We start from the raw sequence: 62,185 nt of genomic DNA, 5'->3' as shown, positions 1-62,185 counted from the left end.
CAACGGGATAAATTGAGTGGTTCGGGTTCAGAAGGTGTTGATTCGATGGTGTTGAAACATTAGGAATACTTGCTGCAGGACCTTTAGGCACTCTTACTGCTAAACCTTCCTTGTTTGTAGAGTATTGATGCTGGCTTTGAGGATTCCTTGGAACTTCCACTGCGGTTTTTTCCGTTCGTCATTCAAATCCCGCTGGGGGTTTCACACTTCCGATACAAACGCGAGTAGTGGCTGAGCTCTCACTTTAAACAGTAGATCCCGTCTCTGTAGGCAAGTGCTGATACAGAACGTAAGGGTGGAACCAACGAACCAACCAGTCCACGGGAGCGGAAATATGCAAGATTATTATTCTAAAATATTATTATTGTATTATATTAAACATTAATATAATACAATAAGAATATTTTACAATAATAATTAGGTCCATATACAACAATAATATTATACTATTATTGTTTAATATATCTTGTTTCCTAACCTCTTATATTGTATACTAATATGGTCAAATAAAAGCATTTCAGGGTATAAAATAATAGACTTTCTATGTTTTAAAAACCCAAGGGCCAAAACCGGGTAGTACCCGGTTTTGCCCCGCACGTACAGCTTTCATCACACATTGCGTCATTTGACTATGCAAAACGCTACAGACAATTACTTACAATGATAATAAAGATAATTAAATGTTGTACAAAGACAACTACATACCTTTACTCTTTCAGAAACAGGAACGCAGTATAACTCATCTAGTTTTCTTCAAAAATCCAAAGCAAAACCCACTCAAACTGAATTATCTTCACAGCAACAAAAGCAGCGAGTCCATTGCTTTCTGGTAATGGCCACTGTTCCTTCGTCAAGATGCAACGTAGTTTGTGCGATTTCCGCGCAATCGCAGGGCATACAAAAGCTAGAAGGGAGTACCCAGTTTGCATCCAACTTCTCGGTTTTAACCCACTCTCCCCTATATATATATAAGATGCATTACTTTGGGCATAAATATTTAAACGCTCTACCCCCGCAGTATACGCCCGGTATGTGATTCAAAAACCCATCTTAAAGTGATACTAACTATCTATGACGAAAACCATTTCAAAAGGGTCGGATGTTTTCCCGTCCCCGAAAACTATAGATTCAACGTTAATATCGGGTATTTTCAATTATTTTTACATATCAAAATTACACCCCACCAATGGGAGCAGAACTGGAAATTAAATGGCATCTGGAGTATCATTCTTTATTTAAGCTACTCAGAAATATATGAATTCCATACTAATATCCAAGGTCTCTTATCATTTTTATATCTGTTCCTTCCACTCCCACTAGGAGTAATAACGGAGTCTTTACCAGACTTGGGGTTGAACTTGGACATAAACGGCATTAGGACGTTCACTAATTACCTTTAGCGAAGCGGAAAGCTAATGATTTGACACTAAGATCGGCCGTCTTCGATATTTTTATATTTCTTCATTTCACTGTCCTGCCCCGGCCCCTGGGCTTAAACCGAACTTAAATGGCACCTGGAGTGTCACAATTTATCTAAGTGTCCCTCAAAACTATGGATTTGTCACTAATATTCGTCACTTTCGATTATTTTCCATGTCTTCCCTCCCCACTCTTTATCCCAAGCAGAGCTGACCTTAGAATTAAGGCAATTAAGGCATCCAAAACTGCCACCAATCAACTTAGTAGTCCCGAAAACTATGGATTTTTTTTTTTTTTTTTTTTTTTTTTTTTTTTTTTTTTTTTTTTTTTTTTTTTTACATGTCAGCGTCCTCTATTAGGAGTACTAATGGGGTTTGAATATGGATTTAAACGGCATCGGAAATATCACTGTCAATCTCAGCAACACCGAAAATTAGGGATTGGACAGTTATATTGGTTGTTTTTGATTATCTTTATGTCAATTCTCCTAACCCCCTTAGGTGTGTTAAGCTGGTGTTATCCCAACAGTAGGGGAAACCTGGGCTGGTTGGCGAACTTTTCATTCTTTATTTTTTATGAGCAGATGGTGCACTAGATTGCAATGTAATGGGTATGTACGGAAAGACCAATGTTTCCTCTAATAAATTCAATTTTTGATTTTGTTTTGTTGCTTACAGTTTTCGAGAAATATTTTTTTTTTTTTGTTTTAAAACGGAGTATGCCAACCGACCCCTAGTAAGAGGCTGGTTGGCTGATACTGTGGGGCTAGTTGTCATACCTTTTAAATATAGCAAAACGCAAACAAAAATTGGATTTATTAGAAATAAACGTTATTTTTTCTAAATTATATTATATATATTGCAATGAAGTAGGTTATTTGAAGTTTGAAATGACTTTTACTCACAATATTTAAAAGAATCAACATCATGAAATATGAAAACTTCTTTCTTTCATTCTAGCTTGGTTGTTGTGACATTGAAAGCTACAAGATTATCAAACCGCATCAGTTTTAATATGATTTGGTGTAGGTTAATTCTTCATATTATTTCAAAATGTAATTAAAATAACTGAACTATCCAGAAACGTAGTATATTTCAGGCTGTTCACAAAGTAGCTAGACGAGAAATGCAGCTTATTTCCTACTTTCCACAAAGAAAGAAAAAGCAATAACTAGGCCTCTATTTTTGTGGCGAAAGAGCACATACAAAATATTCTTGATCCTGAGAATTAGGAGTATTCAGAAAATTCAGAATACGGCATACAGTCTTACCTCGATTTTTAGATGTTGACAGTAATCCAATACGTGCATTCTATTATAACATTGAAGTAAAAGATTGGTAGAACTGTAAACAACGTAACAATAAAACAAACAATGTAACAATAAAAGTAAAATGAAATAAAATTCCACACGGGGTTGTTTGGCGCACATGCCAACCAACCTCAAATGCTATACGCCAACTAACTCCAAGCCCATGTTGTGCAACGAAGTCGTAATTACTCAGCAATTGTTTGGCATTTACGTTTTATTGCTTGAATATCCATAAAAATAAAGTTGAGATCTAACTAATGCTATATTACTTACCTCTGTACCTCAAGTAGTGATGACTCCGTGATGTTGTAACAAAAAAAAAAAAAAATACTTCAGACTTTCAAAAACACTCTTTATCTAATAGACGCCATAATTCTCAAGTTACGAATTCCATATGAAGGTGGCAGCTGCATCCATAGGTCGCTCGTTTATGACAGCAGCAACAGCTCATTATGTTAATTAATGAAGGAGTTTTATATGCAGTTCGTCAACCAGCCCCTGCTGCCAACCAGCCCCTGCTGCCAACCAGCCCCGGTCTCCCCTACTCTTTTTCAGACTGTAAGCAATAAGTATACAAAGTATGGTTAAAATTGCTCCTGGCGCTCCAGAGTTAGCTGGAACACACACACACAGTATACACATCGATTTAAATATATATCTAGATTATAAAATTGAAAGTAAATATTTGTGACTTTTAATCTCTTGAACTGTCCGACCGATCGCGATCAAAATTTTTAGGTAGATGGAATTCTGGTCTGGGAGTTATTTTAGCTATTCACTTGGATGGCAGAACTTAGGGAAGGAGGAGGTGGGGGAGAGAAAAATAAATAAAACTTAATAACTCTTGAACCACCAGACCGATCTCGATCAAATTTTTCACATAGATGTTTGGAACTGGGATGGATTCTATCATTTCACTTTGAAGGAAAAACGTAGGGGAGAGGGAAGTTTATATAAAAATCAATATAAAAAAAATAAAAGTGACTTGGGTTTTGACTTAATAGTTATGGAACTACCTAACCGATCTCAATCAAATTTTCAACATAGATGAGGTTCAGGACTGAAAAGCTTTTTATAATTTCACCTTGATAGTAGAACCTAGGGAAGGGGGAGGGGAGGGAGATTTATATATGACAATAAACAAAACTTAATAACTCTTGAACCACCCAACAGATCTGGATCAAATTTTCAACATAGATGAGGTTTGGATCTGGGACGAATTTATCATTTTACTTTGATTGCATAGCATAGGGGAGGGGGAGGAGGGAGGTATATGTAAAAAAATAAATAAAAGTGACTGTTTTTGTGACTTTATCACTCTTGAACCACTCGACAGATCTCAATCAAGTTTTCAACATAGATGAGGTTCGATCCTGGGTGAGAAAACTTGGATTTCATGGTCGAGTGGCTGCTCCTAAGACACACATCACGCAGGTAAATGCCAAACGACGCCCCGCTTGGTGTAAGGAGCGGAAACATTGGACGATTGCAGAGTGGAAAAACGTTGTGTAGAGTGACGAATCACGGTATACAATGTGGCGATCCGATGGCAGGGTGTGGGTATAGCGAATGGCCGGTGAACGTCATCTGTCAGCGTGTGTAGTGCCAACAGCAAAATTCGGAGGTGGTGGTGTTATGGTGTGGTCGTGTTTTTCTTGGAGGGATCTTGCACCCCTAGTTGTTTTGCGTGGTACTCTCACAGCGCAGGCCTACATTGATGTTTTAAGCACCTTCTTGCTTCCCACTGTTGAAGAACAATTCGGGGATGGCGATTGCATCTTTCATACTGCACGGCGTGAGGAGGAGTGATTACACGATCATAATATCCCTGTAATTTACTGGTCTGCACAGAGTCCTGACTTGATTCCTATAGAACACTTTTGGGATGTTTTGGAAGCCCGACTGTGCCAGGTCTCACCAACACCATATTGAATTCCAGTAGTACCCATGGAGGGCGGCACGAACTCGTAAGTTTATTTTCAGCAAAGTGTCCGGATACTTTTGATCACATAGTATATATATATATATTAACTCTTGAAACTCCCTACCGATCTCGATGAAATTTTCATCATAGATGAGGTTCAGACCTCTGATGGTTTTGTCATATCACTTTGACGGTGCAACTTAACAGAGGAGGGAAGGGAGGAACATTTATAAATGATCAAAAAATGACCGATATTTCTGTCGAATGTATAATTTTCGGGGTCGCTAAGATGAATAGTGATACTTCCTACCCCGTTTACATTCAAACTCAGCCCAACAACTTCGTGGAGGGAGAGAGGGAAATACACAAAACTGATCAAGAATGATTCATATTAGTGTTGAATCCATAGTTTTCAGGGTCACTAAGATGAACGGTGACAATTCAGATGCCATGCCACGCAACGTGGAGGAGGCGGAGGAGGATATGATCGAAAATGGACGGTATTAGTATCTACTCCACAACTTTTGCGGTCGTTGAGATGAAGAGTGACATTTTTGATCCCGTTAAAAACGAAATTTAGCCCCGCAATTTGGGGAGGGAGAGATATATAAATATTATCGAAAATGGCCGATGTTACTGTCAAACCCACAATTTTTGTTGTCACTGAAATGACCACTAATCTTTCCGATGCCGTTTAAATCGATGCGACTAAAAATGAAAACTGCATATTTCACGGGTACCAAACACATGAAATGCGGAGTTGTGCATTTAAATTTACATTTTAACCCAGTGAAGCTTGTAATAGATGCTTATATATATATATATATATATATATATATATATATATATATATATATATATATATATATATATATGCTCTGAAATTACTACTTCTATAATAATAATAATATTAATAATAATAAAGAACGGTAGCAATATATAGGCCTGCCCTATATAAGTACCATTCCTTTTCTCATGGAACAAACTCTGCCCTAGTTACATATGCTTTCTGAAGTACAGTTGTTTTCATTTAGAACCGATGCACTAATGATAGGCATCCTTTACATTTTTGTACACTAGAAATCCACATGATTTCTGGAAATGGCTGCTGTTTATGAGTATTCGTCTTCTCTTAGAAGCACTGCTCAGATAGTTCTGGTATTATTTTTTTACATTAAATCATATTGCAGTTACACATTTTTTTTTAAATCACGAAATTCTTTTGAAAAAGTCATTCAACTACTCCTGGGTCTGTCGGACTTCAGACTGAAGCTTGTGCATCATTGTTATTATAGGCAACATTACTATTATTTGAAACTTTGTTATTACAGCTAACCTTTGTTCTGGCATTCTCAAAGGACATCAAAGCAGGGTTTCTAGAGCCCGCGTTCGGTGATTTTGGATTCACAAGAGGACCGGCTGATTTTGCCCCAGCTGCAGCGAGGTCTTTGGATTACTACGTAAGTTAATATTACCAACATATATAGTCCTACATATCAAATTATTAAGTCCTTTGTACTTTGGAATTACCAACATATATAGTCCTATATATCAATTTATTAAGTCCTTTGTACTTTGGAAGAATCTTAAATAATATAAGGTGTTGATTAGTGATCATAGAAAATTAAGTTTTCAACTTACTGTGTTTGCTATATTCGTTTGTTAATAAAATGGTTTTAAATAATCATAAATTGCGTAAATAATGTCCATAACCAGTGGAGTATGTAGGATATTGTTTCGGGGGTGACTTGAGAACCAATATGAAGCATTTGTGTTGTACGTATAATGCGAAACAATAATAATGAAATTATTTCGGGGAGGGCTTGAGCCCGATAGGCACCCTCCTAAATACGCCGCGGTCCATAGCCATTGTCCATAATGAAAATATGTTCTGCCATATCGCACATCCCGAATTCCATGTTGGTAAACCGAAAGTGGTCTGTTAAGTCAAATATCTTAAATTGAAAATAGTAATTTTTATATCCAGACAAGAAAGGAGAAAGCATTAGAAACTTTTGTTTCCTGAAATATTAAAATCTTTGACTGTTTATTTAATTAATAATTATTTGCTTGGTATTTCAAGTTCGAAACTGCTGAGATATATTAGTATAATCTGTTTACTTTATCTGCACCAACTGTACAACTTTCTCGTTTTTATCCAAGAATTCTTCCATAGTCTCTTATATATAGACATTGAACAGGAGAGGTGAAAGTCCACATCCTTGCCTCACTCCTTTACTTATTCTTACTACCTTCTGATCTCTTTCTATAACAGTTTTCTAGTTCCTATAAAGTTGGTATATTATTCTTCTGTCTCTATAATCTACTCTCAGCTTCTTCAACGCTCTGAACATGATTTTCCAATCTACGTTGTCAAAAGCTTTCTCTATATCTTCAAATGCTATTACAATAAGTTTGTTTATTCTGATGTGCTGTTCCATAATTAACCGTAGACTCAGTATTGCTTCCCTTGTTCCTCTTTTCCTCCTGAATCCAAACCGGTCCTCCGATAACCGTTCTTCGATCTTCCCCTCTATTCGTTGTGCGATAATTTTGCACAGTATTTTTTATGCATGGGAAAGCAAACAGAACGTTCTGCGTTCTTCGCATTTCCGTGCGCCTTTCTTCTTCGGGATAGGTACCAATATGCTTTTCTCGAAGTTTCTCGGTACTTTTCCCGAGATGTACATTTCATTAATAAGATTAAATAGTTTCTTCTTTGTTGCTATTCCGAGATTCTTAATCACTTCCATTGGTATTTGATCTATTTCTGGGACTTTACCATGTTGCGTTTTCTCCAAAGCATTGTCAAATTCGCATTGTAAAATAGATGGTCCTAATTCATTTTCATCGACGTCTTCTTCCTTCTCTATCTCTTCTTTGTTCACTCTGTCTCCTTTGTAGAGTTCTTCAATGCATTCCTTCCATCTTGTTATCTCCTCCTCTTCTATTAGTGTTGTTCCGTCCTTGTCTATGATATTGTCTGTGTGTTTCTTTTTCTCGCCGAACTCTTTTTTAACATTACTATATGCCGTTTCTGCATTGCCTTTGACTACATTTTCCTCAATTTCTTTGCATAAATTGTATATCGAGTTTTCCCTTACCTTCTTCTCTGTTGATGTGATTTCTGCACCTTCTGTATTCCTCTTGTTTGTTTGTTATCTTGAACTATCTTCTTTACTCCATCATTCCCAATACTTCTGCTGTTATACAGGGTTATTATTGGATTCTCGTTTCTTTTCCTATGTGTTCGTCGGCAGCTTTTGTAATCCCTGCTTTCATGACTTCCCATTTCGAGTCGATGTCATTACCTGCTAAAGCTACCGTAAACGTCTCTTTGTCTGTCGCATTTGCAAATTCTCTTTTCATGTTTTCATTTCTTTTTAGCTTGATTGTGTTCCATCTTTTGTTTGGTGCTACCACTCATTTCCTCTTTAGTTGGAGTTCGCTCTTCATCAAAACTAAATTATGGTCTGAATCAACGTCTGCTCATGGATAACTCTTACTGTTCTTCACTTGATTTCTAAATGCTTGTCGGACCAGTATATAGCCTATTTGACATATTTCTTTGTCTACTGGTCTTGTCCATATATATCTTCTTAGTGGTTGTTCGAAGAGAGTGTTCGTTACAGTCAGATTATGGCTTTTGCAGGACTCAATTAATCGTGTACCTCTCACATTCCTTTCTCCTAAGCCTAAATTCCCAATTATATTCTCTTCTTTCCTTCGCCGACTACTGCATTCCTGTCACCCATGATGATTACATCGTCCTGGTCTTCAAAACTGAATATAGGAACTTTGAAATCATGCCCGCTATACAAATCCACACCAAACTTCTAAATAACTGTAGAAAAGAGACCCGATTTAGAAGTATTATGTACCATTAGGCTTTCCAATAAATTTGGAAACTAAGATATTATTTCCGTTTATGTATTTAATTAATTAGCTTGTGCTTCGGGGAATGTCGGGTTGGACATTTCATCTATTATTCAATAAACAAAAAACAAGCTAGGTATCGAATTTAATAAAAAATATGGGAAAATATATCGCTTACAATTTAATAATAATAATAATAACAATAATAATATTTACTGTGAAAATATAAGGTTATCACGTAATACTTTCATTGATAAATCTTGTTTGTATAATTACAGGCATACCCAAAATATTCCTTTGCGTATGGCGTAAATGATGGTCATACAAGTGACGTTAAAAGCCAAGCTGAAACGCGGGACGGTGACGTAGTTAAGGGCCAGTATAGCCTTGTGGAACCAGATGGAAGTTTGAGGGTAGTGGACTATGTTGCTGATGACCATAATGGATTCAACGCCATTGTGAAGAGGTTAGGACCTTCATTGCACCCTGCGCCAACATTGGTGAAGCCATTTCTAGCCACACCCAACGCCGTAGCTTATCCTGCTTACGGAAGTTTCGGTTACGGCGCACCTGGTTTTGGGAATGCCTTTCTTCATGGTTAGAAATTAATGATAACATTAAAAATGTAAAGAAAAAATGGACTTTCTTTATTTAAATAAATTATACATTTATATAGTGCTGTAGTTTTTTTTACGTAGATCTTACGTTGTTTTTAATTGTTTAATAAGTAAATTGTATACGAAGGAATTTTGAAGGAAAATAACATTGCAAGTTGGAAGGATTTTCTGGAATACAATTGGAGGCAGCGAATAACTTCTTACATGGAAAACTTCTGAAAGATTTTCATCATTTGTTAGGATGTCAGCTACTAGAATCTTATCTAGAAACTCCCGATAAAACTCCTGGTAGAAATCTCGTGTTGAACGTAAAAATCTCAGGTTCTATTATCCTCCTGTGTCAAGCTTTTATAAGTATGCTTACATATAGTATTATCAATCAGAATGTTTCAAGATACGGAATATATTGTATCTTACCTTCTCAAAGACTTTTAATTCAAGTATACTCATCAAAAAATGATAGTGTAAAACAACTAAATGTTAACATTGATCAGTGGTAGTAGCATGACTATCACTGTAGCGTGTTATCTCATGATGATCCAATATTGTGGTTAAGGCAGACCTGATGTCACCAATTTATCTGAGCGAGTGGTGTGAAAGGTAGCATCGTGGAAGTATTACAGAACTACGTGAAAGAACCGGTGGGGACAGTCAGTCGAAAAATGTGTAAAAACGCTTTTTAAGGTCAACCACCTCGCATGAGGCTTTCCTGGGTTTTCCCCATTCACACCAGGCAAATGCCAGGGTGATATCTAACTTATGGGTTCCAGGCCGCTTCTTTCCTTCCCTTTCCCCGGATAGTATGCTCGCCGAGGGACGTCGCTCCTCAAACGTGATGGGCTAAATGGCCGTAGATGCCAAACACCCAGAAATCTAAATCCTCCTCCTCCTCCTCCTACGTGAATGAATAGAGAAACATGGAAATATGAACAGTGTCACGGTGATCTTTCTATACAGGTATATCATGTATTGTTAGTAACATCCCATTGAGAAACTAATATTAATAACCCTATTATTAGTCAGTTGCCAGCGAAATGTTTCCTTTAACAAGAACAACGATTTAGCAAAAATATAATAGGCACCTCAAAATTATGTATCTCAGATAAATATACTTACATTGAAATTTATGCGTGTACATTATCATCTAAGATCACCATAAGTTTCTACTAATTTACGTTTATAATCCTTTTCCTTTTTTCCCATGAGCAAAACTTTACGCAATATATTTGGAATTTAAACCAAGAAATGTCTTATATTTTCAGTAATCTTTCACAAAACTAGTTTTGTGAGCGTGTAAATTTTCTGGCAATATTTACATCAGTGTAAGTGCTGCCATCAATTGCTCCTATGTTCATTATTATATTTGCCCATTGCTTAGATTTCTTCTGAGTGTTTCATACTTTCAATGAATGTTTGAATTCTTACAACTAGTACAATGATGGTAATATTTGCATCTAGAAAGTTAGAACTTAGAATTTTCTTAACATTTTAAATTACACTTGATTTTCTGCTCCATTTGTTTGGAGGATTATATGAAAAATTCAATTTTCGTCTTCCAAAATATTTAATACAAAATGCTATCAAGTTAGCATATAGCATGAGGTCTCTTCTATTTACTTGCAACGATGTACCTTCTATTTATATATAACGGTTGATACTTCTATTTATATGTAACATACATCGAGTTTGTTACATTCATTTAAGCGTCACATTGTGCTTAATTTATACGTAGCATGAGACCTTCCATTTATAAGTAGCAATATTATGTACATTTTATATGTCAAAAATTGTTATTTTTTAACGCCTATTTCAGCGTCACAGTTTTTAGTGTGTAGTTCTACGTGTGATACTGAATCAATCCATCTCCTGTTACTTTCATAAATATTGACATATGATAAATTGGACTTCCTAGAGTTCAATCAATATGGCAATATTCGTAAGCAAGTTATCTGGTTAAAAATATTAGCCATCATGAGACAATTGATCATTCTTGTCTCATATTTAAAGTGCTGCTCACTACACTGTCTGGTTCCAAAAACAATATCGTAAATGTGATATCTCACATCAAACATTGCGTCTGTTTCTATTAGGTGATATATATCTTCATTCTTTGCCAATATCAATATATAACTAAGAACTTAGTTATATTCTTCAACACTAACGCCTAGGTCAACTAAATATTAGTTATTTCAGTTACTATTTCAATGTAGTGTGCACTAATCAAATCGGTTTTAAATTTATTTTAATGATTACAGCTAAAGTTTGAAATAATAATGTTGTACTTGACAATGATTGTAAGCAGATCCAATACATACCGAAATAAACAGAAAGACAAGATCTCGTTTCTAAACAACTAAAGATCACTTTTACTCAGACATTGGCATCATTATCATGAAGAGGAGAAATGTCACAATTTGATATCTTCCATCATTCCAAATATTATTACCATTCCAGTAAATCAAGGTGATTTCTAATCGCAAGGCTACTATTACTTAGTAAATATCAAACTCGACTTACTGCAAATATCTGCATGATGATGTGTTCTTCACTGTTAATTCGGATACATTCACTTTCAAACTGGTGCCCATATTTATATGTATTCACGAAATGTTTCCGAAAGAAATCATGGAGAAACGTCGAGACAAATATACAACTCTTCTTTTTTTGAGAAATTATGTATTTAATTAGCAATTATTAATACCGATATCTTGAAGCACTAATTATATCTTACTTGCAAGCATCCTGAATCACATGTTACATGGATATTGTGAAAAGTTGAAAGATCGTTGCTCAAGATCAAAGATAAGATACAGCGAGCATTATTTTACCTTGTTAATGTTAGTGAATTTAGTTTCTATTCATCCTACTAAAGAAAATAATTTTCTGCTTATAAATTCATGAAACTAAGTTATTTTTCATATCCTGATCATTACACAACATTGAAGAGATATTCAACCCAGGTATCCGCCACATCCTCCATATCCACCATAACCACCCAAGCCACCAAGCTGGCTATATACATGAACATTTGGTCCCACTCTTCTCACGATAGCGTTGAAACCATTAATTCCATCAGCTTGATAGTTGACTCGTCTCAGACTGCCATCGTTCTCAACCAAGCTGTAATGCCCTCGTACTAAGTCTCCATCACGTACTTCCGTTTGTTGTTTGTGGTCTCCTGTTAAGGCATCAGACACGGAATATCCAAACTTGTATCTTGGGTATGACTGTAAAATTCATAAGAAAATTTAATTACCTGCTTACATGCATTTAAAATATTCAATATTAACTTCATTCGATTAGGGACATACATTGGGTAAGATTTTAGCATAGTATAGGAATATATCAAAATAGATATTGATGTATTTTAAACGTATTATTCCTTGGGAAAAACATTATTATAAAATAAGTACCTTATGATTCCGTATCGAGAATTTCATTAAAAATAATTAGTACTGAACCAAATATTTGCTCGGCTCAGTGGTAGAGCGTTCACCTATGGTGCTTGGGGTCCCGGGGTCGATCCCAGCCCCCGTCAATTGAATAAACACCGAGTGCGTGGGTTTCCTCGGGGTTCTCCCGTTTCCTCCCACTTTCTTCATTCCACCATTTCATTTATTACTCATCATCACTGTCTCCTTTAGCCTAACGGGCATAACCGTGGGACGTAAAACTCAAAGATTTCATTTCATTTCTCCAAATATGTGCATGACCGTGAATGCTATTCATACGTGTTGCTAATGCTACTCACATTCACCTTTGAGTCATTTTGAATTATATGAAAGATGGCTTTCTTATCGATTTCTTAGGGAATACAAATTTATTTTATATTTCTTATATCACGAGTTTCAACACATAAAATAGAAAATTGAAGTGAATATTAAGCTTTACTTACGTAATAGTTCAAACCTCTTCCCAGACCACCGTAACCTATAATCATACCGTAATTTCCATACTCTCCAACTGCACCATAACCTCCAGTCAAACCAATAGAGACGCTAGCAGCAACCAGAGCAACGAATGTTAAAACAATCTGGAAACACAAAACCATTGGTTTTTTATTACTGATAAAATTCACTTTCTCATCAATATCAATATATAAATGACACCTATTATATTCGTAAACACTAACACTTAAATCAACTAAATGCTAGTAAAATGAGTTTTTTTATTCAAATGAAGTGTACACTAAACAAAGAGCTTTCAAATTTACTTTAAAGTGCATTTGTATCACGAAGTGTGTAGTTGACCTTAATAATACACCTGAATCAAAACTTTAATTTTAACTGTGAAAATATTTTCTTAACGTTTTGACCATCAAGATCATTTTGTAAAGAATACGGTTGCTACAGGGACGATTGTTATGGAGTTCTGTTTACCAAAGCTTCTTTATATCGTGTCTATTCGTGTGTATCTCCGTCCAAGAGAAAATCATCTCAAGAACTACCTCATATATCTCTATCTATTTGGCCAGCAATGAAATGACCAAAACCAAGGATCGGAATTCATTGTTGGAGATGATATGGAAATGGAAAACGATAGTAATCCGAATAATTTATGTAATTATAGCAAATAAAATTAGTCTCTAGTTATAGCAAATGCTACTGAAAGTCCTCAACCAGGGACGTCACTTGGTAACAAAGGAGGGCAATTGCTACCTTCTGCGTTTAAGAAATACTGATAGTTTAGTCAGTTGTATTGTAACATAATAACAAAAACCCATGAAACTCCTATATCCTTGGGTGCGCGATGGCTCAGTTGTAGAACGTCCACCTCCGCTGCTAAGGGTCCCTGGTTCGATCCCAGCTGGCGCCGTGTGGACTTCGTGGTGGACGAACACGGTGGTCGTAGGTTTTCTCGGGGTTCTCCCGTTTAATCCCACTTTCTTCATTCCAACATTTCACTAATTTCTCATTATCACCGTCTCCTTTAGCCTAATCGGCATAATCATGGGACGTAAAACTCAAACATTTCATTTCATTTCATTTTCCTATACCCTCGTTAGGCAAGGTAAAGAAACGTGACTCCACCAACAAAATCTGAAATGACGCTTATGTCTTAAGCAAGAACCAAAATACCGTTTTCTTGTTACTGTATTTGTTCTCCCTCAAATGTCGATATGAAATAAGTCGTCGAATGTATTGACAATAAACAACGTTTAGGAGCTCTGAACACATTGAAAATTCTAGTGTATGAAATGGCTACTGTGAAATCTTTCAAGTTGTTTTACATCTTTTGTTAATAGTTACAAAATGTAAAATAATAATCCTTGAATAAGTAAGTACAAGTTTCTTATGATTTAATGGGGAGTCATTACTTGATTACAATTAAGTCTTCTTCCACAGGCATTTGAAGAAGTTCTGATTATTTGACTTACTAAAAACGTTTTCTGCTATATGTTGAATTCTCGATATTTTCTCTAGACGAACATTTGGAATCTACTATATTTCCTCTGTCCTAATGAATTTTAATGATATAATTCATTGGTTTAAAACTATTAGATTACTTCTATTTATTAATAGTATATGACGTAATGTAAATTATTATCTGTTATATTTCTAGGCGTACTTGTTGGAACCGGAGTAAGCAGAAAGAATAATAACTGAATTTCAGTGCGTACAGTTCTTGTAGTTGGAGCTATTGGTGGATATGGTCTTGGTGCTACTGGACTTAGCGGTATTTGACTTAGTGGTGTTGGACTCGGTGGTATTGGAGTTGGTGGAGCTGGTCTAGGTGTCACCGAACTGACTGGTCTTGGATTAGGTGATGTTGGTGTTGCTGGCTATGGACTTGCCGGATCTGCACTCTTGCGTGGTGGATATGGACCTTGGGGTTACGCTGGACAAGGTATCCAAGGAATTTATCTCCTTGGTTAAGATATATTGAAATAATATTTGTAAAATATAATTAGAAATATATCCATGCAACTGAACAAGAATTTCTTTTCTTATATTAGTGAAAAATTCCGTTGTTAATATCTTCCTTTCTTGGTTTAATCTAATACCATAAAGAAGGCTCCTAATTTAGTGGCTAACATACAATCACACTTGGCCGTTGAAGGAATAGTTTCTAAGATCTAGTTATCCAAATGTTAGTAAAATGAGACAAGTGTGCTCTATGCGTCTGAAGCAGAACTACAATTCAGTTTCAGAAAAGACCTAAACAGACAGATAGGTCTGAGGTCAACAAGCTAGACGATATACATTGGAAATTCAATTTACAAACACATAAGCATGCTAAGAGCTAAATAAATGTTATTACTGTCCCGATTATTTTTAGAAATATCTTCCTCAAACAGCGTTGGGTTAACAATTTACTATAACTCTCCAGAATACCTTTGCCGACAATTTGTGGTGAATATGATTTTTTAGCAAAATGTATTTTTGCCGAAATTTTATATATACAGATAATCAGAATAAAGATGAATGAATCTAATTTAAAATAAGTTAAGTGTGCGAACTGTTACCTACATAGTGTAAAGTAATCAAATTTGAAGCGAATTTCGCATTCTATAGTAATATTTGTTTATAAAGAAAATTACCAGAAAGTTGTCTACGGACGCTCTGGGTTATATGAACAAGTCAAATCAATATGTTTTCTACCAAATATCTGTCAAATTTGAGCATTTTGGTAACTCTCGTAATGCAAACTTGCAATACAGCATTTCTCATCACGAGCAGGGTATTTCGGTAGTTAACTGAATACTTTTAGACATTTCCAAATAAGACTAGCATTCAATGTGTACCATCTTAAATGATAGTGTTAATGTGATGCAAAGTGTAATGCTACGTACATAGATTGTCGGGTGTCATATGTTTAGTTATTATTAATATTAGACTACGAATTTCATTGTTATTTGCTGTTTTCAATTTTTCTTGGTATATCATAGCAGAATGTGTTATTAATATTTGCACTTTAAATTTCAAGGCGCATTATTCACATAAGGATTTCTAAATACTGTATTACCACAGTTTTAAAACTCAAGATTAATTATCTTATATGTGAATATTCAGAAGGAAATGTTAAACCACATAAAACATAATACCGTAGTATCACAGTTTCTCTAAAATTTGCATAGGAAATACTAGAAAAACATCCTCTGGTTTCATGCTAAAGATACCAATCTCAAGTTCTGTCAAACGGAAATTCTGTATTTAGATTAAACTTTTATACATCCGAAGTTCCATTTGTCTCTTCGGAAGGCCGATTTGACTGAACGTAATAAATAGATCATGAATTTATGTGAATTGCTTTACACCGAAATATATGTTGACTTACTCAAAAATATACTATTTGATAAGTATTATTACAACCATTGTTACCAATATTCTCATATTCATTCAATGTTATGTAATCGAATCTTTAATCATGTCCACTCTCATAATTAAGGTGTTAAGTCACTTGATCGAAGAGTGATTCGGATCTAATATCGAATACAATACTGTAAAGTGGATCACTGTAAGCCAGGAACTACGACAAAATCCAGTGTCGGATTTGAGGAAAGTTATATACATGGAGACAATGGATACTTAACCCAAAATCCAACAGGAATCTTAGCCTAAACAAAAAATCAGACTCACGTATAATCCATCTTAAACATTATACCATAAAGAATTAGTGTTCCTTACGAAATGTATCACTATAGAGAATCGCTTGGAACAAAGACGATTTGGACGCCATTAAGACGTCAATCTTCAGCACTGCTACACAAAGAGCAAATGAAATTCATAGACTAAATATTAAACATGGAAGTTTCTGGGTATATGTACTTGGATGTAAAAAAATACTACAGGAATCTTCAAGGAGGTGGACGATGCTTATCTTAAATTTCATTGTAACAATTTATCCCTAGGAAAACAAAACCAATCTCCGTAAATCAGACTTATTTTTAAATACTGTTAAATATTTGTATAGGAGAGCTTTCGGATGAAGTAGGTTCTCCATACACTTTTCATTTTGACCATCTGCTAACGGAAATAATATTATGTCAGTGCAAAAATTAAAAATGTATACATTGCTTAAAAGAGTTTCATGCAGAGGTATCGTTTCTTCCTTCCCTTTGGTTTAGGACAATAATCTAGTGGAAATGAAACCATACATCAATAAATCATATTAACTATACATACTTCTTCAAATATTATATGAGGTTTTGCTGTTCTTACGTTTAAAAGTAACTTTTCTGATTAATCACTCGAGAAAGCTCGATGACATCAACAAAGATCTTCACAAAACACTATTAACTAACAAGCAGAATAAAAGGCAATGGCTTATTCTTAAGAAAACATGACACCTAAAGATAGCAATGAGAACTTCAAAAGGGGAAGACGAGGAGGGTCTTAAACTATTCTTCCTGAACCCTTGTTTTATAGTGATTAAACAATACATGTACATAACTATATATTTTTGATCTTGTCATGAGTTAAAAGAGATCATCAGTTCAGTTCTTCCATTTCGATAGTTGTAAAAATATATTGAGTAGTTTGAGTGCGACTAAGTGCTTATACAGGTAAACTGCCATTAATTCGGGCAGGTGGCTATTGCAATATGATATATTCGACTATTTTACATCGAAAACTACCAATTAAAAAGACAAAATTTTGTACCGTTCTATTTTATCACATATTTACCCATATGTTATTTTGTAATACTTAATGCATATGATTTCAGTACTTCCTCTTCAAGTATATGAAAGGATTATAGACATGAAATATTCTTGCTACTGCTTTATTTTTATTTCAAACAACATTTCTTAAAATCATTATTAACCGAGGTATCCGACACCTCCGATTCCAGCGTGAAGATTGCCGCCAACTCTTCTCACAATTGCATCAAATCCATTGATATCATCAGCTCCGTATGTAACAATTCTACGACTGCCATCAGGTTCAATAAGGCTGTATTGTCCTCTGACGACTGGACCATCACGAATTTCAGTCTGTTGTTTGTTGTCTCCTGTGAGGCGATCACTCACTGCGTAGCCAAATTGATATCGCGGGTAGGCCTAAATGAAACAAAAATTACTTAGAAACATTCTACACTGATTCATTTATCTCATAAGTAATTAGATACATTTTATGTTTATGTAAACTGAAAATATCTATGAGGAAAACAATAACTCACAAAACATTTTCGAATCCATATAATGTAATATTTCCTCAAAAATAGATATCAGCAAGAATTATTATGTAATATCGATAGTACTTAAATGTATATTCTAATAAATATTCGCTCCTTAAAACTGATATATATTTCTAGAACCATTTTTAATTCTTTAATATGTACCTGTAAATTAATAGTAATTTTTATTTAATATTTTATTAATTTGAACCTCTTGATAATTGAAGTCATTGTTTTTAACAATCCAAATTTTTGTTTGCCAGATATTTTAAATCATTACCTTAAATAGTTAAAAACTCACTATTCCTACATAATAAACTTGTAACATACACCTTCGGACACATTAATATTTTGGAACCATAATTCAGATATAGTTGCTTAACGAGACTTACATAATAATCAACTCCACCAATACCTCCTAAAACGCCAACTGCATAAGCAGAAGATGCGAAAGCGATGAGAGCGAAAATGATCTGAAAGAATGAAACCATATATATTCTTAAAATATCCTTATAGTTTATTACCGAGTAATATGCACAAGTAGCAATTAAAACAATGAAAACATTCGAGTACCGTAAAACTGTTCCTTGTGAGCTACTCACAGGAGACATTTGAACATTACTATTATTGTGTGTTATATAGGTATTTTGTGTTGTGTGATGGTGAGTAAGTAATTTGAGAGCACTAATTCATTATACCTTCTATCAAAGTGTTGTGACCTTGCTGTCTAAAATCAACCCTGAAAATGTTTTTCTAAGAAAGTACATGTGTAATACACATGTTTAGAATAGACAAATATGGTTTGATAGGTAAATGTTTGTTCTAATTTCCTTCATTATTTGAAATTGAAACATTGTAGCTTTGAACTGTCTACTTCCTACATTTAAAGACGATCGTAGCTCTCTGCGTCGTGGGATGCATTGGAATTGAATTACCTTTAGCCTGTTATTATTTAATTAAATGACAAATATATTAGCATCACATGCTCAAGACCAGAGAATGTAATTGCATTATCAAGGTGAATTGCATGCTATGATAAAAGAAAACATCTTCTTACAGAAAAAACTTAACCCGCACAGACACGTATATGCAATATAATGCGGCTCATCACGTAACTCTACCAATAATCATTGACAATGAATATTAAACAGATTACACTTGTGGGCATTCAGTTAGTGCACATGCTTAATCTGTCCAGTTCATATTGCATATGCTGTTGTCTTTTATGACTTACTGACTTTCAAATATGATCTTTATTCATACTTTCTATAATTCGTTGTTGGTGTGGCGTTTCCTTTAGCCAAAGAATGAGTAACATTGAAGGAAGAAAGATCTTTTCCATTTAGTCAAATAAAATAAATCTCATAATGAATATTTAAGATTTAAGTTTCTACTTTTGAAGAAAGAACAACTATTATTGTTATCAGAGTCTTACACTACCCGTAGATTTTTAAAATACATATTATTGCAATGATATTTATAAGAATATTGGTGAATTTTACTTACTGTGTAAGTGTTCATTTTTCGTAATTAATTCGTATAAAGTAATTTGCTAAAATGTATTAACTGCAGTCAGTCCAGAAGATTTTATTTTTTTTCAAGCGGAAAGAAAGCTGATAATGCGACACAATTAGGAAGGAAATCTTTAGCTTCTTGGTTTCCAACTCTAATTATTAAATCTTTATTATTTCTCTTTTCAATTAATAGTGCCAAATATATCTTAGCAATGTTGGGGTGTTGTTACATCAGAAAATATTAATGAAAATTGTGAAATTTTTCTTACCAATTTACAGCAATTAATTAATGTAATGTAAAATAAAAATTTTATTTGAAAGTTTTACTTGTTAATCACAATTTAGACAACATTTTGATGTGAGAATTTCCTTAATTACTTGGTTCATTTCCTGAGATGTTTGTATAAAAATGGTTTAGCATTTACCAGGATAACATGTCTCTTCCAAAGTTTCAAAGAGAAGCTGAGTAATCGCATCCGACATGGTAAGGGATTTGTAAATGTTTACACAATTATGATTATGGTTATACGTAACATTTATTTGTTAGATCTTTTTTGCATGAGTTTTAAGGGTAAATTTAGAAATGTTTACTAGAAAATTCTAAAGTTGCCAAATTTATAGTGTGATGGTTATTTCGGAAAAGTCATAGTCTAAAATATTCCACTACTTTAGACAATCATTATAAAGGCATTCTGAAGTGCAATACGTACAATACGAATCAAAAAACCTGCAACATGAAAGTTTAAGTTCATTGTGAAACTACGCCAACAACATAGGCAACCAACCTAAAGTCTTTGTGGCACTGATCACGCCAGGATAACCTTCGGCTTTGTCCCCCTGCACACTTCGTTTGGAGCAAGAAATGCATAGACCACGTGACTACAAACCACAAATTTCTCACAAGATGGAGTAATAGATTGAGGTTCTTCTCATTTTACATCCTCAGTTTTAAAGAGAGAGAAAGAGAAAAAGGTCAACGTGATAAAAACTAAATAAAGAGGAATATATGAAATATAAAGGAAAAGAAAACGTGCGCATATATTGACAAATGACACATGCACTTCAAAGGAGACCATCTCAAATTTTGTTATGAACCATATATAATAACTGTGAGAATCAGCAAACCACAAAGACATAATTACACACAGTAAGTGTTATACAACACATATTTATTTAAACAAATAAAAGTGCTTGCAGAAAGCTGAAAATGTCTTTAAAATCTCAACCATAACTGAAACAAGAGATTACTTCTCTATTGTTTTTCTTCGTAGCATCCATCTACATGGAGAAATGAGAAAGAGATAACATCTTAAGAGATTCGCACGTATACAATATCGGAAACTGCTAAATGGAAAAAAGTACCGTCTTTGGCTGGGATTCGAACCCAGAACCATAGTGTTAGAAATCCAACACTCTACCAATGTAGCTAGTCTGACAGTAATACCCTGTTTCTCCATCATTACCTATGAAAGATGGAATGGAGTCTGCAGAAAACTACGTCTAACATGTCCACGACAGACCGCCTATAACCTATGTCTAATTGGTACTTAAAAAAGCTAGTTCTACACGTGCATAGAAAAGTAAAATCAAATGAGTAGTTAGTACACATCACTTTGTCTGTCTCACTCTATCTCTGACTATAGAAATAGAGGAAGAAGAAAAAAATATAGAGGTGAGAACACGGGAAGAACAAGCAAAAATATAAGTTGCAGGAAAATGAATATCAAGGAGAGAGAGAGAGAGACATAGAGACAGAGAGAAAAATAGAGGGAACGGAGCAAATGATTTAATATACATCGGAAAAGAAGATTCACAACTGTGCTATACATTTAATGTATTGAATACTCTGCAGGCCCGTATCCACGGGGGGGGGCTAGGGGGGCCGCCCCCCCTAAACTTTGGCTGGCCCCAATAAAGGTTTCACGATAGGCTTGCAAATAAACTATAATATGGTGATGAAGTATAATATGATTGGGTCGGGCTCCCCCTAACTTCGGCCGCCCCCCCCTAAATTTGTGGGCTGGCTACGGGCCTGATACTCTGTTTCTTCTAAATTGCTTGCTAGATGACAAATATTAATTTGTAAAAACGTAGCAAATGCCCGCGTTGTCTTGTTTTCTTACTATTTCAGTAATAGTGGAAAACGTGGTTTATGCAACATAATAAATTACTAATTTTCCCACAACAACCATGTAGATGTTGTTGATGATTTTGAGTTTAACGTCCGTTCAGCAGCGAGATTATATGAGACGTTGACCTACTTATTAACGTGGAATCCGAACCATATGAGCTGCTGCCGGGAATTGAAGCAACCATGTACTGTTGGTAAGAAATTACTAAGCAAAAGAAAAAAATGATCAGCAAAATACATAAAACGATAGTCCTGCAAACTATTACTTAAAGAGAATTTATTGTAAAATCAATACATCCATGTGGCGGTATATAGTCGTAAAGTGATTAGAAAACTTAATATTAAACTGTCGATCACATTGTTTTACTTATTTGAATTCAATGTCGTATAGATTCGGTTTTAGCTCTAGATTTCAGCGTTCTCACTTCGATTCTTAACTTGTTGGAAATATGCATTAATCGAAATTATAAAAATATACGAAATTTAACTAGCTAAAAGAAGAGAATAACATAAAAATCCGGATTAGAGTATTACAATAAACATGTGTATTTTCTTTAGGGTTTGCAAGTCATAGCTTATAGGAATTATAGAAAAAACGTTCGTTGTGAAAGCACAAGAAAAAAAAAACAGAGAATAGACACAAACCTCAGGTGGGTTTGAACACGAGAAGGCGGAGGTAGTAGACTACTCTACTAAACCGCTCGGCTATATCTTAATCCTCTAGTACGTTTTGATAAATATTGTCTATAGTAGTTGCACTTTACTTGTTTCTGTTTTGTTGTTTGTCATATAATGTATACGAGTGGCGAATAATAGAATAGAACTGTTTTAGACGAGTATAAACAAATTTCCCGGACAAGTTGTAATCTTATATGTATCTAAATTGCACAAATAAATCAGATTAAATCTGTAAAGTACTTCGTGGGTTTTGATGGAAGTTAACTGTTGCATAGTTACGAGTTTTTGTTTATGCCCACCACTCGATGGAAGTTATGTTCTTAAAAAATAGTAACTGCTACTATATTCTAATGTATTGGATTTAAAAAAATGGAAAATATTTTGTTACTAACAGTGAGTGAGTATTTTTGCGTGCAACAACAGTTGATTACAGGCACATCTACTTCTTCTACGCATGCCTTTCATAATACGACGTCATGTATAGCAATATGTTGCATTATCCTATATTCAAAGACGTTCTAGTACTTTTACTTTGGTGTGTAAGGATGGCGCAATATGATCATTCTGTACGCGAGAGTGTTATCGCTCTAATTGAACATGCGGGATTGAGTGTTCCTGAAGCAGGCGCTCGATTAGGCGTGCATCGTGCAACAGCGTTCAGGTGGTGGAAAAAATATGAGGAAACTGGAAGCCTAACTCGAAAATCTGGAAGTGGTCGGCCACGAGTGTCCTCACCGACACAAGACCAACGATTAGTTGATCAATGCTGTCGACAGCCTTTCATGTGTGCCCGAAAACTGCAACAGTCTACCGCCTTTCCAGGTTATGTAACTACAGTCCGACGGCGAATTCGGGCCGCAGGCTTAAGGTCCTTCCGGGCTGCTGTTAAGGAGAGATTGACAGAAGATCACAAAGTCGATAGACTGGCGTTTGCAGAGCTAAATATTACTTGTCACTCGGACACTGTTGTCTTTACAGATGAAAAAATATTTTCCACTGGAAATTTTGGGCCAACACGTGTGTATCGCCCATCTGGAAGACGGTTTGATCCACAATATATGGCCCGTTCAGCGCGAATGGGTCATGTGACGATTCACTGTTGGGGATGGATATGCGAGACTACAGGTTAGGTGGTATCCATCGAATTATAGGCCGATTTAATGGTAAAAAAAATGTTGATCTTCTCGACTTTATGCTCCCTGAAATAAAAGCACATGTTGGCGACGACGTACTCTAATACTCTTTTTATAATTTCGATTAATGCATATTTCCAACAAGTTAAGAATCGAAGTGAGAACGCTGAAATCTAGAGCTAAAACCGAATCTATACGACATTGAATTCAAATAAGTAAAACAATGTGATCGACAGTTTAATATTAAGTTTTCATCACTTTACGACTATATACCGCCACATGGATGTATTGATTTTACAATAAATTCTCTTTAAGTAATAGTTTGCAGGACTATCGTTTTATGTATTTTGCTGATCATTTTTTTCTTTTGCTTAGAAATTTCTTACCAACAGTACATGGTTGCTTCGATTCCCGGCAGCAGCTCATATGGTTCGGATTCCACGTTAATAAGTAGGTCAACGTCTCATATAATCTCGCTGCTGAACGGACGTTAAACTCAAAATCATCAACAACATCTACATGGTTGTTGTGGGAAAATTAGTAATTTATTATGTTGCATAAACCACGTTTTCCACTATTACTGAAATAGTAAGAAAACAAGACAACGCGGGCATTTGCTACGTTTTTACAAATTAATATTTGTCATCTAGCAAGCTATTTAGAAGAAACAGAGTATCAGGCCCATAGCCAGCCCACAAATTTAGGGGGGGGCCGAAGTTAGGGGGAGCCCGACCCAATCATATTATACTTCATCACCATATTATAGTTTATTTGCAAGCCTATCGTGAAACCTTTATTGGGGCCAGCCAAAGTTTAGGGGGGGCGGCCCCCCTAGCCCCCCCCCCGTGGATACGGGCCTGCAGAGTATTCAATACATTAAATGTATAGCACAGTTGTGAATCTTCTTTTCCGATGTATATTAAATCATTTGCTCCGTTCCCTCTATTTTTCTCTCTGTCTCTATGTCTCTCTCTCTCTCCTTGATATTCATTTTCCTGCAACTTATATTTTTGCTTGTTCTTCCTGTGTTCTCACCTCTATATCTTTTTCTTCTTCCTCTATTTCTATAGTCAGAGATAGAGTGAGACAGACAAAGTGATGTGTACTAACTACTCATTTGATTTTACTTTTCTATGCACGTGTAGAACTAGCTTTTTTAAGTACCAATTAGACATAGGTTATAGGCGGTCTGTCGTGGACATGTTAGACGTAGTTTTCTGCAGACTCCATTCCATCTTTCATAGGTAATGATGGAGGAACAGGGTATTACTGTCAGACTAGCTACATTAGTAGAGTGTTGGATTTCTAACACTATGGTTCTGGGTTCGAATCCCAGCCAAAGACGGTACTTTTTTCCATTTAGCAGTTTCCGATATTGTATACGTGCGAATCTCTTAAGATGTTATCTCTTTCCCATTTCTCCATGTAGATGGATGCTACGAAGAAAAACAATAGAGAAGTAATCTCTTGTTTTAGTTATGGTTGAGATTTTAAAGACATTTTCAGCTTTCTGCAAGCATTTTTATTTGTTTAAATAAATATGTGTTGTATAACACTTACGGTGTGTAATTATGTCTTTGTGGTTTGCTGATTCTCACAGTTATTATATATGGTTCATAACAAAATTTGAGATGGTCTCCTTTGAAGTGCATGTGTCATTTGTCAATATATGCGCACGTTTTCTTTTCCTTTATATTTTGCATATTCCTCTTTATTTAGTTTTTATCACGTTGACCTTTTTCTCTTTCTCTCTCTTTAAAACTGAGGATGTAAAATGAGAAGAGAAATGAGAAGAACCTCAATCTATTACTCCATCTTGTGAGAAATTTGTGGTTTGTAGTCACGTGGTCTATGCATTTCTTGCTCCAAACGAAGTGTGCAGGGGGACGAAGCCGAAGGTTATCCTGGCGTGATCAGTGCCACAAAGACCTTAGGTTGGTTGCCTATGTTGTTGGCGTAGTTTCACAATGAACTTAAACTTTCATGTTGCAGGTTTTTTGATTCGTATTGTACAAATCATTCTAAGTATGATAATAAAACCTTTTATTTTTTTATTAAAATTCCATGAGTGAACTATGATATTCGTAAGTATCGAAAATCTTATGGTTCGCATTTGTCTGCCCTTTCGTCAATTCGACGTACCAAGAATAGATTCTATCTCCATCATTTAGTCTATTCAAACTAGAAGTTGATATAAATTAGTCACTTTTGGCTTCAGTGTTTATCGCAATAGAACGAAAATGGGAACAGAAAGAGAGTAACGGTTATTTCCAAACAATTCAGTAACTTAAGCCAACGAATCATGTCTTTCCAGACACTCTACCAAACCATATATTTGGTACAAATTTTAGATTACTTGGAATTTCAATACAAATTACCACAGAGAAACGAAAGACAAATTATATTGAGATACGACGTAAGCAATCGATTAATTGAAGAAAAAATAGGTTCTAAGATGTTCATTAACCATCTATGAAACAGCACGTAGCTTAAATAAGCGATTTCTGTTTCAACACTTATCGTCATGGAAGAAAGCGAGACTGGTTTTGGGGGTTTTCTGCAATCTATCAGTGTCTTAAGATGTATATCCAAATACAGCATGAACACTTTACTAAAATCGGGAGAGATTGAAATTTACTACTACTTCCGGTTTTAGCACTGAGTTTTATGGAGTAAGAACAGTAAGAGATACAGGAATGTTATTTCTTGAGAACTATTAACTTTCTCATGGATGGCTTTTATCTTCTTGATTGACACACTACTCAAACTGGAAACGGTTCAAATTAGAAATTTTCTGTTCAATCTTATTAACATATAAGAAAAAGATTATAGATAGAGACATGTGAATCTCTGTAAACGAATCAGGATATCAAGGAAAATTAAAATAACAATCTTTATACCCTACCGAACTTGGTAGGAGATGGAATGTACTAATGTTCTCGGTTTCAATACTGATTTGCTTAGAGGAGAAATGGTAAAAATATCGACATGCAGTTACTTACAATTGATTCATCTTCCCGAGAAAATATTGCACTTTCTCTTGTAATTCTCTACCCAAACTGGAAACAGTTTAAATTAAAAAATTCCATTTCTTCATTTATATTCATAGCATAGATATAACGACGAGCGTCTTCCTGTAACCGATTTAGGGTGTTGAGAGAACATACCTTCAGGCACCAATCATCTATCAACATCCCGCAGGGAGTGAAGTTTACTTACCATTTTCTTTTTAATAATGATTTTTGTAGAGCAAGAACTTAAGATATACCGAAACGCAGTTTATTGCTTTGATTCAGCTTCGCAAGAGCTGATTCCATCTCCTTTTACAAGCATCTATTTGATTCCGAAGTGGTACAAATTAACGGTTTCCACTTTCAGCCTCAGATTCCCATTCCGTCATAGAACAAAAGCAGTAAAAAATAGCTGTTATGACTAACTCCGTTCTATAATACATTATGTGTCCGAGGAAAATAGTATATGTTCGATCTTATTATCGTTTTGCAACCAGTAGATAAAGATGTACATTTCATGTTTCAGTATTGAATTCCCGTAGTTTGTATGGCTGCTATCGTTTCACACTGTGGAACGAAACATGCTTATTAAATATGTCAAACGTCTCTGTAGTTTAACTATAGTATGGCTTATATTATGTTTGTTGTGTTTTTAAGGCCGCTAAATTTATTTTGGTAATAGTTATGTATAGTAAATACGAACACACTTCTTTTATATTGCAGATGACCTCAACATTTATCTTTGCCCTCTTAATGCTAGCCAATACTTGCTACGGTATGTATGCATAATGTTATATAAATTATAACTCTAAATCATATAAGGTCTAAAACCAAAGTATCTTGAAATGCTTTTAAAATATAGTGAATTTATTGCAATACAAGAGTCTGCTATTTGTGCGTAATGAAAGATGAGAATTGAAAACGATAGATATTCGAATAATTTATGTAATTATAGCAAATAAAATTAGTCTGTAGTTATAGCAAATACTACTGAAAGTCCTCAACCAGGGAAGTTATTTGGGTAACACAGAAGGGCAATTGCTACCTTCTGCGTTTAAGAAATACTGATAGATTAGTCAATTGTATTGTAACATAATAACAAAAACCCATGAAACTCCTATATCCTTGGGTGCCCGGTGGCTCAGTGGTAGAGCATCCTCTTCCGCTGCTAGGGGTCCCTGATTCGATCCCAGCTCGCGCCGTGTGGACTTTGTGGTGGACGAACACGGTGCTCGTGGGTTTTCTCGGGGTTCTCCTTTCCTCCCACTTTCTTCATTCCAACATTTCACTCATTTCTCATTATCACCGTCTCCTTTAGCCTAACCGGCATATTCATGGAAAGAAAAACTCAAACATTTCATTTCATTTCATTTTCCTATACCCTCGTTAGGCAAAATAAAGAAACGTGACTCCACAAGCAAAATCTGAAATGACGCTTATGTCTTAGGCAAGAACCAAAATGCCGTTTTCTTGTTACTGTATTTGTTCTCCCTCAAATGTCGATACGAAATAAGTCGTCGATTGTATTGACAATAAACAACGTTTAGGAGCTCTGAACACATTGAAATTTTTAGTGTATGAAATACCTATTTTGAAATCTTTCAAGCTGTTTTACATCTTTTGCTAATAGTTACGAAATGTAAAATAATGATCCTTGAATAAGTAAGTACAAGTTTCGTATGATTTAATGGGGAGTCATTATTTGATTACAATTAAGTATTCTTCCAAAGGCATTCCGATGATATGACCTACTAAAAACGTTTTCTGTTATATTTTGAATTCCCGATATTTTCTCTAGACGAACATTTGGAATCTACTATATTTCCTCTGTCCTAATGAATTTTAATGATATAATTCATTGGTTTAAAACTATTAGATTGCTTCTACTTATTAATAGTATATGGCGTAATGTAAATTATTATCTGTTATATTTCTAGGCGTTCGGTTAACAATTTAGTATAACTCTCCAGAATACCTTTGCCGACAATTTGTGGTGAATATGATTTTTTAGCAAAATGTATTTTTGCCGAAATTTTATATATACAGATCAAATCAGAATAAAGATGAATGAATCTAATTTAAAATAAGTTAAGTGTGCGAACTGTTACCTACATACTGTAAAGTAATCAAACTTGAAGCGAATTTCGCATTCTATAGCAATAATTGTTTATAAAGAAAATTACCAGAAAGTTGTCTACGGACGCTCTGGGTTACATGAACAAGTCAAATCAATATGTTTTCTACCAAATATCTGTCAAATTTGAGCATTTTGGTAACTCTCGTAATGCAAACTTGCAATACAGCATTTCTCATCACGAGCAGGGTATTTCGGTAGTTAACTGAATACTTTTAGACATTTCCAAATAAGACTAGCATTCAATGTGTACCATCTTAAATGATAGTGTTAATGTGATACAAAGTGTAATGCTACGTACATAGATTGTCGGGTGTCATATGTTTAGTTATTATTAATATTAGACTACGAATTTCATTGTTATTTGCTGTTTTCAATTTTTCTTGGTATATCATAGCAGAATTTGTTATTAATATTTGCACTTTAAATTTCAAGGCGCATTATTCACATAAGGATTTCTAAATACTGTATTACCACAGTTTTGAAACTCAAGATTAATTATCTTATATATGAATATTAAGAAGGATATGTTAAACCACATAAAACATAATACCGTAGTATCACAGTTTCTCTAAAATTTGCATAGGAAATACTAGAAAAACATCATCCGATTTCATGCTAAAGATACCAATCTCAAGTTCTGTCAAACGGAAATTCTGTATTTAGATTAAACTTTTATACATTTGAAGTTGCATTTGTGTCTTAGGAACGCCGGTATGACTAAACGTAATAAATAGATCATGAATTAATTGAATTGCTTTACACCGAAATATATGTTGACTTACTCAAAAACTCAAAAATATACTACTTGATAAGTATTATTACAACCGTTGTTACTAATATTCTCATTTTCATTCAACGCTAAGTAATCGAATCTTTAATCATGTCCACTCTCATAACTAAGGTCCTAAGTCACTTGATCGAAGAGTGATTCGGATCTATTTGGTCTAGGAATTAATTCGTGCGGTTGGTACGCACACATTGAAGCTGTAGTACAAACACAAAATACATAAATACCTTAAGAAAAATATTGTCCATCACTAGCCACCACTTTCGCCCATCTGTCAGGCAATGTACGGATTCCGTGGCGAAAGAAGTCCTCATCCTTGGAAGCTATCCAGTCAGAGACCCATGTTTCGATATCTTCTGAAGAAGTAAACCGCTGTCCAATCAAATCGTTGTTCATGCAATCGAACAAGTAGTAGTCCGAAGGAGCAACGTCTGGTGAATACGGCGGGTGGGGTAAAACTTCCCATTCGACATTTTCTAAATAGGTTTTGACCGGTTTTGCGACATGTGGGCGAGCGTTATCATGTTGAACAATAAGTTTATCATGTCTGTTCTCCCATTCTCGTCGTGTTCTGGCCAGAGCTTGCTTCAAACGCATTAATTGTCGTCGATAACGTTCTCCATTCATAGTTTCACCCGGTTGCAGCAGCTCATAGTACACCACACCTTTCATATCTCACCATATGCACAGCATAACCTTTGCACAGTGAATATCTCGTTTTGGTTGTGATGTGTTTGTGTTTGTGATGTGGTTGTGTTTGTTCACCTAGGCCTTTTTTCGTTTAGGGTTCTCGTAATGGATCCACTTCTCATCACCCGTCATAATTCGATGAAGAAACCCCTTTCTGCTTTGTCGTTGAAGCAGCAATTCGCAAATGGTTTTTCGTCTTTCAACGTCTCTGTCTTTCAATTCATGTGGAACCCAATGTGACATCTTTTGAATCATTCCCATGGCTTTCAAGCGTTTGGAGACTGTTGTTTGATCAACGCCTAATCCTGCTGCAAGTTGTTCCTGCGTTTGACACGAATCCTGCTCGAGCAATGCTGTCAATTCTTCGTCTTGAAATTTTTTTGGCTTTCCAGCTCGCTCTTGGTCTGCCAAGCCGAAATCACCACTTCTAAACCGTGCAAACCACTTCTGACACGTTCGCTCAGCTAGAGCATGGTCACCATACACTTCCACCAAAATACGATGACTTTCAGTCGCACTTTTCTGCATGTTAAAGTAATGCAGCAGGACACCCCGCAAAAACACTTTATCAGGCACAAATTGCGCCATGTTCACTTAACTACAAACTGGTGTTGTTGACGCTTTAATCCACTGACCTATACTACGAACGATACGCGATGACAGGGGGTTTGCAACACATATGTGGATACACGGGACTGTGTGACGCTCCGTTCGTTGCGCCATCTCTTGTCCACCCGCACGAATTAATTCCTAGACCAAATAATATCGAAAACAATACTGTAAAATGGATTACTGTAAGCCAGGAACTACGACAAAATCCAGTGTCGGATTTGAGGAAAGTTATATACATGGAGACAATAGACTCTTAACCCAAAATCCAACAGGAATCTTAGCCTAAACAATAAATCAGACTCACGTATAATCCATCTTAAACATTATACCATAAAGAATTAGTGTTCCTTAAGAAATGTATCACTATAGAGAATCGCTTGGAACAAAGACGATTTGGACGCCATTAAGACGTCAGTCTTCAGCACTGCTACACAAAGAGCAAATGAAATTCATAGACTAAATATTGAACATGGAAGTTTCTGGGTGTATGTACTTGGATGTAAAAAAAAAATAATACAGGAATCTTCAAGGAGGTGGACGATGCTTTCTTTAAATTTCATTGTAACAATTTATCCCTAGGAAAACAAAACCAATCTCCGTAAATCAGACTTATTTTAAATACTGTTAAATATTTGTATAGGAGAGCTTTCGGATGAAGCAGGTTCTTCATACACTTTTCATTTTGACCATCTGCTAACGGAAATAATATTATGTCAGTGCAAAAATTAAAAATGTATACATTGCTTAAAAGAGTTTCATGCAGAGGAATCGTTTCTTCCTTTCCTTTGGTTTAGTACAATAATCTAGTGGAAATGAAACCATACACCAATAAATCACATTAATTATACATACTTCTTCAAATATTATATGTAGGTTGTGCTGTTCTTACGTTTAAAACTAACTTCTTCAGATTAATCACTCGAGAAAGCTCGATGACATCAACAAAGATCTACACAAAACACTATTAACTAACAAGCAGAATAAAAGGCAATGGCTTATTCTTAAGAAAACGTAACACCTAAAGTTAGCAATGAGAACTTCAAAAGGGGAAGACGAGGAGAGTCTTTAACTTTTCTTCCTGAACCCTTGTTTAATAGTGATTAAACAATACATCTACATAACTATATATTTTTGATCTTGTCATGAGTTAAAAGAGATCATCAGTTCAGTTCTTCCATTTCGATAGTTGTAAAAATATATTGAGTAGTGCGACTAAGTGCTTATACAGGTAAACTGCCATTAATTCGGGCAGGTGGCTAGTGCAATATGATATATTCGACTATTTTACATCGAAAACTACCAATTAAAAAGACAAAATTTTGTACCGTTCTATTTTATCACATATTTACCCATATGTTATTTTGTAATACTTAATGCATATGATTTCAGTACTTCCTCTTCAAGTATATGAAAGGATTATAGACATGAAATATTCTTGCTACTGCTTTATTTTTATTTCAAACAACATTTCTTAAAATCATTATTAACCGAGGTATCCGACACCTCCGATTCCAGCGTGAAGATTGCCGCCAACTCTTCTCACAATTGCATTAAATCCATTGATATCATCAGCTCCGTATGTAACAATTCTACGACTGCCATCAGGTTCAATAAGGCTGTATTGTCCTCTGACGACTGGACCATCACGAATTTCAGTCTGTTGTTTGTTGTCTCCTGTGAGGCGATCACTCACTGCGTAACCAAATTGATATCGCGGGTAGGCCTAAATGAAACAAAAATTACTTAGAAACATTCTACACTGATTCATTTATCTCATAAGTAATTAGATACATTTTATGTTTATGTAAACTGAAAATATCTATGAAGAAAACAATAACTCACAAAACATTTTCGAATCCATATAATGTAATATTTCCTCAAAAATAGATATCAGCAAGAATTATTATGTAACATCGATAGTACTTAAATGTATATTCTAATAAATATTCGCTCCTTAAAACTGATATATATTTCTAGAACCATTTTTAATTCTTTAATATGTACCTGTAAATTAATAGTAATTTTTATTTAATATTTTATTAATTTGAACCTCTTGATAATTGAAGTCATTGTTTTTAACAATCCAAATTTTTGTTTGCCAGATATTTTAAATCATTACCTTAAATAGTTAAAAACTCACTATTCCTACATAATAAACTTGTAACATACACCTTCGGACGCATTAATATTTTGGAACCATAATTCAGATATAGTTGCTTAACGAGACTTACATAATAATCAACTCCACCAACACCTCCTAAAACGCCAACTGCATAAGCAGAAGATGCGAAAGCGATGAGAGCGAAAATGATCTGAAAGAATGAAACCATATATATTCTTAAAATATCCTTATAGTTTATTACCGAGTAATATGCACAAGTAGCAATTAAAACAATGAAAACATTCGAGTACCGTAAAACTGTTCCTTGTGAGCTACTCACAGGAGACATTTGAACATTACTATTATTGTGTGTTATATAGGTATTTTGTGTTGTGTGATGGTTAGTAAGTAATTTGAGAGCACTAATTCATTATACCTTCTATCAAAGTGTTGTGACCTTGCTGTCTAAAATCAACCCTGAAAATGTTTTTCTAAGAAAGTACATGTGTAATACACATGTTTAGAATAGACTAATACGGTTTGATAGGTAAATGTTTGTTCTAATTTCCTTCATTATTTGAAAATGAAACATTGTAGCTTTGAACTGTCTACTTCCTACATTTAAAGACGATCGTAGCTCTCTGCGTCGTGGGATGCATTGGAATTGAATTACCGTTAGCCTGTTATTATTTAATTAAATGACAAATATATTAGCATCACATGCTCAAGACCAGAGAATGTAATTGCATTATCAAGGTGAATTGCATGCTATGATAAAAGAAAACATCTTCTTACAGAAAAAACTTAACCCGCACAGACACGTATATGCAATATAATGCAGCTCATCACGTAACTCTACCAATAATCATTGACAATGAATATTAAACTGATTACACTTTGTGGGCATTCAGTTAGTGCACATGCTTAATCTGTCCAGTTCATATTGCATATGCTGTTGTCTTTTATGACTTACTGACTTTCAAATATGATCTTTATTCATACTTTCTATAATTCGTTGTTGGTGTGGCGTTTCCTTTAGCCAAAGAATGAGTAACATTGAAGGAAGAAAGATCTTTTCCATTTAGTCAAATAAAATAAATCTCATAATGAATATTTAAGATTTAAGTTTCTACTTTTGAAGAAAGAACAACTATTATTGTTATCAGAGTCTTACACTACCCGTAGATTTTTAAAATACATATTATCGCAATGATATTTATAAGAATATTGGTGAATTTTACTTACTGTGTAAGTGTTCATTTTTCGTAATTAATTCGTATAAAATAATTTGTTAAACTGTATTATCTGCAGTCAGTCCAGAAGATTTTATTTGTTTTCAAGCGGAAAGAAAGCTGATAATGCGACACAATTAGGAAGGAAATCTTTAGCTTCTTGGTTTCCAACTCTAATTATTAAATCTTTATTATTTCTCTTTTCAATTAATAGTGCCAAATATATCTTAGCGTTGGGGTTGTTTGTTACATCAGAAAATATTAATGAAAATTGTGAAATTTTTCTTACCAATTTTACAGCAATTAATTAATGTAATGTAAAATAAAAATTTTATTTGAAAGTTTTACTTGTTAATCACAATTTAGACAACATTTTGATGTGAGAATTTCCTTAATTACTTGGTTCATTTCCGGAGATGTTTGTATAAAAGTGGTTTAGCATTTACCAGGATAACATATCTCTTCCAAAGTTTCAAAGAGAAGCTGAGTAATCGCATCCGACATGGTAAGGGATTTGTAAATGTTTACACAATTATGATTATGGTTATACGTAACATTTATTTGTTAGATGTTTTTTGCTTGAGTTTTAAGGGTAAATTTAGAAATGTTTACTAGAAAATTCTAAAGTTACCAAATTTATAGTGTGATGGTTATTTCAAAAAAAGTCGTAGTCTAAAATATTCCACTAATTTAGACAATCATTATAAAGGCATTCTGAAGTGCAATACGTACAAATCACTCTAAGTATGATAATAAAACCTTTTATTTTTTTTATTAAAATTCCATGAGTGAACTATGATATTCGTAAGTATCGAAAATCTTATGGTTCGCCTTTGTCTGCCCTTTCGTCAATTCGACATACCAAGAATAGATTCTATCTCCATCATTTAGTCTATTCAAACTAGAAGTTGGTATAAATTAGTCACTTTCGGCTTCAGTGTTTATCGCAATAGAACGAAAATGGGAACAGAAAGAGAGTAACGGTTATTTCCAAACAATTCAGTAACTTAAGCCAACGAATCATGTCTTTCCAGACACTCTACCAAACCATATATTTGGTACAAATTTTAGATTACTTGGAATTTCAATACAAATTACCACAGAGAAACGAAAGACAAATTATATTGAGATACGACGTAAGCAATCGTATAATTGAAGAAAAAATAGGTTCTAAGATGTTCATTAACCATCTATGAAACAGCACCTAGTTTAAATAAGCGATTTCTGTTTCAACACTTATCGTCATGGAAGAAAGCGAGACTGGTTTTGGGGTTTTTCTGCAATCTCTCAGTGTCTTAAGATGTATATCCAAATACAGCATGAACACTTTACTAAAATCGGGAGAGATTGAAATTTACTACTACTTCCGGTTTTAGCACTGAGTTTTATGGAGTAAGAACAGTAAGAGATAGAGGAATGTTATTTCTTGAGAACTATTTACTTTCCCATGGATGGCTTTTATCTTCTTGATTGACACACTACTCAAACTGGAAACGGTTCAAATTAGAAATTATCTGTTCAATCTTATTAACATATAAGAAAAAGATTATAGATAGAGACATGTGAATCTCTGTAAACGAATCAGGATATCAAGGAAAATTAAAATAACAATCTTTATACCCTACCGAACTTGGTAGGAGATGGAATGTACTAATGTTCTCGGTTTCAATACTGATTTGCTTAGAGGAGAAATGGTAAAAATATCGACATGCAGTTACTTACAATTGATTCATCTTCCCGAGAAAATATTGCACTTTCTCTTGTAATTCTCTACCCAAACTGGAAACAGTTTAAATTAAAAAATTCCATTTCTTCATTTATATTCATAGCATAGATATAACGACGAGCGTCTTCCTGTAACCGATTTAGAGTGTTAAGAGAACATACCTTCAGGCACCAATCACCTATCAACATCCCGCAGGGAGTGAAGTTTACTACCATTTTCTTTTTAGTAATGATTTTTGTAGAGCAAGAACTTAAGATATACCGAAACGCAGTTTATTGCTTTGATTCAGCTTCGCAAGAGCTGATTCCATCTCCTTTTACAAGCATCTATTTTTATTCCGAAGTGGTACAAATTAACGGTTTGCACTTTCAGCCTTAGATTCCTATTCCGTCATAGAACAAAAGCAGTAAAAAATAGCTGTTATGACTAACTCCGTTCTATAATGCATTATGTGTCCGAGGATAATAGTATATGTTCGATCTTATTATCGTTTTGCAACCAGTAGATAAAGATGTACATTTCATGTTTCAGTATTGAATTCCCGTAGTTTGTATGGCTGCTATCGTTTCACACTGTGGAACGAAACATGCTTATTAAATATGTCAAACGTCTCTGTAGTTTAACTATAGTATGGCTTATATTATGTTTGTTGTGTTTTTAAGGCCGCTAAATTTATTTTGGTAATAGTTAGGTATAGTAAATACGAACACACTTCTTTTATATTGCAGATGACCTCAACATTTATCTTTGCCCTCTTGATGCTAGCCAGTACTTGCTACGGTATGTATGCATAATGTTATATAAATTATAACTCTAAATCATATAAGGTCTAAAACCAAAGTATCTTGAAATGCTTTTAAAATATAGTGAATTTATTGCAATACAAGAGTCTGCTACTTGTGCGTAATGAAAGATGAGAAACGAAAACGATAGATATTCGAATAATTTATGTAATTATAGCAAATAAAATTAGTCTGTAGTTATAGCAAATACTACTGAAAGTCCTCAACCAGCGACGTCATTTGGGTAACACAGAAGGGCAATTGCTACCTTCTGCGTTTAAGAAATACTGATAGTTTAGTCAATTGTATTGTAACATAATAACAAAAACCCATGAAACTCCTATATCCTTGGGTGCCCGGTGGCTCAGTGGTAGAGCGTCCTCTTCCGCTGCTAGGGGTCCCTGATTCGATCCCAGCTCGCGCCGTGTGGACTTTGTGGTGGACGAACACGGTGCTCGTGGGTTTTCTCGGGGTTCTCCTTTCCTCCCACTTTCTTCATTCCAACATTTCACTCATTTCTCATTATCACCGTCTCCTTTAGCCTAACCGGCATATTCATGGAAAGAAAAACTCAAACATTTCATTTCATTTCATTTTCCTATACCCTCGTTAGGCAAAATAAAGAAACGTGACTCCACAAGCAAAATCTGAAATGACGCTTATGTCTTAGGCAAGAACCAAAATGCCGTTTTCTTGTTACTGTATTTGTTCTCCCTCAAATGTCGATACGAAATAAGTCGTCGAATGTATTGACAATAAACAACGTTTAGGAGCTCTGAACACATTGAAATTTTTAGTGTATGAAATACCTATTTTGAAATCTTTCAAGCTGTTTTACATCTTTTGCTAATAGTTACGAAATGTAAAATAATGATCCTTGAATAAGTAAGTACAAGTTTCGTATGATTTAATGGGGAGTCATTATTTGATTACAATTAAGTATTCTTCCAAAGGCATTCCGATGATATGACCTACTAAAAACGTTTTCTGTTATATTTTGAATTCCCGATATTTTCTCTAGACGAACATTTGGAATCTACTATATTTCCTCTGTCCTAATGAATTTTAATGATATAATTCATTGGTTTAAAACTATTAGATTGCTTCTACTTATTAATAGTATATGGCGTAATGTAAATTATTATCTGTTATATTTCTAGGCGTACTTGTTGGAACCGGAGTAAGCAGCCAGAATAATAACAGAATTTCAGTGCGTACAGTTCCTGTAGTTGGAGCTATTGGTGGATATGGTCTTGGTGCTACTGGACTTAGCGGTATTGGACTTAGTGGTGTTGGACTCGGTGGTATTGGAGTTGGTGGAGCTGGTCTAGGTGCCACCGGACTGACTGGTCTTGGATTAGGTGGTGTTGGTGTTGCTGGCTATGGACTTGCCGGATCTGCACTCTTGCGTGGTGGATATGGACCATGGGGTTACGCTGGACAAGGTCTCCGAGGAATTGGTCTCCTTGGGTAAAATATATTGAAATAATATTTGTAAAATATAATTAGAAATATAGCCATTCAACTGAACAAGAATTTCTTTTCTTATATTAGTGAAAAATTCCGTTGTTAATATCTTCCTTTCTTGGTTTAATCTAATACCATAAAGAAGGCTCCTAATTTAGTGGCTAACACACAATCACACTTGGCCGTTGAAGGAATAGTTTCTAAGATCTAGTTATCCAAATGTTAGAAAAATGAGACAAGTGTGTTCTATGCGTCTGAAGCAGAACTACAATTCAGTTTCAGAAAACAGACCTAAACAGACAGATAGGTCTGAGGTCAACAAGCTAGACGATATACATTGGAAATTCCATTTACAAACACATAAGCATGCTAAGAGCTAAATAAATGTTATTGCTGTCCCGATTATTTTTAGAAATATCTTCCTCAAACAGCGTTCGGTTAACAATTTAGTATAACTCTCCAGAATACCTTTGCCGACAATTTGTGGTGAATATGATTTTTTAGCAAAATGTATTTTTGCCGAAATTTTATATATACAGATCAAATCAGAATAAAGATGAATGAATCTAATTTAAAATAAGTTAAGTATGCGAACTGTTACCTACATACTGTAAAGTAATAAAACTTGAAGCGAATTTCGCATTCTATAGCAATAATTGTTTATAAAGAAAATTACCAGAAAGTTGTCTACGGACGCTCTGGGTTACATGAACAAGTCAAATCAATATGTTTTCTACCAAATATCTGTCAAATTTGAGCATTTTGGTAACTCTCGTAATGCAAACTTGCAATACAGCATTTCTCATCACGAGCAGGGTATTTCGGTAGTTAACTGAATACTTTTAGACATTTCCAAATAAGACTAGCATTCAATGTGTACCATCTTAAATGATAGTGTTAATGTGATACAAAGTGTAATGCTACGTACATAGATTGTCGGGTGTCATATGTTTAGTTATTATTAATATTAGACTACGAATTTCATTGTTATTTGCTGTTTTCAATTTTTCTTGGTATATCATAGCAGAATTTGTTATTAATATTTGCACTTTAAATTTCAAGGCGCATTATTCACATAAGGATTTCTAAATACTGTATTACCACAGTTTTGAAACTCAAGATTAATTATCTTATATATGAATATTAAGAAGGATATGTTAAACCACATAAAACATAATACCGTAGTATCACAGTTTCTCTAAAATTTGCATAGGAAATACTAGAAAAACATCATCCGATTTCATGCTAAAGATACCAATCTCAAGTTCTGTCAAACGGAAATTCTGTATTTAGATTAAACTTTTATACATTCGAAGTTGCATTTGTGTCTTAGGAACGCCGGTATGACTAAACGTAATAAATAGATCATGAATTTATGTGAATTGCTTTACACCGAAATATATGTTGACTTACTCAAAAACTCAAAAATATACTACTTGATAAGTATTATTACAACCGTTGTTACTAATATTCTCATTTTCATTCAACGCTAAGTAATCGAATCTTTAATCATGTCCACTCTCATAACTAAGGTGCTAAGTCACTTGATCGAAGAGTGATTCGGATCTATTTGGTCTAGGAATTAATTCGTGCGGTTGGTACGCACACATTGAAGCTGTAGTACAAACACAAAATACATAAATACCTTAAGAAAAATATTGTCCATCGCTAGCCACCACTTTCGCCCATCTGTCAGGCAATGTACGGATTCCGTGGCGAAAGAAGTCCTCATCCTTGGAAGCTATCCAGTCAGAGACCCATGTTTCGATATCTTCTGAAGAAGTAAACCGCTGTCCAATCAAATCGTTGTTCATGCAATCGAACAAGTAGTAGTCCGAAGGAGCAACGTCCGGTGAATACGGCGGGTGGGGTAAAACTTCCCATTCGACATTTTCTAAATAGGTTTTGACCGGTTTTGCGACATGTGGGCGAGCGTTATCATGTTGAACAATAAGTTTATCATGTCTGTTCTCCCATTCTCGTCGTGTTCTGGCCAGAGCTTGCTTCAAACGCATTAATTGTCGTCGATAACGTTCTCCATTCATAGTTTCACCCGGTTGCAGCAGCTCATAGTACACCACACCTTTCATATCCCACCATATGCACAGCATAACCTTTGCACAGTGAATATCTCGTTTTGGTTGTGATGGACCTGGTTCACCAGGTTTCACCTAGGCCTTTTTTCGTTTAGGGTTCTCGTAATGGATCCACTTCTCATCACCCGTCATAATTCGATGCAGAAACCCCTTTCTGCTTTGTCGTTGAAGCAGCAATTCGCAAATGGTTTTTCGTCTTTCAACGTCTCTGTCTTTCAATTCATGTGGAACCCAATGTGACATCTTTTGAATCATTCCCATGGCTTTCAAGCGTTTGGAGACTGTTGTTTGATTAACGCCTAATGCTGCTGCAAGTTGTTCCACCGTTTGACACGAATCCTGCTCGAGCAATGCTGTCAATTCTTCGTCTTGAAATTTTTTTGGCTGTCCAGCTCGCTCTTGGTCTGCCAAGCCGAAATCACCACTTCTAAACCGTGCAAACCACTTCTGACACGTTCGCTCAGCTAGAGCATGGTCACCATACACTTCCACCAAAATACGATGACTTTCAGTCGCACTTTTCTGCATGTTAAAGTAATGCAGCAGGACACCCCGCAAAAACACTTTATCAGGCACAAATTGCGCCATGTTCACTTAACTACAAACTGGTGTTGTTGACGCTTTAATCCACTGACCTATACTACGAACGATACGCGATGACAGGGGGTTTGCAACACATGTGTGGATACACGGGACTGTGGGACGCTCCGTTCGTTGCGCCATCTCTTGTCCACCCGCACGAATTAATTCCTAGACCAAATAATATCGAAAACAATACTGTAAAATGGATCACTGTAAGCCAGGAACTACGACAAAATCCAGTGTCGGATTTGAGGAAAGTTATATACATGGAGACAATAGACTCTTAACCCAAAATCCAACAGGAATCTTAGCCTAAACAATAAATCAGACTCACGTATAATCCATCTTAAACATTATACCATAAAGAATTAGTGTTCCTTAAGAAATGTATCACTATAGAGAATCGCTTGGAACAAAGACGATTTGGACGCCATTAAGACGTCAGTCTTCAGCACTGCTACACAAAGAGCAAATGAAATTCATAGACTAAATATTAAACATGGAAGTTTCTGGGTGTATGTACTTGGATGTAAAAAAAAAAATAATAATACAGCAATCTTCAAGGAGGTGGACGATGCTTTCTTTAAATTTCATTGTAACAATTTATCCCTAGGAAAACAAAACCAATCTCCGTAAATCAGACTTATTTTAAATACTGTTAAATATTTGTATAGGAGAGCTTTCGGATGAAGCAGGTTCTTCATACACTTTTCATTTTGACCATCTGCTAACGGAAATAATATTATGTCAGTGCAAAATTTAAAAATGTATACATTGCTTAAAAGAGTTTCATGCAGAGGAATCGTTTCTTCCTTTCCTTTGGTTTAGTACAATAATCTAGTGGAAATGAAACCATACACCAATAAATCAAATTAACTATACATACTTCTTCAAATATTATATGTAGGTTGTGCTGTTCTTACGTTTAAAACTAACTTCTTCAGATTAATCACTCGAGAAAGCTCGATGACATCAACAAAGATCTACACAAAACACTATTAACTAACAAGCAGAATAAAAGGCAATGGCTTATTCTTAAGAAAACGTAACACCTAAAGGTAGCAATGAGAACTTCAAAAGGGGAAGACGAGGAGAGTCTTTAACTTTTCTTCCTGAACCCTTGTTTAATAGTGATTAAACAATACATGTACATAACTATATATTTTTGATCTTGTCATGAGTTAAAAGAGATCATCAGTTCAGTTCTTCCATTTCGATAGTTGTAAAAATATATTGAGTAGTGCGACTAAGTGCTTATACAGGTAAACTGCCATTAATTCGGGCAGGTGGCTAGTGCAATATGATATATTCGACTATTTTACATCGAAAACTACCAATTAAAAAGACAAAATTTTGTACCGTTCTATTTTATCACATATTTACCCATATGTTATTTTGTAATACTTAATGCATATGATTTCAGTACTTCCTCTTCAAGTATATGAAAGGATTATAGACATGAAATATACTTGCTACTGCTTTATTTTTATTTCAAACAACATTTCTTAAAATCATTATTAACCGAGGTATCCGACACCTCCGATTCCAGCGTGAAGATTGCCGCCAACTCTTCTCACAATTGCATTAAATCCATTGATATCATCAGCTCCGTATGTAACAATTCTACGACTGCCATCAGGTTCAATAAAGCTGTATTGTCCTCTGACGACTGGACCATCACGAATTTCAGTCTGTTGTTTGTTGTCTCCTGTGAGGCGATCACTCACTGCGTAGCCAAATTGATATCGCGGGTAGGCCTAAATGATACATTCTACACTGATTCATTTATCTCATAAGTAATTAGATACATTTTATGTTTATGTAAACTGAAAATATCTATGAGGAAAACAATAACTCACAAAACATTTTCGAATCCATATAATGTAATATTTCCTCAAAAATAGATATCAGCAAGAATTATTATGTAATATCGATAGTACTTAAATGTATATTCTAATAAATATTCGCTCCATAAAACTGATATATATTTCTAGAACCATTTTTAATTCTTTAATATGTACCTGTAAATTAATAGTAATTTTTATTTAATATTTTATTAATTTGAACCTCTTGATAATTGAAGTCATTGTTTTTAACAATCCAAATTTTTGTTTGCCAGATATTTTAAATCATTACCTTAAATAGTTAAAAACTCACTATTCCTACATAATAAACTTGTAACATACACCTTCGGACACATTAATATTTTGGAACCATAATTCAGATATAGTTGCTTAACGAGACTTACATAATAATCAACTCCACCAACACCTCCTAAAACGCCAACTGCATAAGCAAAAGATGCGAAAGCGATGAGAGCGAAAATGATCTGAAAGAATGAAACCATATATATTCTTAAAATATCCTTATAGTTTATTACCGAGTAATATGCACAAGTAGCAATTAAAACAATGAAAACATTCGAGTACCGAAAAACTGTTCCTTGTGAGCTACTCACAGGAGACATTTGAACATTACTATTATTGTGTGTTATATAGGTATTTTGTGTTGTGTGATGGTGAGTAAGTAATTTGAGAGTACTAATTCATTATACCTTCTATCAAAGTGTTGTGACCTTGCTGTCTAAAATCAACCCTGAAAATGTTTTCTCAGAAAGTACATGTGTAATACACATGTTTAGAATAGACTAATACGGTTTGATAGGTAAATGTTTGTTCTAATTTCCTTCATTATTTGAAAATGAAACATTGTAGCTGTGAACTGTCTACTTCCTACATTTAAAGACGATCGTAGCTCTCTGCGTCGTGGGATGCATTGGAATTGAATTACCGTTAGCCTGTTATTATTTAATTAAATGACAAATATATTAGCATCACATGCTCAAGACCAGAGAATGTAATTGCATTATCAAGGTGAATTGCATGCTATGATAAAAGAAAACATCTTCTTACAGAAAAAACTTAACCCGCACAGACACGTATATGCAATATAATGCGGCTCATCACGTAACTCTACCAATCATCATTGACAATGAATATTAAACAGATTACACTTTGTGGGCATTCAGTTAGTGCACATGCTTAATCTGTCCAGTTCATATTGCATATGCTGTTGTCTTTTATGACTTACTGACTTTCAAATATGATCTTTATTCATACTTTCTATAATTCGTTGTTGGTGTGGCGTTTCCTTTAGCCAAAGAATGAGTAACATTGAAGGAAGAAAGATCTTTTCCATTTAGTCAAATAAAATAAATCTCATAATGAATATTTAAGATTTAAGTTTCTACTTTTGAAGAAAGAACAACTGTTATTGTTATCAGAGTCTTACACTACCCGTAGATTTTTAAAATACATATTATTGCAATGATATTTATAAGAATATTGGTGAATTTTACTTACTGTGTAAGTGTTCATTTTTCGTAATTAATTCGTATAAAATAATTTGTTAAACTGTATTATCTGCAGTCAGTCCAGAAGATTTTATTTGTTTTCAAGCGGAAAGAAAGCTGATAATGCGACACAATTAGGAAGGAAATCTTTAGCTTCTTGGTTTCCAACTCTAATTATTAAATCTTTATTATTTCTCTTTTCAATTAATAGTGCCAAATATATCTTAGCAATGTTGGGGTGTTGTTACATCAGAAAATATTAATGAAAATTGTGAAATTTTTCTTACCAATTTACAGCAATTAATTAATGTAATGTAAAATAAAAATTTTATTTGAAAGTTTTACTTGTTAATCACAATTTAGACAACATTTTGATGTGAGAATTTCCTTAATTACTTGGTTCATTTCCGGAGATGTTTGTATAAAAGTGGTTTAGCATTTACCAGGATAACATATCTCTTCCAAAGTTTCAAAGAGAAGCTGAGTAATCGCATCCGAAATGGTAAGGGATTTGTAAATGTTTACACAATTATGATTATGGTTATACGTAACATTTATTTGTTAGATGTTTTTTGCTTGAGTTTTAAGGGTAAATTTAGAAATGTTTACTAGAAAATTCTAAAGTTACCAAATTTATAGTGTGATGGTTATTTCAAAAAAAGTCGTAGTCTAAAATATTCCACTAATTTAGACAATCATTATAAAGGCATTCTGAAGTGCAATACGTACAAATCACTCTAAGTATGATAATAAAACCTTTTATTTTTTTTAATTAAAATTCCATGAGTGAACTATGATATCGTAAGTATCGAAAATCTTATGGTTCGCCTTTGTCTGCCCTTTCGTCAATTCGACGTACCAAGAATAGATTCTATCTCCATCATTTAGTCTATTCAAACTAGAAGTTGGTATAAATTAGTCACTTTCGGCTTCAGTGTTTATCGCAATAGAACGAAAATGGGAACAGAAAGAGAGTAACGGTTATTTCCAAACAATTCAGTAACTTAAGCCAACGAATCATGTCTTTCCAGACACTCTACCAAACCATATATTTGGTACAAATTTTAGATTACTTGGAATTTCAATACAAATTACCACAGAGAAACGAAAGACAAATTATATTGAGATACGACGTAAGCAATCGATTAATTGAAGAAAAAATAGGTTCTAAGATGTTCATTAACCATCTATGAAACAGCACCTAGTTTAAATAAGCGATTTCTGTTTCAACACTTATCGTCATGGAAGAAAGCGAGACTGGTTTTGGGGGTTTTCTGCAAACTATCAGTGTCTTAAGATGTATATCCAAATACAGCATGAACACTTTACTAAAATCGGGAGAGATTGAAATTTACTACTACTTCCGGTTTTAGCACTGAGTTTTATGGAGTAAGAACAGTAAGAGATAGAGGAATGTTATTTCTTGAGAACTATTAACTTTCCCATGGATGGCTTTTATCTTCTTGATTGACACACTACTCAAACTGGAAACGGTTCAAATTAGAAATTTTCTGTTCAATCTTATTAACATATAAGAAAATGATTATAGATAGAGACATGTGAATCTCTGTAAACGAATCAGGATATCAAGGAAAATTAAAATAACAATCTTTATACCCTACCGAACTTGGTAGGAGATGGAATGTACTAATGTTCTCGGTTTCAATACTGATTTGCTTAGAGGAGAAATGGTAAAAATATCGACATGCAGTTACTTACAATTGATTCATCTTCCCGAGAAAATATTGCACTTTCTCTTGTAATTCTCTACCCAAACTGGAAACAGTTTAAATTAAAAAATTCCATTTCTTCATTTATATTCATAGCATAGATATAACGACGAGCATCTTCCTGTAACCGATTTAGGGTGTTAAGAGAACATACCTTCAGGCACCAATCACCTATCAACATCCCGCAGGGAGTGAAGTTTACTACCATTTTCTTTTTAATAATGATTTTTGTAGAGCAAGAACTTAAGATATACCGAAACGCAGTTTATTGCTTTGATTCAGCTTCGCAAGAGCTGATTCCATCTCCTTTTACAAGCATCTATTTGATTCCGAAGTGGTACAAATTAACGGTTTCCACTTTCAGCCTCAGATTCCCATTCCGTCATAGAACAAAAGCAGTAAAATATAGCTGTTATGACTAACTCCGTTCTATAATGCATTATGTGACCGAGGATAATAGTATATGTTCGATCTTATTATCGTTTTGCAACCAGTAGATAAAGATGTACATTTCATGTTTCAGTATTGAATTCCCGTAGTTTGTATGGCTGCTATCGTTTCACACTGTGGAACGAAACATGCTTATTAAATATGTCAAACGTCTCTGTAGTTTAACTATAGTATGGCTTATATTATGTTTGATTTGTTTTTAAGGCCGCTAAATTTATTTTGGTAATAGTTATGTATAGTAAATACGAACACACTTCTTTTATATTGCAGATGACCTCAACATTTATCTTTGCCCTCTTGATGCTAGCCAGTACTTGCTACGGTATGTATGCATAATGTTATATAAATTATAACTCTAAATCATATAAGGTCTAAAGCCAAAGTATCTTGAAATGCTTTTAAAATATAGTGAATTTATTGCAATACAAGAGTCTGCTATTTGTGCGTAATGAAAGATGAGAAATGAAAACGATAGATATTCGAATAATTTATGTAATTATAGCAAATAAAATTAGTCTGTAGTTATAGCAAATACTACTGAAAGTCCTCAACCAGGGACGTCATTTGGGTAACACAGAAGGGCAATTGCTACCTTCTGCGTTTAAGAAATACTGATAGTTTAGTCAATTGTATTGTAACATAATAACAAAAACCCATGAAACTCCTATATCCTTGGGTGCCCGGTGGCTCAGTGGTAGAGCGTCCTCTTCCGCTGCTAGGGGTCCCTGATTCGATCCCAGCTCGCGCCGTGTGGACTTTGTGGTGGACGAACACGGTACTCGTGGGTTTTCTCGGGGTTCTCCTTTCCTCCCACTTTCTTCATTCCAACATTTCACTCATTTCTCATTATCACCGTCTCCTTTAGCCTAACCGGCATATTCATGGGACGTAAAACTCAAACATTTCATGTCATTTCATTTTCCTATACCCTCGATAGTCAAGGTAAAGAAACGTGACTCCACAAGCAAAATCTGAAATGACGCTTATGTCTTAGGCAAGAACCAAAATGCCGTTTTCTTGTTACTGTATTTGTTCTCCCTCAAATGTCGATACGAAATAAGTCGTCGAATGTATTGACAATAAACAACGTTTAGGAGCTCTGAACACATTGAAATTTTTAGTGTATGAAATACCTATTTTGAAATCTTTCAAGCTGTTTTACATCTTTTGCTAATAGTTACGAAATGTAAAATAATGATCCTTGAATAAGTAAGTACAAGTTTCGTATGATTTAATGGGGAGTCATTATTTGATTACAATTAAGTATTCTTCCAAAGGCATTCCGATGATATGACCTACTAAAAACGTTTTCTGTTATATTTTGAATTCCCGATATTTTCTCTAGACGAACATTTGGAATCTACTATATTTCCTCTGTCCTAATGAATTTTAATGATATAATTCATTGGTTTAAAACTATTAGATTGCTTCTACTTATTAATAGTATATGGCGTAATGTAAATTATTATCTGTTATATTTCTAGGCGTACTTGTTGGAACCGGAGTAAGCAGCCAGAATAATAACAGAATTTCAGTGCGTACAGTTCCTGTAGTTGGAGCTATTGGTGGATATGGTCTTGGTGCTACTGGACTTAGCGGTATTGGACTTAGTGGTGTTGGACTCGGTGGTATTGGAGTTGGTGGAGCTGGTCTAGGTGCCACCGGACTGACTGGTCTTGGATTAGGTGGTGTTGGTGTTGCTGGCTATGGACTTGCCGGATCTGCACTCTTGCGTGGTGGATATGGACCATGGGGTTACGCTGGACAAGGTCTCCGAGGAATTGGTCTCCTTGGGTAAAATATATTGAAATAATATTTGTAAAATATAATTAGAAATATATCCATTCAACTGAACAAGAATTTCTTTTCTTATATTAGTGAAAAATTCCGTTGTTAATATCTTCCTTTCTTGGTTTAATCTAATACCATAAAGAAGGCTCCTAATTTAGTGGCTAACACACAATCACACTTGGCCGTTGAAGGAATAGTTTCTAAGATCTAGTTATCCAAATGTTAGTAAAATGAGACAAGTGTGTTCTATGCGTCTGAAGCAGAACTACAATTCAGTTTCAGAAAACAGACCTAAACAGACAGATAGGTCTGAGGTCAACAAGCTAGACGATATACATTGGAAATTCCATTTACAAACACATAAGCATGCTAAGAGCTAAATAAATGTTATTGCTGTCCCGATTATTTTTAGAAATATCTTCCTCAAACAGCGTTGGGTTAACAATTTAGTATAACTCTCCAGAATACCTTTGCCGACAATTTGTGGTGAATATGATTTTTTAGCAAAATGTATTTTTGCCGAAATTTTATATATACAGATCAAATCAGAATAAAGATGAATGAATCTAATTTAAAATAAGTTAAGTGTGCGAACTGTTACCTACATACTGTAAAGTAATCAAACTTGAAGCGAATTTCGCATTCTATAGCAATAATTGTTTATAAAGAAAATTACCAGAAAGTTCTCTACGGACGCTCTGGGTTATATGAACAAGTCAAATCAATATGTTTTCTACCAAATATCTGTCAAATTTGAGCATTTTGGTAACTCTCGTAATGCAAACTTGCAATACAGCATTTCTCATCACGAGCAGGGTATTTCGGTAGTTAACTGAATACTTTTAGACATTTCCAAATAAGACTAGCATTCAATGTGTACCATCTTAAATGATAGTGTTAATGTGATACAAAGTGTAATGCTACGTACATAGATTGTCGGGTGTCATATGTTTAGTTATTATTAATATTAGACTACGAATTTCATTGTTATTTGCTGTTTTCAATTTTTCTTGGTATATCATAGCAGAATTTGTTATTAATATTTGCACTTTAAATTTCAAGGCGCATTATTCACATAAGGATTTCTAAATACTGTATTACCACAGTTTTGAAACTCAAGATTAATTATCTTATATATGAATATTAAGAAGGATATGTTAAACCACATAAAACATAATACCGTAGTATCACAGTTTCTCTAAAATTTGCATAGGAAATACTAGAAAAACATCATCCGATTTCATGCTAAAGATACCAATCTCAAGTTCTGTCAAACGGAAATTCTGTATTTAGATTAAACTTTTATACATTCGAAGTTGCATTTGTGTCTTAGGAACGCCGGTATGACTAAACGTAATAAATAGATCATGAATTTATGTGAATTGCTTTACACCGAAATATATGTTGGCTTACTCAAAAACTCAAAAATATACTATTTGATAAGTATTATTACAACCGTTGTTACTAATATTCTCATTTTCATTCAACGCTAAGTAATCGAATCTTTAATCATGTCCACTCTCATAACTAAGGTGCTAAGTCACTTGATCGAAGAGTGATTCGGATCTATTTGGTCTAGGAATTAATTCGTGCGGTTGGTACGCACACATTGAAGCTGTAGTACAAACACAAAATACATAAATACCTTAAGAAAAATATTGTCCATCGCTAGCCACCACTTTCGCCCATCTGTCAGGCAATGTACGGATTCCGTGGCGAAAGAAGTCCTCATCCTTGGAAGCTATCCAGTCAGAGACCCATGTTTCGATATCTTCTGAAGAAGTAAACCGCTGTCCAATCAAATCGTTGTTCATGCAATCGAACAAGTAGTAGTCCGAAGGAGCAACGTCTGGTGAATACGGCGGGTGGGGTAAAACTTCCCATTCGACATTTTCTAAATAGGTTTTGACCGGTTTTGCGACATGTGGGCGAGCGTTATCATGTTGAACAATAAGTTTATCATGTCTGTTCTCCCATTCTCGTCGTGTTCTGGCCAGAGCTTGCTTCAAACGCATTAATTGTCGTCGATAACGTTCTCCATTCATAGTTTCACCCGGTTGCAGCAGCTCATAGTACACCACACCTTTCATATCCCACCATATGCACAGCATAACCTTTGCACAGTGAATATCTCGTTTTGGTTGTGATGGACCTGGTTCACCAGGTTTCACCTAGGCCTTTTTTCGTTTAGGGTTCTCGTAATGGATCCACTTCTCATCACCCGTCATAATTCGATGCAGAAACCCCTTTCTGCTTTGTCGTTGAAGCAGCAATTCGCAAATGGTTTTTCGTCTTTCAACGTCTCTGTCTTTCAATTCATGTGGAACCCAATGTGACATCTTTTGAATCATTCCCATGGCTTTCAAGCGTTTGGAGACTGTTGTTTGATTAACGCCTAATGCTGCTACAAGTTGTTCCTGCGTTTGACACGAATCCTGCTCGAGCAATGCTGTCAATTCTTCGTCTTGAAATTTTTTTGGCTGTCCAGCTCGCTCTTGGTCTGCCAAGCCGAAATCACCACTTCTAAACCGTGCAAACCACTTCTGACACGTTCGCTCAGCTAGAGCATGGTCACCATACACTTCCACCAAAATACGATGACTTTCAGTCGCACTTTTCTGCATGTTAAAGTAATGCAGCAGGACACCCCGCAAAAACACTTTATCAGGCACAAATTGCGCCATGTTCACTTAACTACAAACTGGTGTTGTTGACGCTTTAATCCACTGACCTATACTACGAACGATACGCGATGACAGGGGGTTTGCAACACATGTGTGGATACACGGGACTGTGGGACGCTCCGTTCGTTGCGCCATCTCTTGTCCACCCGCACGAATTAATTCCTAGACCAAATAATATCGAAAACAATACTGTAAAATGGATCACTGTAAGCCAGGAACTACGACAAAATCCAGTGTCGGATTTGAGGAAAGTTATATACATGGAGACAATAGACTCTTAACCCAAAATCCAACAGGAATCTTAGCCTAAACAATAAATCAGACTCACGTATAATCCATCTTAAACATTATACCATAAAGAATTAGTGTTCCTTAAGAAATGTATCACTATAGAGAATCGCTTGGAACAAAGACGATTTGGACGCCATTAAGACGTCAGTCTTCAGCACTGCTACACAAAGAGCAAATGAAATTCATAGACTAAATATTAAACATGGAAGTTTCTGGGTGTATGTACTTGGATGTAAAAAAAGAAAAATAATAATACAGGAATCTTCAAGGAGGTGGACGATGCTTTCTTTAAATTTCATTGTAACAATTTATCCCTAGGAAAACAAAACCAATCTCCGTAAATCAGACTTATTTTAAACACTGTTAAATATTTGTATAGGAGAGCTTTCGGATGAAGCAGGTTCTTCATACACTTTTCATTTTGACCATCTGCTAACGGTAATATTATTATCTCAGTGCAAAATTTAAAAATGTATACATTGCTTAAAAGAGTTTCATGCAGAGGAATCGTTTCTTCCTTTCCTTTGGTTTAGTACAATAATCTAGTGGAAATGAAACCATACACCAATAAATCAAATTAACTATACATACTTCTTCAAATATTATATGTAGGTTGTGCTGTTCTTACGTTTAAAAGTAACTTCTTCAGATTAATCACTCGAGAAAGCTAGATGACATCAACAAAGATCTACACAAAACACTATTAACTAACAAGCAGAATAAAAGGCAATGGCTTATTCTTAAGAAAACGTAACACCTAAAGGTAGCAATGAGAACTTCAAAAGGGGAAGACGAGGAGAGTCTTTAACTTTTCTTCCTGAACCCTTGTTTAATAGTGATTAAACAATACATCTACATAACTATATATTTTTGATCTTGGCATGAGTTAAAAGAGATCATCAGTTCAGTTCTTCCATTTCGATAGTTGTAAAAATATATTGAGTAGTGCGACTAAGTGCTTATACAGATAAACTGCCATTAATTCGGGCAGGTGGCTAGTGCAATATGATATATTCGACTATTTTACATCGAAAACTACCAATTAAAAAGACAAAATTTTGTACCGTTCTATTTTATCACATATTTACCCATATGTTATTTTGTAATACTTAATGCATATGATTTCAGTACTTCCTCTTCAAGTATATGAAAGGATTACATGAAATATTCTTGCTACTGCTTTATTTTTATTTCAAACTACATTTCTTAAAATCATTATTAACCGAGGTATCCGACACCTCCGATTCCAGCGTGAAGATTGCCGCCAACTCTTCTAACAATTGCATTAAATCCATTGATATCATCAGCTCCGTATGTAACAATTCTACGACTGCCATCAGGTTCAATAAAGCTGTATTGTCCTCTGACGACTGGACCATCACGAATTTCAGTCTGTTGTTTGTTGTCTCCTGTGAGGCGATCACTCACTGCGTAGCCAAATTGATATCGCGGGTAGGCCTAAATGATACATTCTACACTGATTCATTTATCTCATAAGTAATTAGATACATTTTATGTTTATGTAAACTGAAAATATCTATGACGAAAACAATAACTCACAAAACATTTTCGAATCCATATAATGTAATATTTCCTCAAAAATAGATATCAGCAAGAATTATTATGTAATATCGATAGTACTTAAATGTATATTCTAATAAATATTCGCTCCTTAAAACTGATATATATTTCTAGAACTATTTTTAATTCTTTAATATGTACCTGTAAATTAATAGTAATTTTTATTTAATATTTTATTAATTTGAACCTCTTGATAATTGAAGTCATTGTTTTTAACAATCCAAATTTTTGTTTGCCAGATATTTTAAATCATTACCTTAAATAGTTAAAAACTCACTATTCCTACATAATAAACTTTTAACATACACCTTCGGACACATGAATATTTTGGAACCATAATTCAGATATAGTTGCTTAACGAGACTTACATAATAATCAACTCCACCAACACCTCCTAAAACGCCAACTGCATAAGCAAAAGATGCGAAAGCGATGAGAGCAAAAATGATCTGAAAGAATGAAACCATATATATTCTTAAAATATCCTTATAGTTTATTACCGAGTAATATGCACAAGTAGCAATTAAAACAATGAAAACATTCGAGTACCGAAAAACTGTTCCTTGTGAGCTACTCACAGGAGACATTTGAACATTACTATTATTGTGTGTTATATAGGTATTTTGTGTTGTGTGATGGTGAGTAAGTAATTAGAGAGTACTAATTCATTATACCTTCTATCAAAGTGTTGTGACCTTGCTGTCTAAAATCAACCCTGAAAATGTTTTCTCAGAAAGTACATGTGTAATACACATGTTTAGAATAGACTAATACGGTTTGATAGGTAAATGTTTGTTCTAATTTCCTTCATTATTTGAAAATGAAACATTGTAGCTGTGAACTGTCTACTTCCTACATTTAAAGACGATCGTAGCTCTCTGCGTCGTGGGATGCATTGGAATTGAATTACCGTTAGCCTGTTATTATTTAATTAAATGACAAATATATTAGCATCACATGCTCAAGACCAGAGAATGTAATTGCATTATCAAGGTGAATTGCATGCTATGATAAAAGAAAACATCTTCTTACAGAAAAAACTTAATCCGCACAGACACGTATATGCAATATAATGAGGCTCATCACGTAACTCTACCAATAATCATTGACAATGAATATTAAACAGATTACACTTTGTGGGCATTCAGTTAGTGCACATGCTTAATCTGTCCAGTTCATATTGCATATGCTGTTGTCTTTTATGACTTACTGACTTTCAAATATGATCTTTATTCATACTTTCTATAATTCGTTGTTGGTGTGGCGTTTCCTTTAGCCAAAGAATGAGTAACATTGAAGGAAGAAAGATCTTTTCCATTTAGTCAAATAAAATAAATCTCATAATGAATATTTAAGATTTAAGTTTCTACTTTTGAAGAAAGAACAACTATTATTGTTATCAGAGTCTTACACAACCCGTAGATTTTTAAAATACATATTATTGCAATGATATTTATAAGAATATTGGTGAATTTTACTTACTGTGTAAGTGTTCATTTTTCGTAATTAATTCGTATAAAGTAATTTGTTAAACTGTATTATCTGCAGTCAGTCCAGAAGATTTTATTTGTTTTCAAGCGGAAAGAAATCTGATAATGCGACACAATTAGGAAGGAAATCTTTAGCTTCTTGGTTTCCAACTCTAATTATTAAATCTTTATTATTTCTCTTTTCAATTAATAGTGCCAAATATATCTTAGCAATGTTGGGGTGTTGTTACATCAGAAAATATTAATGAAAATTGTGAAATTTTTCTTACCAATTTACAGCAATTAATTAATATAATGTAAAATAAAAATTTTATTTGAAAGTTTTACTTGTTAATCACAATTTAGACAACATTTTGATGTGAGAATTTCCTTAATTACTTGGTTCATTTCCTGAGATGTTTGTATAAAAATGGTTTAGCATTTACCAGGATAACATATCTCTTCCAAAGTTTCAAAGAGAAGCTGAGTAATCGCATCCGACATGGTAAGGGATTTGTAAATGTTTACACAATTATGATTATGGTTATACGTAACATTTATTTGTTAGATCTTTTTTGCTTGAGTTTTAAGGGTAAATTTAGAAATGTTTACTAGAAAATTCTAAAGTTACCAAATTTATAGTGTGATGGTTATTTCAAAAAAGTCGTAGTCTAAAATATTCCACTAATTTAGACAATCATTATAAAGGCATTCTGAACTGCAATACGTACAAATCACTCTAAGTATGATAATAAAACCTTTTATTTTTTTATTAAAATTCCATGAGTGAACTATGATATCGTAAGTATCGAAAATCTTATGGTTCGCCTTTGTCTGCCCTTTCGTCAATTCGACGTACCAAGAATAGATTCTATCTCCATCATTTAGTCTATTCAAACTAGAAGTTGGTATAAATTAGTCACTTTCGGCTTCAGTGTTTATCGCAATACAACGAAAATGGGAACAGAAAGAGAGTAACGGTTATTTCCAAACAATTCAGTAACTTAAGCCAACGAATCATGTCTTTCCAGACACTCTACCAAACCATATATTTGGTACAAATTTTAGATTACTTGGAATTTCAATACAAATTACCACAGAGAAACGAAAGACAAATTATATTGAGATACGACGTAAGCAATCGATTAATTGAAGAGAAAATAGGTTCTAAGATGTTCATTAACCATCTATGAAACAGCACCTAGTTTAAATAAGCGATTTCTGTTTCAACACTTATCGTCATGGAAGAAAGCGAGACTGGTTTTAGGGGTTTTCTGCAATCTATCAGTGTCTTAAGATGTATATCCAAATACAGCATGAACACTTTACTAAAATCGGGAGAGATTGAAATTTACTACTACTTCCGGTTTTAGCACTGAGTTTTATGGAGTAAGAACAGTAAGAGATAGAGGAATGTTATTTCTTGAGAACTATTTACTTTCCCATGGATGGCTTTTATCTTCTTGATTGACACACTACTCAAACTGGAAACGGTTCAAATTAGAAATTATCTGTTCAATCTTATTAACATATAAGAAAAAGATTATAGATAGAGACATGTGAATCTCTGTAAACGAATCAGGATATCAAGGAAAATTAAAATAACAATCTTTATACCCTACCGAACTTGGTAGGAGATGGAATGTACTAATGTTCTCGGTTTCAATACTGATTTGCTTACAGGAGAAATGGTAAAAATATCGACATGCAGTTACTTACAATTGATTCATCTTCCCGAGAAAATATTGCACTTTCTCTTGTAATTCTCTACCCAAACTGGAAACAGTTTAAATTAAAAAATTCCATTTCTTCATTTATATTCATAGCATAGATATAACGACGAGCGTCTTATTGTAACCGATTTAGGGTGTTAAGAGAACGTACCTTCAGGCACCAATCACCTATCAACATCCCGCAGGGAGTGAAGTTTACTACCATTTTCTTTTTAATAATGATTTTTGTAGAGCACGAACTTAAGATATACCGAAACGCAGTTTATTGCTTTGATTCAGCTTCGCAAGAGCTGATTCCATCTCCTTTTACAAGCATCTATTTTTATTCCGAAGTGGTACAAATTAACGGTTTGCACTTTCAGCCTTAGATTCCTATTCCGTCATAGAACAAAAGCAGTAAAAAATAGCTGTTATGACTAACTGCGTTCTATAATGCATTATGTGTCCGAGGATAATAGTATATGTTCGATCTTATTATCGTTTTGCAACCAGTAGATAAAGATGTACATTTCATGTTTCAGTATTGAATTCCCGTAGTTTGTATGGCTGCTATCGTTTCACACTGTGGAACGAAACATGCTTATTAAATATGTCAAACGTCTCTGTAGTTTAACTATAGTATGGCTTATATTATGTTTGTTGTGTTTTTAAGGCCGCTAAATTTATTTTGGTAATAGTTAGGTATAGTAAATACGAACACACTTCTTTTATATTGCAATTGACCTCAACATTTATCTTTGCCCTCTTGATGCTAGCCAGTACTTGCTACGGTATGTATGCATAATGTTATATAAATTATAACTCTAAATCATATAAGGTCCAAAACCAAAGTATCTTGAAATGCTTTTAAAATATAGTGAATTTATTGCAATACAAGAGTCTGCTATTTGTGCGTAATGAAAGATGAGAAATGAAAACGATAGATATTCGAATAATTTATGTAATTATAGCAAATAAAATTAGTCTGTAGTTATAGCAAATACTACTGAAAGTCCTCAACCAGGGACGTCATTTGGGTAACACAGAAGGGCAATTGCTACCTTCTGCGTTTAAGAAATACTGATAGTTTAGTCAATTGTATTGTAACATAATAACAAAAACCCATGAAACTCCTATATCCTTGGGTGCCCGGTGGCTCAGTGGTAGAGCGTCCTCTTTCGCTGCTAGGGGTCCCTGATTCGATCCAAGCTCGCGCCGTGTGGACTTTGTGGTGGACGAACACGGTACTCGTGGGTTTTCTCGGGGTTCTCCTTTCCTCCCACTTTCTTCATTCCAACATTTCACTCATTTCTCATTATCACCGTCTCCTTTAGCCTAACCGGCATATTCATGGGACGTAAAACTCAAACATTTCATTTCATTTCATTTTCCTATACCCTCGTTAGGCAAGGTAAAGAAACGTGACTCCACAAGCAAAATCTGAAATGACGCTTATGTCTTAGGCAAGAACCAAAATGCCGTTTTCTTGTTACTGTATTTGTTCTCCCTCAAATGTCGATACGAAATAAGTCGTCGAATGTATTGGCAATAAACAACGTTTAGGAGCTCTGAACACATTGAAATTTTTAGTGTATGAAATACCTATTTTGAAATCTTTCAAGCTGTTTTACATCTTTTGCTAATAGTTACGAAATGTAAAATAATGATCCTTGAATACGTAAGTACAAGTTTCGTATGATTTAATGGGGAGTCATTATTTGATTACAATTAAGTCTTCTTCCAAAGGCATTCCGATGATATGACCTACTAAAAACGTTTTCTGTTATATTTTGAATTCTCGATATTTTCTCTAGACGAACATTTGGAATCTACTATATTTCCTCTGTCCTAATGAATTTTAATGATATAATTCATTGGTTTAAAACTATTAGATTGCTTCTACTTATTAATAGTATATGGCGTAATGTAAATTATTATCTGTTATATTTCTAGGCGTACTTGTTGGAACCGGAGTAAGCAGCCAGAATAATAACAGAATTTCAGTGCGTACAGTTCCTGTAGTTGGAGCTATTGGTGGATATGGTATTGGTGCTACTGGACTTAGCGGTATTGGACTTAGTGGTGTTGGACTCGGTGGTATTGGAGTTGGTGGAGCTGGTCTAGGTGTCACCGGACTGACTGGTCTTGGATTAGGTGGTGTTGGTGTTGCTGGCTATGGACTTGCCGGATCTGCACTCTTGCGTGGTGGATATGGACCATGGGGTTACGCTGGACAAGGTCTCCGAGGAATTGGTCTCCTTGGATAAAATATATTGAAATAATATTTGTAAAATATAATTAGAAATATATCCATGCAACTGAACAAGAATTTCTTTTCTTATATCAGTGAAAAATTCCGTTGTTAATATCTTCCTTTCTTGGTTTAATCTAATACCATAAAGAAGGCTCCTAATTTAGTGGCTAACACACAATCACACTTGGCCGTTGAAGGAATAGTTTCTAAGATCTAGTTATCCAAATGTTAGTAAAATGAGACAAGTGTGTTCTATGCGTCTGAAGCAGAACTACAATTCAGTTTCAGAAAACATACCTAAACAGACAGATAGGTCTGAGGTCAACAAGCTAGACGATATACATTGGAAATTCCATTTACAAACACATAAGCATGCTAAGAGCTAAATAAATGTTATTGCTGTCCCGATTATTTTTAGAAATATCTTCCTCAAACAGCGTTCGGTTAACAATTTAGTATAACTCTCCAGAATACCTTTGCCGACAATTTGTGGTGAATATGATTTTTTAGCAAAATGTATTTTTGCCGAAATTTTATATATACAGATCAAATCAGAATAAAGATGAATGAATCTAATTTAAAATAAGTTAAGTGTGCGAACTGTTACCTACATACTGTAAAGTAATCAAACTTGAAGCGAATTTCGCATTCTATAGCAATAATTGTTTATAAAGAAAATTACCAGAAAGTTCTCTACGGACGCTCTGGGTTACATGAACAAGTCAAATCAATATGTTTTCTACCAAATATCTGTCAAATTTGAACATTTTGGTAACTCTTGTAATGCAAACTTGCAATACAGCATTTCTCATCACGAGCAGGGTATTTCGGTAGTTAACTGAATACTTTCAGACATTTTCAAATAAGACTAGCATTCAATGTGTACCATCTTAAATGATAGTGTTAATGTGATGCAAAGTGTAATGCTACGTACATAGATTGTCGGGTGTCATATGTTTAGTTATTATTAATATTAGACTACGAATTTTATTGTTATTTGCTGTTTTCAATTTTTCTTGGTACAGTGGACTCTTTTTAATTCGAAGTCGAAGGGAACACGAAAAAACTTCGAATTATCCAAAATTCGAATTATCCAATAACATTCATTTTTTCACATATATAACAACAAACAAACCAAAGTACTTTACCTTTAAAGCAGTTTATTATTTGCGTGATCGAATACCTCAAACTAACAAACGACATTGACTCCACATAATTCAAACTATGTGTACAATGGAAAATATATTTACGTACAACACTACAACATACATTGAATAGCCCAAACAATTAAACACTAGTAACAATTTGAATATTTTGTTCTCACTTTTAAGAAGTCGTATATCTCAATTACTTAAATTTGACTATTTTTGTATGGTCAATAAATCTTGAATTTCATGTATTGCGTGGTATACGATATTAATAACATTTCGTTGACTTTATCAATAATTCATCTTAAATTTTCAACCAATTCTGAAACAAGATGAGATTCGCACACGTTCTCTATCTTTACTTCTTCCCCAACTCTCCTTCATCTTTATCATTACATAGATTTTCTATTTATCTTTTGTATTACTCTTCCCTATGGCTTCATCTGGATAACTGAAAACACGTTAAAACTGTATTTCTCTGTTTACATCTGTCCAACATTAAAAATTTTCAACTGTATTTACTTCGAATTATCCAAAACATAGGTTCAAAAGTTCGATTTATCCACGATTTTTTACTATTGTTTCAATACAGTTTTCAAGGGGAATGGACTTCTGTTCGAATTATCCAATATTTCGAATTATCCAAGTTCGAATTAACGAGACTCTACTGTATATCATAGCAGAATTTGTTATTAATATTTGCACTTTAAATTTCAAGGCGCATTATTCACATAAGGATTTCTAAATACTGTATTACCACAGTTTTGAAACTCAAGATTAATTTTCTTATATATGAATATTAAGAAGGATATGTTAAACCACATAAAACATAATACCGTAGTATCACAGTTTCTCTAAAATTTGCATAGGAAATACTAGAAAAACATCATCCGATTTCATGCTAAAGATACCAATCTCAAGTTCTGTCAAACGGAAATTCTGTATTTAGATTAAACTTTTATACATTCGAAGTTGCATTTGTGTCTTAGGAACGCCGGTATGACTAAACGTAATAAATAGATCATGAATTTATGTGAATTGCTTTACACCGAAATATATGTTGACTTACTCAAAAACTCAAAAATATACTATTTGATAAGTATTATTACAACCGTTGTTACTAATATTCTCATTTTCATTCAACGCTAAGTAATCGAATCTTTAATCATGTCCACTCTCATAATTAAGGTGCTAAGTCACTTGATCGAAGAGTGATTCGGATCTAATATCGAATACAATACTGTAAAATGGATCACTGTAAGCCAGGAACTACGACAAAATCCAGTGTCGGATTTGAGGAAAGTTATATACATGGAGACAATAGACTCTTAACCCAAAATCCAACAGGAATCTTAGCCTAAACAATAAATCAGACTCACGTATAATCCATCTTAAACATTATACCATAAAGAATTAGTGTTCCTTAAGAAATGTATCACTATAGAGAATCGCTTGGAACAAAGACGATTTGGACGCCATTAAGACGTCAGTCTTCAGCACTGCTACACAAAGAGCAAATGAAATTCATAGACTAAATATTAAACATGGAAGTTTCTGGGTGTATGTACTTGGATGTAAAAAAAAAAAAATAATAATACAGGAATCTTCAAGGAGGTGGACGATGCTTTCTTTAAATTTCATTGTAACAATTTATCCCTAGGAAAACAAAACCAATCTCCGTAAATCAGACTTATTTTAAATACTGTTAAATATTTGTATAGGAGAGCTTTCGGATGAAGTAGGTTCTTCATACACTTTTCATTTTGACCATCTGCTAACGGAAATAATATTATGTCAGTGCAAAATTTAAAAATGTATACATTGCTTAAAAGAGTTTCATGCAGAGGAATCGTTTCTTCCTTTCCTTTGGTTTAGTACAATAATCTAGTGGAAATGAAACCATACACCAATAAATCACATTAACTATACATACTTCTTCAAATATTATATGTAGGTTGTGCTGTTCTTACGTTTAAAAGTAACTTCTTCAGATTAATCACTCGAGAAAGCTCGATGACATCAACAAAGATCTACATAAAAACACTATTAACTAACAAGCAGAATAAAAGGCAATGGCTTATTCTTAAGAAAACGTAACACCTAAAGGTAGCAATGAGAACTTCAAAAGGGGAAGACGAGGAGGGTCTTTAACTTTTCTTCCTGAACCCTTGTTTAATAGTGATTAAACAATACATCTACATAACATAACATTTTTGATCTTGTCATGAGTTAAAAGAGATCATCAGTTCAGTTCTTCCATTTCGATAGTTGTAAAAATATATTGAGTAGTGCGACTAAGTGCTTATACAGATAAACTGCCATTAATTTTGGCAGTTTTACATCTTACCTATTTTGGCAGAAATACCTATTTTGAAATCTTTCAAGCTGTTTTACATCTTTTGCTAATAGTTACGAAATGTAAAATAATGATCCTTGAATAAGTAAGTACAAGTTTCGTATGATTTAATGGGGAGTCATTATTTGATTACAATTAAGTCTTCTTCCAAAGGCATTTGAAGAAGTTCCGATGATATGACTTACTATAAACGTTTTCTGCTATATTTTGAATTCCCGATATTTTCTCTAGACGAACATTTGGAATCTACTATATTTCCTCTGTCCTAATGAATTTTAATGATATAATTCATTGGTTTAAAACTATTAGATTGCTTCTACTTATTAATAGTATATGGCGTAATGTAAATTATTATCTGTTATATTTCTAGGCGTACTTGTTGGAACCGGAGTAAGCAGCCAGAATAATAACAGAATTTCAGTGCGT

At 34.3% G+C, this 62,185-nt stretch overlaps 1 protein-coding gene across 1 annotated transcript; it reads right to left on the bottom strand.

Annotated features, from left to right (window-relative positions):
- Nucleotides 1–12,096: 12,096 nt before the first annotated feature.
- Nucleotides 12,097–36,202, bottom strand: LOC145685539 (uncharacterized). The gene is made up of 7 exons (XM_081757937.1): nt 36,176–36,202; nt 33,187–33,267; nt 32,499–32,678; nt 18,655–18,735; nt 17,967–18,146; nt 13,041–13,178; nt 12,097–12,372 (listed from the first exon to the last, which is right to left on the bottom strand). Exons 1-7 carry the CDS (start codon nt 36,200–36,202, stop codon nt 12,097–12,099), a joined length of 963 nt encoding a protein of 320 aa, XP_081614063.1.
- Between the last annotated feature and the right edge of the window lie 25,983 nt (nt 36,203–62,185).

Source organism: Thermobia domestica, chromosome 5 (genome assembly GCF_964235325.1).
Source record: "Thermobia domestica chromosome 5, izTheDome1.hap1.1, whole genome shotgun sequence".
Taxonomy (NCBI): domain Eukaryota; kingdom Metazoa; phylum Arthropoda; class Insecta; order Zygentoma; family Lepismatidae; genus Thermobia; species Thermobia domestica.
This window is presented reverse-complemented; position numbering and strand designations above follow the sequence as displayed.

Coding starts and splice junctions, on each gene's coding strand:
- LOC145685539 (XM_081757937.1), bottom strand. CDS start 36,202: ATGTTGATAGGTGATTGGTGCCTGAAG. Junction 32,679..33,186: donor TTGGTGGAGTTGATTATTAT/GTAAGTCTCGTT, acceptor TGTTTCATTTAG/GCCTACCCGCGATATCAATT. Junction 18,736..32,498: donor TCAATGGATTTAATGCAATT/GTGAGAAGAGTT, acceptor TCATTCTTTCAG/ATCATTTTCGCTCTCATCGC.